We start from the raw sequence: 72089 nt of genomic DNA on the forward strand, positions 1-72089 counted from the left end.
GTCGCAGACTGGAAAGAATCATCAGAATTTTGTTTTTCTGTTGTTTGATTGGTTTGTAGCTTCTCATTCAATTTCTTGGCTTGTTCTTTACTTGCTACGATTTTACGTGTAATTTTTTTGATATGTTTTTTTGGGGGTTTGGATGGTTGAAAGTGTGAGTGAAGGTTCTTTAGGTGGTGAGGAAGTTTTTTCAGAGTTTTTGGGATTCTCATGGGTGTTTGTCATTTGATCAGTTCATAAACTAGAGAGAAATAGAGAGAGTTTTGATTTGGAGATGTTGATCTTTCGAAAAAAACCTGAGAAAAGAGGGTAAAGTCTGATCAGTTTAAAGATGGAAAAGGTTGAGTGTGTAATAACATCTTTTTGGAGGTTAGAAGTCTTTTCATCTTGGGAATTTCGGTTTGAAAAGGCGTCAGATTCTTCCCCAAAAATCTCGGCAATTATGGCGCGTGGGTTTAGGGGTAAAACTGGTTCGTTTATAACTGATTGGTTCAAAAGTAGTTTAGGATAAAGTGGAGCTCTTTTTAGTTTATGATCCATATGCAGTTATTTCAAATTATGCGGAGTGTAGAATACATACCTTATAAGCTCGATGAACCAGGTTCTTCACTGAAAGTTCTCGCATAAGACTGATTTTTTTCCAAGAAAATAAGGACAATATCATTAGACATCAGTGAGAAATTTTAGCACATGGCACAAGAGTATACTAATAAAAGCATGAGACTGAGCAATATCTAATCTAATTATTCAAAATATTCACAAATTAACCAATCACTGATTCGAACCTGTACCTTTCAAAGTGAACCTTACTCAAAGATTTTGTGAATATGTCAGCAATTTCCTTATCAGTAGCACAAAATTCCATAGTGATCAACACCTCTCCAAAATTATCCCTTTGAAAATGATGCCCAACATCTATGTGCTTAGTTATTTTATGATGGACTAGGTTCTGGTCAAACTAATTGCACTAGTGTTATCACAAAAGATGGGGATACAACTCAACTTCAGTAGCAGATAAAGCAATAGAGTTTTGTTTTTTGGTGGCCAAGATACAAGACATGAGCCAATAAAGTGTGTCATACCTAAAGTACTCTTTATATCCATAAGAAAATCTACTTAATCAGCATCAACATATCCCACTAAATCAAAATTACTACCTTTTAGGATACCACAAGCAAAGATCAGTGGTGCCTTTTAGGTATCTCAAGATCCTCTTGACAGCCTTCAAGTGAGACTCCTTTAGATTTGCCTGAAATCTAGCACAAAGGCCTATACTGAAAATAATGTTAGGTCTCCTAGCAGTCAAATATAACAATGATCCAATCATTTTCCTATATATTTTCTGATCAACCAATGAACCAGGTTCATACAAATCCAATTTTGTGGATATTGCAATATGAGTTTCAATTTCTTTGGATGTTCATTCCTGGTTTTGTTGCTGAGGAATATGTTCATGGACAAGTTCCCTTTAGGTTTGAAGATTAGTTCCTCTCTAGTTAGTTCCCCCTGTTAAGTTGCCCAGGGTTGAATGACATGTTCCATCACATGTTCTTTCATGTGCTACAACTTCAGAGTGGACTGTGGTTTCACCATATGAATTTCTTATCAGCCCAATCTCTTCATTATCTTGTTCCTGGCTCTTAGAAAGAATGTTAGTTTAATAAAGAAACATATGAACTTTTTTTTTGTACACGGATATTTCTTTTATTGCATATCTTATATCATTTACTATGTGAAGAACATCCCAAGAGTACTCCTTCATCACTTCTGGAATCAAACTTACCTAGGGAGTCCTTTCTATTATTGAACACAAAACACTTGCATCCAAATGCCCTAAGGTGGGATATACTGGCTTTTTCCCTTTAAGTAACTCATGGGGATTCTTCTCGAAAAGAGGTCTATCATGCACCTATTTATGATGTAGAATGTAGTGTTCACAGCTTCTGCCCAGAAGCTATGAGGTAATTTACTAGCAAGTATCATTGTCCTAGCCATTTCCTCTAATGTCCTATTATTTCTTTCAACTAATTCATTTTGTTGTAAAGTCCTAGGAGGAGAAAAATTATGATCTATGTCGTGCTCATCACAAAATTCAGCAAATTTAACATTCTCTAATTGAGTACCATGATGAGACCTAATTGATGCAAGTTGATTACCTAGTTGTTTCTGAGTTTTTATAACTAATGAAGTGAACATGTCAAATGCTTCATCTTTAGATGTTAAAAACAATGTCCAAATAAACTTAGAGTAATCATCAACAAGTACCATAACATATCTCTTACCATCTCTGCTCAATGTCCTTATTTATCCCCAGAGATCCATATGGACCAGTTCGATCGTTTTGGTGGTGCTTACTGTTTTCTTGCTTTTAAAAGAGAATCTTACCTGTTTTCCCCTTGCATAAGCCTCACATACTTTATCTTCCTTTATCTTAATGTTAGGCAACCCTACGACCATGTCCTTGGAGCCTAGTTTGTTGAGTTGGCTTAGGCGAGCATGTCCAAGTCTCTTGTGCCAATGGAAGGTATCGTTGTCCAGCTCACTTAAGCAAGTGAGTTCATTATCTGAAAGTGTGGACAGATCCACCACATATATGTTGTTCACTCTTTTTCCCTGCAAAACTATCTTGTCAGTGGTAAGATTTATCACAAAGCATTTTGCAGAGGTGAATGCTACCATGTTACCTCTATCACACAGTTGTGATACACTTATTAGACTGTACTTCAATCCATCAATCAAGTAGACATTCCCAATAGAGTGAGAATCTGTCTTACCTATCTTTCCAACTCCAATGATGTCACCTTTCTTTCCCTTGACAAATAAGACATTACCTCCTTTAAGGTCCTCAAGTGAAATGAATTGGTTCTTGCTTCCTGTCATGTGCTTTGAGCAGCCACTATCGATGTACCATATTTGACTGCCCCCTTCACTTGGACCTGCAAAATAAAAATCAGGGATCAGTCTTAGAAACCCAAACTAGTTTGGGTCCCTTTATATAGGCAAAATGATGAATCAAATTATTTTTAGCCCAGCTTGGCAGCCTATTTTTCCCTAGAACAAAATTTTTGTTCTTCTGATCTTCCTTTTCTTTTGCAGTGCAATCATTCTTATATTGACCAGTATTACCACAGTGTGTACAAATTTTATTTTCAGGGAATGTGAGGTACTTGCTTTTGGAATCCCATTTAGGTGAAGAGTTCCCAAAACCAACTCCCTTTCTGTTGCTACTATAGTGTTCTTGTAGACATGAAAGTGCATCGGAGGACCTGTTCCATTTACATGTTCTATCAAGCTCATGTTTAACCTTTGTCAAGTCCTCTTTCAAAATTCTTATATTTTCTTCCTTTTTGTATAGCTCATCTTTAACCTTACTTAAGTCATTCTCTAGGTTGAGTTGTATATCACTGGCTATCTCTTTTTCTGTCCCTAATTTAACTTAATGTTTTTAGATCTATGTTCTAAGACAGTTGTATCAAGTGCATGAACCTGGTTCATCAAAGCAGTATTTTCCTTTTTAGTTTTACAAACGTTTATTTTCAGGTTTTTGCATTATCCTTTTAAAAAGTTACACTCTTTTGACAACTGATCTTTTTCAGAACTTATATTCTTAGATTCGTCAATTAAAGTTAGCAACAATTCTGATAGTCTATCTTCAAGAAAGGAGTTTTATTTTATCCTTAAGGTCCAAAAAACGTATCTCAGATTTTTCATCATGTTCATTTTCAGATCCACGAATTGCTATAAGAGCTCGTTCAACTTCATCATCATCATCGTCATCATCATCATCATCATCATAAATGTCCTCATTTGAACTATCTTTCCAAGCAACAACCATTGGTTTGAATGGCCCTTTGTTGAATTCTTCTTATCATGAACTAGTTCCTTATTTCTGTTTCTTCTTTTAGATCTTTCCTTTTTCCACTCGACTTATCACACATGATAGTTCATGATAATGTGGTTCTTTTTACCACATTTAAAGCATCCATCAGCCAACTGCAAGTGATCTCTTTTCCTCTCTTTCCACAAAGAATAATAGTGATCATTGGATAACGGTGGCCTAGTGGTGGATTACCCTTCACAGATTTTAGGTCGTCTATTCATCTTGATCTTTTCCTAAGGTGTTAGGCTCTTCAAGGATAATCTGCTCTAATACCAATTTATGTTTTATACTTCAATACCACACAATAAGAGTGGGGGATGATTTGTGTGGTGTCCAATTTTTGCGTGCACGGATTATAGAAGAACCTAGTTCTTCAATGCGTTCCTTACACTACTATTGTGGAATAATAAATGCAGAAAGTAAACAACTGAAGTATTTTTACGTGGAAAATACCAGGCTCAAAAGGTAAAAAAACCACGACCTACTATCCAGTAGGATTTTTCCAAACACTTCACTACAACTCAGAGCCAACAATAAAGTTTACAAACTCTTGCAAACCTAAGGATTAACTCTAACCCTTATGGCAACACGCCACAGGCTGTTGCGACTACTTCAAGTTAACTCTAACATGAATGATACAACTCAAGTACCTAGTACAATTTGTTTCTAAGAAAGATGAAAGGTAAAACGCAAAACATCTACTACATTTTGAACTAGAAATAAAGAAAGACATATAAAACTCTTTATGCAATTGGTTCTTCAATTTGGTTCGTGTAACTTAAGGATTGCACTCTTAAAACTCATGAGAATTGCACACAAATTGGCTTGATAATTTGCACTTAATTCTTGCTTAACTTTAGTAGGTGTGCATTACCAGTAATGGAGAACACAACTTATATATATAGAGTTAGAAAATAAAGATTAACTAGAGTCCTAATGCTTTACTCTTCTTTGGTGGAAGAGTTCTTGTCAACTTCAACTTCGAACTCTTCCCTTATCTTGGATAGAGTTCTATTCAAGTAAGGAGTCCTTCTCCTTATCAAATATGCAACCTTTTCGTTGAGGGATTATCAGAAATTACCATTTATACTTATCCTTTTTACGTGTATGCCTTTTGCTTGATTCTGTACGTCACCTATGTACACTGTCCATGGACCTGGTTCATGCATGTGTTCCTTTGTCAATCATCAAAACCAAAACTGCTCAAGTCAATATTAAGTAAATTGGTTTTAAGATTTTTAACTAATATTTCCCTACCTGCTCCTGCCTTCAAATTTTTTCTCCTATTGGGTGCACCACGATCTAGGCCGAATTCAATTGTTTTCGTTTAATTTATATATATAATATATATTAAAAAAATTATTAAATTCTTAATTTAGAATTCAATAACTTAAAACACTAGAATCTTAAATCCATAAGTTTTTTTAGCTCCGCCTTTGCGGCAAGGTCCTCAATAGAATGAACATATATTTAGCCTAAGTACATTACTTTAATTAAGAATGGCATTTGAAGGTCAAATATTTAATCGAGCACTACCAATTGGGATCTATATCTTTTTTTTGTCAGTTAGCTACATTCCCTTTGAAGATCAAATTCAAAAGCAGACTATGCAATTACCGAGAAATGACAAACTGAAAATATCAATGGGATGATTAATTAGGTAGAGCTTGGTAGGGTTGAAACGAGTTACATTGTTTATAAACAAGTCATGGGATAATATGTTTGGTGTTTGGTTGGAAGTATGGACTGAGTTTCGTTGAAGCTATGACAAGGGCCATGGACAATTTCTCGAGGTGAGGATACATCGTCTCGGTGTCGATAAGTGTTTTATTTATATAATAAATCAGAGATTGCATACCTTTGTCTTCCCGAACCAGGACCCACTTACCGCTACCAATGAAACGGCGAGGTAAATAAGGAGGTATTCTCTGAGCTTTGGATTTGAGAGTTGTGGTGGTGATTTGTTTAGATCGGTAAATTCCATGCACATCCTCCACTTCCTATTCTTCTTTTTGACCATTACTTTGTTAGCGATGCACTTGGGATACTTCGACTCCATGATGGAGCCATTTTCCAGGAGCTTCTCCAACTTCCTCATGAACGACCTTATTGATAGAAGGGTTGAACTTTTGTTGGACATGACTTATCGGGGGGTAGTAGAGTCGACGTTCAGCTTGTACGTATCTATCTCTTTGGGAATGCCTGGCATATCTGTATGACTAAAAACAAACAAATCTGTGTTAGTTATAAGAATTGAATGAACTGACCTAGGTCCTTGTGCTTACTGCTTATGTAGGCCTTTTTTGTGGTTGCTTAGGTCTAGCTGGACATGATCGAGGTCCTCAGTGGTCGAACCTACAGCTTCGACCATTTCTGGATTCATAATGGTGTCCTTAGTTTTGACCTGAAGGGACCCAAACCCTACTGATTGCAATGCTTCATTTACTTTTTATTTCTTTTATTGAGCGGACGTACTATCCAGGGATATCCGATAGCATTCCTTGGATACACACTGTTCCTATCATATGCTTAATATTCTCCAGGGGTTTGGGAACTAGATCACTCGGTACAGGCTAGAAAGGATTTCCCTCATGGGGTGTATCCATGGTCGACCCATGATGGCATTGTATGTCGTGTCCTGGTCCATGATATAGAATGTGGTCTCCAGCATTACCCTGCTGGTAAAGATGGGGAGTGTGATCTCGCTCGAATTCTATTCAACTACATTGTTAAAACTGATTAGTGTGATGCAGTGCGATACTATCTTATCCTCGAGTCGCATCTATACGAGGACTCGAGGATAGATAATGCATGCCCTAGTTCCATCGTCAACCATAATCCTCCTAAAATCGGTATCAAGAATGCGTAAAGTAATAACAAGTGCATCATTCTGAGGGAAAGTCAAATCGTCGACATATTATTCATCAAAGATGCTACTTTTTTCGTGGCCATCATACCATTTGTGGGTTATCGATCTCTTGAATTTATGGGTGGTGGTGAACCTGGCGCCATTGATGGAGGTGTCATCGCCTTCTCCGATAATCATGTTGATGGTATGATAAGGAGATGGCAGCTTTTGCGGGCCTGGGTGTTTTTTCCCCTTTGCTAATGTGTTCTTACCTTTGAGGTGTCTTTTTTGCAGCATAGTCACCACTTCTAACTTTAGAGCATGTAAATCCTTAGTCGTGTGCCCTCGGTCTTGGTGGAACTCACAGAAGGAATCCAACTTCCTTTTGTTCATATCAGATCTCATCTTCGATGGCCACTTTACCTTCGGTTTGAGCTTCTCTAGTCCGTTAACCACATGTGTAAGTGACACACAGAAATTGTGAGACGATAGTAAAGGAACCATACCTCGGTCACTTCTTGGAATGTTAGATCTTGGCCTAGATGGGCCATTTTCATAGTGGAAGTTAGGGACTGGTGGCATGGTGTAACGTTGATGCCGATCTCTTCTTGGTGACAACATTGGATGGCCTCTCCTCGTATTATCCCTATGTTCCTTCTTGGGTTCGAATTGTTGATCGCAGCGGACTCAACCTAAGGAAGAGTGGGCGCTAATACTTTTACCCAATAGTGGTATCGGGGTCAATTTTCCACAGGGAGCTTCAATTTGGAGTTGAGTGTTTGTATGGTCTAGGACTATGTTTTAGCTCCTAATTGATCTTCTAACATTTTTTGTTTTCTTTTGATTATCAACTACAATTTATCAACTACAAGTTTAAAGCTAAGTTAGGCTAAGATATTGATTCTAAGTTGTATGCAATATAGAGAAAGGCACTAGGGTCGTGGCATGTACCTAGGTGGTCAACTAACGGGTAGAGATTCCTAATGCAAGAATGATGAATATGGGACTTATGCTATAACCGTTGCACTTTTGCACCCACTCTCACACCTCTCGGTAGAGAGAGTGATTTTGCCCAATTGACTCTCTCGAGACCAATTGAGTAGGCCAATTTGCCCAAGCAACTTATGGTTCAAGTTGGGTAATTACTCTCTCGAGGTTTAACCCGTTAATTGGGACTACCATTCTCATGGGTCCATCCCAATTCCTTGTTGGAATTAATCTTGGGGTTATAAACTCTCTTTCTCAAGAAGAGTCAAGACTCACTACGCTAGACTTAGTGTTTGCAACCACCAAATCTTAATGAAAACATAAGATTAATCCAAATAACAAATACCCAACATCATTCATGCACTAAACAATCACATCCATTAATTACCCACACTAGGGTTGAGCCACAACCCTAGCTAATGGGTTTAGCTAGCCATAATAGAAACAGAAATTGAAGAAATAGTAGATGAAATTGACATAATAATTAACTACAATGTTAATCTACTCAAATCCACGTTAATACTAGAAGAAATTACCCAAAAAGGCTAAAACTATGAAGTCTCGAGTTCAGCTGCTATCAGATAAAAACCAAAAAAAACTCTTCCTCTAAAAAGTAAAATGTCCTATTTATACTACACATGAAAAACTAGACAAAAATACCCATGAGGGTCTGGCGCGGACCGCGCACAAATGACGCGCGACCGCGTAGGGGTTTGGGTCTTCATATCTTGCTTCTGACACTGGGGACGCGGACCGCACAAATGTGACACGCGGCCGCGTAGGGTGTTTTGGTCCAAATCCACCCTCTCTGAACTTCATCCACGCGGACCGCACTGATTAGGTGTGCGGCCGCGTGGGCTTTTGCCTTGAATGACTAAGTCTCTGACACTCTTGGGCACGGACCGCGTGGAAAGGAGCGCGGACCGCGCATCTTGACTTGGAAATTGCATGGTCTCTGAACTATCCTGCACGGCCGTGTGGCAAGCAGTGCGGACTGCGCAGGGTGACCTTGAAATAACCCAGCCTCTAAACTCTCCTATCCGGCCACGTGACACATCAGTGCGGACCGCACAGGTCATTTTGTTCCCCACTTCAGTTGTCTTTTCACACTTGGCAGATTTCACTCCTTTTTGAGCCGATCTTTGGTATTTGTTATCTTGTTGCTCAAACCTGCAATCAAGCGTAACTTGTAAGCATTTTGGAACTAATTTATGGCTGTTAATGCACAAAGCTTAGGTAAGAATGGGTATAAAACATGTAGAAATCACAGTTATCAATTGCACTGAGATAAGTCGTCGAATTTCCCCATTTAGGTATCCACTATCTGACCTGACCTCAGCACAGTACCCGTTATGGGTCTCCTTCCTAGGTGGCCAGTGGGTATTTCATCAATCGACTTAGCAACTTTCTGGTCGCCCTCGAACCTTCTATGTTCAACCTGACTGGAAGGCTTCTATGGCCATTTCTTTAGAGACATTTGGTAAGGTCATCCTTACTCTGTTGAACTGAGCTAAGAATTCCCTCAATATTTCCCCTAGGGATTTCCTGATGGCAAATATGTCATTTACCATGGTTTTGACGTTTTTGGCTTCGGCATGAGCTGCTAGGAACTTGTCCGCCATCTCTTCGAATGTTTCTATAGAGTAGGCCAGAAGATGCGACTACCATGTCAATGCTCCTCCTATGAGAGTTTCACTGAACTTTTTTAACAAGATGGATTTGGTAACGTAATAGGTCACATGATCTTCGAGATCAGTAATCCCATCATAGATTCTAAGGTACGTGGGCATCTTGAAAGTTTTTGGTATGGTATGAGGGGCTCCTTCTTCCCTGTATGGCTGCTCTACAAACCTGCCGATGTCCCTTTTTGGTATTAGTTTGGGGGTGCCTAGTATCTTGTCTATCTATTCCTGATTCTCTTTTATCTGCTACTAGAGTGCCATGTTCTCGTTCCCCATAACTTCCATTGTTTTTAATACGACGATGAGGGCGTCATCACCTGTATTATTAGCGATCGTGTATGTATTACTTAAAGTTGGAGCGTTTAGTTGGTCGTCTTTTCCATTACTTTCTTGGCTGCAAGGGTCATTAGGGTTTCCACGATCATGCACGGGACATGCTTACTGATCACACTTACAAAAGTGTCAGTCATTTAGGCCTCTAGGAGTATTTTGATGGCGGGTGGTGCTTGATGTTAGGCCAAAAGGCTATACCTTTAGTACATTAATTGCCCTATATGTTGTTGGTATAGTGATTTATTATGCGATATTTGAGCTAAATTATGTTATTTTATGTGTAGGAATATCAGAAGAAATAGTCGAATGAAAGTTGCACAAAAAGAGGCAAAAATTCAAGAAAAGAGCGCAAAAGCATCAAGTACCCAAATCGTGTTACATAACCAAGTAAAGTTTGTTCTATAGCCGACTTGACTGCGCTACAAACCAGGCTTCGCATGGTTTATGGCCAGGTTGACAGCGCTACAGACCAGGCTTTGCAAGGTCTATAACCAAGTTGACCGCGCTATAGCCCAGGCTTCGTGAGGTCTATAGCCAGCTTGACCGTGCTATAGACCAGGTTTCGTGAGGTCTATATCCCGGTAATTAGAACTCACGGGTTAAATGATTTGACCCGTATTTGGATTCAAGGACATCAAACCTAGCCTACAAATACTCCCTGAATATGTCTGAACGGGTGAGAGCCGTCTTAGCGCAGATTCAACCAAATGGGACGTTTTTGGAGATGCGATTTCGGCCTAAGGAGGCAAGAACACACCAGGAGCAAGACAAAGAATTCTTCTATGAGTTTTTCACTTCCTTCTTCCTATTTTCATTATTGGTTGTGAATTCTAGTATTGTAGTTTTGCATACTGTTATGAATAACTAATTTGTTATCTAGAGTTTTTATAGAACCTTTTGTACGATAAATTCTTGTTATGTTTTTATATAATTGAGACATTGGATCTATACTTGTTCAACTATATGTTTATTGTTGATGATTGAATGGCCATCATTTAATTGTGCCTATTTATTATGTATATTGCTTGAGAGAGAGTACGCATTTAGGTAGTTATTGAATAGCATCACTCCTAATATATGTGAGAGATCAATACGAAGGGTTTAAAGGTGGGGATAGAGATAACGAAACCTTGGTGCGATTGTAGTGAACGGTGAATTAGTGCCAACTAGCATAGTTCGAGAGAATACTGTTACATCTCGCATTTTTGTACGTTAAAATTTCGTTTTCAGTTAGCCGACGTAGACTCGGGGATATGATCATCTTGACATTAACGTGCTTACGCTATTTATAACAATCGATAAATAAGTGTTATGAAGGATAAAGGGGTACACGGATTAACGAAAATGAGTTTCGTTGGAAGTGGTCAATTTGGAATAAAATACGAGTCGAGCGATAATACCCGATAATTATGAACTAGTACCATGCAAATGACCATATGATCACGGTGGTATAATATATAAAGTATATATGAAGTATTTTAAAAATAAATAGAATTTGAAGTAATTTGTGGTAATTTTTAAGTTATGTGGGTAATTGATTAATTACCAGGTAACACGACATTACCCGGTTAACTAATAAGTGGATAAAAAAATTATTAAAATAACCCCCCCTCCTCAAACATGGCAAAAAGCCACACAATTGGAAATGACTAAGTAAATCATTTCTGCTAGATGGCTCTTGATACTTTCAACCATGGCATGACTTAAATGTCTTAGCAAATAAGACATTTCATTACCTAGAAAACAAAGTAAGCAAATGAAGCATTCTGTATTTGATTTCAAAGAAAGACGTGAGAAGCAGAATAAGTTCGTCCCAATTCTATAGCCAAATTTTGAATTGAAAATTCAAAGAACAACAACAATTTTGTTAAGTCCATAGCAAGGTTTCGTCCAAATTTAGAAGTTGAAGCTTCATCCTCTCATTCCAACGTATTTCAAGGAAGCAGAAGCTTCACTTCGATCAAATAATTCAAGGAACATGTATGTTAAGGCCCTCCCTTCTTTCTTTTGGCATGACCCAAATCATATTGAAGAAACGAGCAAATTGGCGTGATCCAAATTATACTGAAGAATTATTAGGGGTGTCTATATTCTTGATTCCCCATGAAAATTATTATTATTTTCTGTTTATGGGTCTCAGAATAATACGCAGTTGGAAAAGTTTATCTGGAAGGAATATTGAGATTATTACGTATTTTTCATGCATTTCACTCATGTGCATTGACTCATGACCAAATGGCGTTATATACGCGTATATATATAAATATATGTATATGGGATATGGGAAAAGGTTACGGTGTTATATATGCACCACCACCTGATCAGCTGGTATATAATGATGATGTTTCCCACAGTGGCTGAAATATGACTTGATGATATTATGTACACCCATACCTATGCATGGCACAACATTTATATGTACGTGGATGACATTTTAAACGGTTTAGAATTTACAAAGTTATTCTGATTTAAAGATGTGTTTTTGTATTCCATGTTTCATCTATATCTTTTATGTACTAAATTTTATGCCTTACATACTTAGTAAATTTTTCGTACTGACTCACAGGGCCTGCGTTTTATCCCTGCAGGTGCAGGTAGGCAAGCTGACGGTCTCCCTTCTTAGGATCCCTTATCAACGAGAGTTGGCGTGCTCCATTTGTTCCGGAGCTGCTTTTGATTTTGGTACGATACATTTGTATACATATATGTATATGGGCATGACATGGCTCAGTCCCGTCTTTGTACAGTTATGTTTTTGTTAGAGGTCTGTGGATAGTATGTCTAGTTTGGTTGTATATGGCATTGTCGTCTTTCAGTTATTGGATGTAAAGTTGTCTATAGCAGCCTTGCCGGCTCGCCCCCTGTATTCTAGAGAATACATACATATGCCTTGTTGGCAGATTTCTTTCATGTATGTTATCTTCTTAATTCAGAAGATGTTATACAGGTTCATATCCTAGACGTATGTTTAGGGGTGTTTGACAGATAGGACTCATGCACCCATCGCGGCCCATCGGTTTGGGTCGTGACAAAATTGGTATCAGAGCAATTTTGTCCTAGGGTTGTCTACAGACCGTGTCTAGTAGAGTCTTGCTTATGGGTGTGTCGTGCACCACACTTATAGATATGAGGCTACAAGACATATAGGATGTTATCCTCTCTTCTTGTCTTAGATCGTGTGATATAAGCATTCATGTTCCTAATAATGTGTTACGTTTTCAGCGATGCCTCCGAAGACTACAGCTGCTAGCACAGGTCATAAGGCTACGAAGGTTTTAGAAAGAGTGATAAGTTATGTTATGGATTCAGACCCATCAGAGATTATAGGTTCTATTGAGGAGGATCCATCCGAGGATCCATATGAGTCATCCCTTCGAGTTGTTTCAACCACTCCGGCATTAGATGGGGTGAAAGGAGTTCCGACCTCACCAAGGCCCTTAGTTTCACAGTCCGTTGATCAGGGTATGAGGGGAGTAGTGCATGGATTGGCATAGATGGGATTCCCTCAGGCTCAAAACTATGTCAAGGTATTTGAGGACACCAGCTCTTCTGAGGTTCTGGATAGTCCACAGCCTTGGGAGTCCGTCAAGCAAGGTTAGTCGGTATATGTTATGGGATACACAGAGGAAGAAGATAGTAGTCAGGCCAAGAGGAGGAAGGTAACTGATAAGGACATGAAGATTCCGATTCGAAGTGTGTCCGATCAAGGTTCTTATATAGGACGAGGCAAGGACCCTCTACTATAGACTTCCTCCAAGTGTAAAGTTTTGGTTGGTAAGTTCCACCTCTTCTTGGAATTTTACCAAGTCAGGATTTTAAATGTTTTTGGTTGTTTTATGAGGATGTAGGGAGTCCCGTCCCCACTTGTATATATTATGGTTATGCCCACTTAGATGTTTTGTAGACAGTATCCCGTATATAGTCTTGGGTATGATATGTCTACGGCTTAGTCGACTCCTATGTATATAACCCTTTTTTTTCTGAATTAGTTATGCGAGTTAAGTCTTAATACTATTACTTATATATATGGATGTCGCCATAATGGCCCGTGATAGATTTGATAATAAACAAGGATAAGGTATGTGGTGTTCGGTTGGGTAGAACTTGATATTATAATTGGTATGGATTGGTTGGCCTTTTGTTATGCTAACATCAAATGTAGGTCAAGGATGCTTTAATTTCAGTCCCCAGGAGAGCTTGTTTTAGAATGGGAAGGTAATACGGCATCACCAAGAGGTAAATATATCTCCTATCTCAAGGCAAGAAAGATAATCAGAAAGTGTCGTATTTATCACTTAGTTCGGGTTCAGGATGTGGAAGTGGAGTCATCAACCATTTAGTCCATCCCTATGGTGAATGCGTTTCTTAATGTTTTTCCTGATGAGCTTTCGGGTTTTCCACCAGCAAAAAAATGAGTTTTCCATCGACCTACTACTAGATACTCATCCAATATTTATTCCCCCTATAGAATGGCCCCTACAGAGCTGAAAAAAAGTTAAAGGAACAACTAAGGGACTTGTACTTGTTGGCCTAGTACAGTCACCATGGGGAACACCTGGGTTGTTTGTAAGAAAGAAAGATGGTTCCTTACGAATGTGTATTGATTATAAGCAAATAAGGTGACGATCAAGAATAAGTACCCGCTCCAGAGAATTGATGATCTATTTGATGAGTTTCAAGGTGCCGAGTGTTTTTCAAAGATAGACTTGAGGTCTTGGTACCATCAGGTAAGGGTTAAGGATGAAGATATTCCGAAGACTGCATTCAGGACTAGATATAGGCACTTTGAGTTTTGGGTTATGTCATTCGGTCTGACCAATGCCCTAGCAGTATTCATGGATTTAATGAACCGCGTGTTCAGGCTTTTTTCGATATGTTCATAATTGTATTTATTAACGATATATTGGTATATTCTCGTTCAGAGGTTGAGCATGCACATCATCTGCGTATTGTGCTCAGAGTTCTACAAGAAGGGAAATTGTATGCAAAATTTTCTGACTATGAACTCTGGTTGAACTTCGTAGCTTTCCTTAGGCATATTATTTCGGGTAAAGACATCCGAGTGGATACGCAAGATACCGAGGCAGTGAATACTTTGCCTAGACCCACAACATCGATGAAGGTTCGTAGCTTCTTTTGGCAGGTTATTACAAGAAACTTGTAATGAAATTTTCTTCTCCTCTAAGCACCTTTGACCAAAGTGGTATGTGGTGTCTTGCTTGATGTTCCAGAATAACATAAGGAAATCTATGGTGCAAGCAGTTTGAAGAAAAGTTGTGAATAACTATGTGTAGGTCGCAAGCAAAAGTATGGTAGAGCGACAAGGTTCTAGCAAGACAGGAGGAACGATAAGAGAAGATGAGTAAAGAGGTAACAATAATGGATAAGTCCTTGGGAATAAGTTCGTAAGAGAGATGATGGTTTCTCTAAGTTATAGAAGGCTCAGTATAGCCCGAATGAACTCAAAGGAGTCTAAGACTAGTAATGTTTAGAATAGATGAGACGTTGCCATAATAGTGGGATAATGGCAAAGTTATGAGGGATAAAAGATGAAGTTTGGACCTCCGAAGGGGGGAATTTCCTGAATTGTACAAGATTAGGATAACCATGTAAGTTAACTCAGAAGGGAACTAGGTTTCAATGGACCGACGCTTGCGAACGGAGTTTTATAGGCCTTAAAGGATAGAATAACTTCAGCACTGATTCTAACGCTTCCAGAGGGGACCGATGGTTATGTTATTTATTGTGACGCTTGAGGCGTTGGGTTGGGTTGTTTGCTGATGCAACATGGTAAGGTTGTGGCTTATGCTTCTAGACAACTAAGAAAGCACGAGAAGAACTACCCGATCTACGATTTAGTGTTAGTCGGGGTGATTCATGCACTAAAGATATGGAGGAACTACTTGTATGACATTTATATTGATTTCTATACGGATCATAAGAGCCTCCAATATATCTTCAAGCAAAAGGAATTGAATCTTCATCAAAAGAGATGGTTGGAGCTACCTAAAAATTATGACATTGATATTTTATACCATCCGGGGAAGGCGAACGTAATAGCCGATGGACTCAGCCGTAGATCTACGGGTAGTTTGTCGTATTTACAGCCAGAAAAGAGGGGAATAGCCCATTAGGTTCATCAACTAGCTAGTCTTGGATTTCGGATACTAGACTCAAGTAACATTGGAATTACTCTTCAGAATACAACAACACCTTCATTAGTAACTGAGGATCTTGTGTTAATTCATTATAGGGATACCGCCCTTCAGAAAGAGAAGATGCCATTTGAAATTACAGAAGATAGGGTCCTTAGATATCGAGGACGATTATGTGTGCCTAATGTTGCAGGGCTGCATTGGCAAGTTATGGGAGAAACTCACTATTCTCGTTATTCTATCCATCCAGGAGCGACAAAGATGTATCATGATATCAGGGAAGTATATTGGTGGGACGGAATGAAAAAGGATATAGCAGAATTTGTTGCTTAGTGTCCTAACTGTCATCAGGTTAAGATTGATCATCAAAAACACGGTGGATTGTTGCAGGCTATGGAGATTCCAACTTGGAAATGGGAAATAATCAATATGGACTTCATTATAGTCTTACCTCGTACCCAGTGTATGTTCGATTCGATATGGGTAATTGTTGATAGGCTTACAAATTTAGCCCATTTTCTGCATGTCCGGACTACATATTCCTCAGAGGATTATGCGAGGCTTTATATTAAGGAAACAGTATGACTGCATGGTGTCCCTATATCTGTTATCTCGGATAGAGGAGCTCAATTTAAAGCTAACTTCTGGAGGTCCTTCCAAAAAGGATTGGGGACTCAATTAAGTCTTGGTACATCATTTCATCCCCAGAAAGACAGACAGGTTGAGCATACTATTCAAACACTGGAGGATATGTTACGACCTTGTGTAATAGATTTCAAAGGTTGCTGGGATGATCATTTGCCGCTTATTGAGTTCGCATATAATAATAGCTGTCGCGCCCCCTTTTTTCCCTCCGCTGAGAGGAGTCCAGGTTTTGACATTCCATGGGGTGTAAACACTCATTTCCTTTTGGAAATTGGGTATTTGAAGAGTTGCCACCTAACGGATTATGGTGTGTTAGGGTACCTAGAGCGATTAACTCATGTAAGTAGTTTGAATTACCAGAGATTAGGGTAAGGGCTCGAAGTAACCTCAAGGGGAAGGTGTTAGGCACTCCTCTTGGTCCACAACTGTGGGTCCCGACCAAACTTATATTTACAAATTAGTCCACACAAATAGATGAATCAAATAAGTCGCAAGTAAAGCACGTTGGATAATTCAAGTAGTAAGATAAGTTTTAAACAAGCTATAGAAGATAAAAGTTTTGAATAGAGAAAGGATTAGGTAAAGAGGGGTCCTATGTTGTTTGTCCTATAGGATCACCCCACGCAATGTTCGATAAACACTCCTCGACGAGGGGCTACACGTGACATTAACGCGTAGTCATCATATCCCATATCTGCCCTTCCCATCCCCTATTGGTCATGCAAAGAGAGTGTTTGGTCACTGATTCCAATTGCGTGCTGCTACCCGTCCCTTCTTAATAGTCCTGGAGGGAATTAGGACCTCTACCTATAGGTGGTTCTAGACTTACCCTTAAGGCTTTAAAGGCAAAAATCTAAGGCGACAGCCAAAAAGCATTTAGGACTTCCACATAATGAGAGCAATTAAGAGGCTCACAATTCCTCCTCAAACAAACATACAGGCAGCACAACTCAGACACAAGTAAGGTCTTTATTAATCAAAGTCCTAAAGCAGGATTTCTAAGTGATTATGCAGAAATAGACCACTTTCAAATTCAGAAGTTATAACCTAGTAGTTGCCTAGAGACTCCTCTTTAAAAGCTTATCAGAAAAGTCGAACCACAAAAATAGTTTCAGGGAAATGCAGATTTTGAAAATGCCCTAAGGCTTGCTTATATGTAGTATACTGTGTCTATATCAATGCATAAACGAACAGGTTTTCAAAATAGACCCTTATGATACCTATATGCAGGATATCTAATGAGATTAAAGCAATTTTGAAAGAGCTAGTTTCAGGAAATGTCATTGCTTAATAAGAGCAGTATTAAGAAGATGAACTAGGCGTAATGACATTGATTTATCATGCTAATTAGATTATCACACATAATTGCGAACATAAATCCCTATAGGCATGGTATCTAGGTGTATTACTGGTTTTAGTCAATTTGTAGTAACATATGAAAGACTTATTAGAACTCAATCGGAATTAGATCCTATAGGCATGATGTCTATTATGCAAACGAAATCAGATTCAACAAGAGTAAAACCCTATGAACATGTTTTCTATAGAGTAAAGCAGACAGATTTGAAAGTAAATCCCTAAGAGCAGGATTTCTACCCATATTACCCCAAAAAGTACACATCTACCCAACATTTTTACTAAATACCCCAAATATCTATTTACAAATTATTACAGGCCAATAACTGAATTACATAAGTGAAATGGAAAATCAAAAAGCTATTCTATAGAGAGCCTGCAATCACGCCCAAGTTTCCCAAAGCCTCTAATGGTCTTACAAGCCTCATTTCATAGACAAATTAGAGTCTAGGTGCATCAAAGTTCCCTAAGGGTCTCAAGGACCCCGAGCAATGCTTACACATAGACTTAGTAACCAAGCATTGAACCAGTGCAGTGTGGAAAGGCCAGCCTCAGTATGCCAGAGTTCAGAGGGTTCTCAAGAGGTTCCCAAGGTAGTACACATACTAGAGGGGGTAGAACTTATTAACTAAGAGTAAAGTGAAAGTGCAGGATACAGGTTGAAAGAAGTCTGTTTTGAAAGCAACTAGTAAAGTAATAGAGGTAGTTTGAAAGAGGTTGGAGTGGTAAACAAAATCAAGCACTACACAGAATCCAAATGAACTCAGTAGTCACACAGGGGTCAAAGGGTTTGGGGATACACAGACATTTGACTGCAGATACATAACCCCAGCAAGGGGTCTTAGGACTGGTTCAGACATGCTCAGAGATAGTTGACACTAGCATAATCATAAACCAGTCATGAGGAGCATAAACACAGAGTGGGATAAGGATTTGGGATTAACAAAAATGGTAAGTACACAGTAGGTAAAACAGTTGTCCAGGCATGCTTTGAATCATATAAGGGAATACATTGGTTTAAAGGGAGGGGAGTCATACTAGCATGCTGATAATATAACCTAACTACAGACTTCATAAGAGAACCACAAGTAAAAGCAAGCTAGAAGTAAAAGAAAATGAAACAAGAAGAGAAGCATGTTGTTGTTGAGGCTTTAAATTAAACTAGGACATACCGGTGAATATAGAAGTAAGCATAATGAAAGAACCAAAGAGCACAGAGGATTAGCCTTGACTTGCAGCCGGCTAATAGTAGCAAATAGCACAAGAGATGGGGAAGAACAATGATTTTTAATAAGAGAGGAGTTTTTGAAAAACCAAGTGTCCATGTCTTGGTTGTAAAAGACTTAGAGTATTTATAGTTGAAAGTAGGTAGTGGAATAAGGTAAAAATCATAGTGGAATACTAATTTAAGAACTCAGAATCAATCAATTAGAGAATCAAGTAAGCTCTCCCTTAAGTTAAGGGAATCAAGATCAAACGGAAAGATGTAGTACCATATAAGGCAGGAATAAGAATCAATGCATGATTAAATAAGGAAGGAGTCAAGGTTCAGTTGGCATAAAGTGGTCAATTAGGACCAAATTCAAAAAGACCCAATTAAGAAAAGACTAAGTAAAACAAAGTACCATAGTAAATAAGGTAATCAGTTAATTTTACACAGACGAAGTAAAGCTTTTAGGGCTTTTAAAAGAAGATCTTTCAATCACCATCAATTAAGGAAAATCAGAATCAATCATGGGGAGTCATGATTCTGTCTTCTCAACATATAAATAGAGACGAATGAACATGAGTAGCAAACAAACAAGGTCAGCTATATAGACAGAAAGAAACAAGAGATGAGCAAACACAATTATATAGAGGTGATATAAGTAGGCTAAAGATTCAGTAGAACATGTTCGAAACATGGTGACCACGAGAGATTAACAAGAATCAGGTAAACAGGCTAACACACAGAACTAAGGTAAAGAAAAATCATGCTAACACACATAACCAAGGCAAAGAAAATCATGCTAACACACGGAACCAAGGTGAAGAAAATCATGCTAATACACAGAAACAAAGTAAAGAAAATCATGATAACACACATAATCAAAGCAAAGAAAATCTTTAAAAATTAGGGCTTTTAACAGAGTCGAGTTAAAAAGCAGTAGGAACATAGAATCGGTCAAAATAAGCGAGGAGAAAAGGTTTAATCATGAGGAAATCGGTTGGAACATGTGTAGAAAGAACTCCGAGAAAACCCTAGTTTTTTAAAGAAGGTAAAATGGTTTAAAATGAGGATCTTTCAGAAGAAGTTCAAAAAATAGGCAAATAATAGAAGGAAACGGGCTTTAAGCATGAAAATAACACGGATCTGAGAGATCGAGAAGAGAGTTAGGGTTTCAAAAGGAAATCCAAATGGAAATCGAAAGAACCTGTTGCAAACTTTACCGATCGTGACATTTAAGGTGTGATTTTGCCCAAAATCACACCGGAGAAGCCAGAAGTAATAGAAATAGAAACCCTAGGTCCACATCGACATGGCCCAGGATCCTTGAAGGCCTTAGAGATGATGAGCAAGGCAATGAGAGACCCATTGGAGGCTTGGGTTGAAAGGGTGGTCGCCGGAGATGACCGGAGAAGGAGGTGATTGACGGAGTTTAGGGTTAGGTTGAGAGAGAAAAGAGAGTTTGAGGGTGGCGGAATTAGGGAAATGATTTAGGGTTTAGGGTCTCTCAGAATTAAAACGGAAAGGTCATTTATGGACCGTTGATCTGGGAGATCAATGACCAAGATTCAACTGGGTAGGTGGGTTTTGTGTTTGGGTAAGGGCTGATAAGGTCTGGGTCCGGTTTTTTAATTAGAAGATTTGGCTGGGAATTGGTCTGATTTTGGCTACAATTGAAAGCCAAATTTGGTTGTACTTTAAATAGCCAATTTTCCCCCTATTTAATTTATAAAAATAATAGGTAATTTTTGGAAAATAATTTAAAGTACCAAAATAATTTAAAATACATAATTGGAATTTTAAAAATATGGGGACCAATTTTATGCATATAAAATATAATTATAACTTAAAATGGGCTAACATTGCAATTATATGCAATTTAACTTTAAAAAACTAAATGTAATTATAAAAATGCATAAAAATTATACTAGCTATATTTTGGCATGATTATAGAAATTAAATAAATGAATTATCAAAACAATAATTTTATAAATAATTATTAGGTATTTAATGGATAAAATGGGAGAAAATAAATCAATTTAAATCCTTAAAATTATGGAAAAAATAATAAAAGCCTTGTGCATGCTTATATATGCATCAATATGCTATTTTGAAGTTATTTATGATATTCAAAATATATAGAAAAAAATTGGGTATCAACAATAGCTGACATTCCAGCATTCAGATGGCTCCATATGAAGCTCTTTACGAACGAAAGTGTAGGTCGCCTATAGGGTGATTCGACGTTGGAAAATCTGGATTACACGGGCCCGACCTTGTTCATCAAGCCATAGAGAAAGTAAAGTTGATTCGGTATCGACTATTGACAGCTCAATGTCGTCAGAAGTCATATTCTGACGTGCGGTGTCGAGATTTAGAGTTCAGGGTTGATGATTATGTATTCTTAAAGATGTCACCTATGAAGGGTGTGATGAGGTTTGGTAAGAAAGGAAAACTTAGCCCACAATATGTTGGGCCTTATAGGATCGTTCGGAGAGTGGACCAAGTAGCTTATGAGTTATAATTGCCCTCGGAATTGGAGTCTGTCCATCTGGTTTTTCACGTATCTATGTTACGAAAGTGCATTTGCGATCCTACCCGAGTGGTACCCATGGATTATGTACATATTACAGAAGACTTATCATACGAGAAAATTTCGATTGCCATTCTAGACCGACAAATTCACAAGCTACGGAATAAAGAGATAACCTCCGTGAAAGTACTTTGAAGGAACAACAATGTGGAATAAATAACTTGGGAGGCTGGGGAGGACATGAAGTCTAGATATCCCTACTTATTTCTTCCTCCAGAGAAGGGTCTGAATGAGACTTCATAACCTCAAGGTATGTGCTAGCTATTGATATTGGTCGTGTGAGGCCATCGTCGTTATTATTGATTGTGGTCCTATATGGCGTTAAATTACTAGGTTTCTACAAGAGGAGTTGGTAGTAGCGTTGTTACAAGGGCGACTCTACCAAGGTTATATAAATCCCTGAAGGTTAAACATTCGATAACGAATGTTTCTAAGAGGGGAAGGATGTTACATCTCGCATTTTCGTACGTTAAAATTTTATTTTCAGTTAACCGACGTAGACTCGGGGATGAGATCATCTTGACGTTAACGTACTTACACTATTTATAACAAGTGATAAATAAGTGTTATGAAGGATAAAGGATTACATGGATTAACGAAAATGAATTTCATTGGAAGTGGCCAATTTGGAATAAAATACGAGTCGAGCGATAATACCCAATAATTATGAACTAGTATCATGCAAGGTACCATATGACCACGGTAGTATAATATATAAAGTATATATGAAGTATTTTAAAAATAAATAGGATTTTAAGTAATTTGTGGTAATTTTTAACTTATGCAGGCAATTGATTAATTACCGGGTAATAGGATATTATCCGGTTAACTAATAAGTGGATACAAAATTATTAAAATAATCCCCGCCCCCCTAAACTTGACAAAAAGCCACACAATTGGAAATGACTAAGTAAATCATTTCTGCTAGATGGCTCTTGATACTTTCAACCATGGCATGACTTAAATGTCTTAGCAAATAAGACATTTCATTACCTAGAAAACTAAGTAAGCAAATGAAAGTATTCTGTATTTGATTTCAAAGAAAGACGTGAGAAGCATAATAAGTTCGTCCAAATTCTTTAGCCAAATTTCGAATTGAAAATTCAAAGAAAAACAACAATTTTGTTAAATACATAGCAAGGTTTCATTCAAATTCAGAAGCTGAAGCTTTATCCTCTCATTCCAACATATATCACAGAAGCAGAAGCTTCACTTCGACCAAATAATTTAAGGAACAGGTATGTTAAGGCTCTCCCTTCTTTCTTTTGGCATGGCCCAAATCATATTGAGGAAACGATCAAATACACAATTTCCAAAAATTATTCTATTCATATAATTATTAGGGGTGTCTATTCTTGATTCCCCATGAAAATTATTATTATTTTTTGTTCATGGGTCTCAGAATAATACGCAGTTGAAAAAGTTTATCTGAAAGGAATATTGAGATTATTACGTATTTTTCATGCATTTCACTCATATGCATTGACCCATGACCAGATGGCGTTATATACATATATATATATATATATATGTAAATATATGTATATGGGATATGGGAAAAGGTTACGGCGTTATATACGCACCACCACCTGATCAGCTGGTATGTGATGATGATGTTGCCCACAGTGGCTGAAATATGATTCAGACGACATTATATAACATATATATGTATGTATATGTATATGGGATATGGAAAGAGGTTATGGCATTATATACGCAGCACCACCTGATCAGCTGGTATATGTTGCTGATGTGCCCACGGTGGCCGAGACGATATGTTGGGATGTCCTCAGTGGCTTGATGATATTATGTACACCCATACTTATGCATGGAACGATATTTATATGCATGTGCATGACGTTATAAACATTTTAGAATTTACAAAGTTATTCAGATTTGAAGATGTGTTTCTATATTCCATGTTTCATCTATGTCTTTTACGTACTAATTTTCATGTCTTACATACTCAGTACATTTTTCATACTGATGACCTATTTCACGGGGCCTGCGTTTCATGCCCGCAGGTGCAGGTAGGCAAGCTGACAGTCCCCCTTCTTAGGATCCCTGATCAGTGGAGAGTTGGCGTGCTCTATTTGATCCGGAGCTGCTTTTGATGTTGGTACGATACGTTTCTGTTAGAGGTCTGTAGATAGCATGTCTAGTTATGTATATGGGTATGACGCGGCTCAGTCCCGTCTTTGTATAGTTATGTTTCTGTTAGAGGTCTATAGACAGTATGTCTAGTTGGGATGTATGTGGCCTTGTCGGTTTTCAGTTATTGGATGTGTAGTTATCTATGGCAGCCTTGTCGGCACGCCCTCTGTATTCTGCAGATATACGTACATATGCCTTGTTGGTAGGTTTCTTTCATGTATGTTATCTTCATAATTCAGAAGATGTTATACAGGTTCATATCCTAGACGTATGCTTAGGGTGTTTGACAGATAGGACTCACGCACCCGTCACGGCCCATTGGTTTGGGTCGTGACAAATACGTCTAGTAAATTGTGGTAGTTTCTCGAGAGAGAATTACAACACCCGAAGTACTCACGATCGGTCGAAAATACTTAGGAAACATTACATAAGAGCTAGCAGGAAGGATTCCGATAATTGGGAAAATCATAACTCTAGACCTCCTTAGTCTTGTCTCAAATTTCATCCTTGTTAGTTGAAAATTTTACTGTTTTATAATAGTTTTTAGTTAATTAGGTAGAAATAAACATTAAAATCTTTATAATTAGGAAATTGTTTGGACTTGTGTTTCTTAGTAATATTGAACAACTATAGCTAAGCCTTAGTTCTCTGTGAGATTCGACTCCGGACTTGTAAACGAGATTATATTTGCAATGATCGCTTGGTCCCTTTTATAAGGCATAGTTGGGCGTGATCAAATTTAGACGCCATTGTCGGGGAACTAATGATGTTAATAATTATAGTTAGAAGGATTGCTATGATTCTTAGTTTTAACTTGTGAATATTTGTGTAATTATTTTCTTATCTTTTTTTATCTTCTTAATTGTTTTCTTGTTGATTTTCTTAGTTTTAAAAAATGGCATCGCATAATGAAAATTGGACAGATGGTTGTTGTTCATACTTTGATCACCCTTGTCCTTATTGCGGAGGACCACACTCATGGAAAAATTGTTTAAATACTCCCAGGGCAGATAGTGCACACAATCTCAAACCCATGAGTTGAGTATATGTGATAAGTGTGGTGGTCAAAATGATCATTGGACTAATTGTGCTTATATGTCCTTTCCTTCCCCGAACCCCCGCTATGATTATTTTACTTTTTGTGACGATAAATATAGAGATATGAAAGTAGAAGAAATTGAGCATGATCAAAATGGAGAGTTCAAACTCATGATGGAATGCCCACTTGAAGGAGGAAACAAAGAGCAAAAGCCCTTGGGTGAGCTTTTGGAAAATAGTCTCCAAAATGATTTGTCACTTAAAAGTTTAAACTTATAAATGGGAGAAATGCTTGAAGCGTTAGAGGTCCAAAATTCTTCAGAAGTGGATGATAGCCAAGAACCTTCCTTAGATGTTGAAACTGAAAATCCTTCTTTAGCACTTAATCAAAACCAAGAAGAATTCTCGAATGCTCAAAATGAGAGGATGATGCTCATGTTGTAGGCCATTATTGAAAATCAGGAAAAGCACAACTTGGCACTCGAGGACTTGAAACAAGTACTAACTCAAAATGATGAGAATATCCACACCTTGGAACTCTTGAGAGTGTGGAAAGAGTTCAAGAAAAGTCCAACTTCGAAGAAGAAAGTGAGCTTTATTTTGAGGAATCAAGAATTTAACATATGCCAACTGACTCCATGCTTGCTGGTAATGCCAAGAAAAAAATTGGAATTAAAGTCAACTAGTTTATTTGAAAAGATGGTTGAAAATGACTCTAGTTCGCGGATAAAAGAGGATGTAAAAATCCAAAAACGTTGCAAGTGGGGAGGCAATTATCTCATTTCAAGTATTTTTCAACTTTGGACTTGTCTGTTGATATGGGAATTGACCCATGTGAATCCATGTGGAGTGAAAAGAAGAAAGACAAGAGCCATACATCTTGAAATTTGAAAATTCAAGAACGCATAATGACATGACTCAAAAGAAAGCCAAGAAATGTAAAACGAGAATATTAAAGTTTGGCTTGATCATCCATTTACCACCCCTTACCGCTCGTGGTCACAAGCTTAATGCCAAGTTAGGTGCCCAATTCATATCTTCCAAGTGGAGAGAAAAGTTGTAAAGTTGATTCACGTCGTGCCGCAACGTTAAATCACGCGTTTGTTGGGAGACAACCCATCTTTACTGCTTTCTTTTCTTTTATTTTTATTTTTTATTTTTTATTTTAAAATTGTATTATTTTGTAGTATTGATTTTTAATTTTCTAAGATCATGGAAAGCAAAGCTATTGGAAGGATGTAATAGAAAACCAGATGGTTGGAAGTAAGTGTGAGGTACCCGCACGAAGGATCAGACTTGGGTTGTAATGACCCGACTGGTCGTTTTGGTTTTCAGGATCCCGTCTCCCTAAATAAGACTTCCCGCACTTGCTTTAACGAATTTACGACATACTGGGATGGTTGGTTCGGGATTTGAAAGAGTTTGGGTTGAAATAGGCACACTTGATTCCCTAAGATTTTCTTAAAAGGCTAAGTTTGATTGTGGTCAACATTCCTAGTAAATGGACCCGGACTTCTGTTTTGACGGTCCCGGAAGGTCCATAGAAAAATATGGGACCTGGGCATATGCCCAGAATCGAGTTTCGAGTAGCCTAGCCCGAGTAATGAATTTTTGTTAGAAATTGTTAAACTGAAATTCTAAGGATTTAATGAAATTGAATAGTGCTTGATTATGTTGGTATTGGGTCTGTATGTTGGTTCCGGATCCCGGTATAGGTCCAATACAACGTTTAAGGCTTGCACGCAAAATTTGGTGTCAATCCGAGTAGTATAAGTACATTTCGACGTGTTAGAAGTGAATTTAAGAACTTGAAGTTCGTAAGTTTGATTCAATTGGTTTTAGGGGGTGATTCTTAGATTTACTGTTGTTTCGGGAATTCGAGGGTTCGAGAGGGTCCATTTTATGATTTCAAACTTTTCGGTATGTTCGTACGAGGCCCGGGGGCCCCGAGCGTCAATCGAACGAGGCTCAAGTGAAGCTGGAAAAATTGGCAAGGAGTTGAAGCTCTAGCTATCTATCATAACCACACCTGCGGTTGATCAGCCGCAAGTGTAAGACTGCAGATGCGGTCAACCCATCGCAGAAGAGGCCTAAGGGGGAGGAGCCCCGGAACTGCAGATGCGGCTCCTTCTCCGTAGAAGCGGCTATGTAGGAGCGTCTCCATGACCACAAAAGCGGCCCCAGCCTGCCTGGCCCAATTCCACAGATTTAGCCCCCTCTCGCAGAAGCGAGACCGTAGATGTGGTCCCCTAACTGCAGGTGCGGTAATCGCTGAAGGCAGTGCCTTTATTTAATACGGGAATGTGTCATTTTTGACACATTTCCACCATTGTTTAGGCGATTTCGGAGCTTCCAAAGAGATATATTCCACCTAGCATGTTGAGGTAAGTTCATCCCACTTATTTCTAGTTTAATACTTGAGTCTTGGGTAGATTAACACTCAAAGATTAAGGAAAAATCATGGGGTTAGAGCAAAACCTAGGATTTTGATAAAAGTTAGATTTAACCACAAAATTTATTATGAAATGAAGTAGAAATCATATATTATTGATCTCAAGGTTATAAAGAACAACTTCCTTTGAAAAATTTTGGAACCCGGGCGCGTGGGCCCGGGGTCGGATTTTAGGAAACTTGTGTTTAGGGTTGGGAAATTACTTCAATAGTTAGAATGCAAACTTGTGAGCTTGTATTGACTAGTTCCTACCTCGTTTAATTAATTTTGGATCATTCCACTTCAAATTGAGGGTTTAAGCACATTCTTGGTATTGGAAGTACGCTTTGGAGCGAGGTAAGTCTCCTTTCTAACCTTGCAAGAGGGAATTGTTCCCATAGGTGTAATAATTGAATAAATTTCCACTAAATGTGGGGGCTACGTACACACTAGGTAACGAGAGTTCGTACGTAGCTTCTACTATGTTAATTTCCCAGGAAGTTTAGGAGCCGTATCATGCCATATTTGTGAATGTTTATATCCTTTCATGCTAATGAGATCACTTAGGATATGCTAGAGACTTGGAAATAAACATATGTGAACGTATGCACTTGTTTGAACACTTGTATGAATTATTTGAATATAAATGTGCCTTTATGCACCTTCTTGATGATAATTGATATTTGTGGATCGGGCCGATCGCCTCTGTAGAAATAGATGCATCTATGGTTCGCGCCATTTGACCCTCTGGCAGTGCACAGTTTCTTTTCTGTTAGATCGGGCCGTACGACCTCGACCTAATGTGCGCATGATATTTATGTGAAATCTTATTCATGACTTACTTTGTTAAATGCTCTGAAATGTAAATGGCTAACTATGGTACTATTTAGGCATGACTTATCACTTCTTTCTATAAATTGATATTGTTTGTGATATCCATGCTTAGCATAAAACTTTATTATATTATTTGACCCTAGTAAGTATCAAGTCGACCTCTCGTCTCTACTTCTTCGAGATTAGACGGGATACTTACTGGGTACATATTGTTTATGTACTCATACTACGCTTCTGTACTTAATTGTACAAGATCTGAGGCAGGTACATCTCGCTACCAGTCTGGTACGCGTTCCTGATTATAGTCCGAGACTTCCACGGTGAGCTGCTCCCTTCCTATGCCGTTCAGCAACTTGATGGAGTCTCTCTTTACTTTTTTGGTTGTCTATTCTATTTCAGATAGTAGGATAGATTTACTCTTTCGTATATTCTACTAGATGCCCACATACTTATGACACCATTTCTTGACACACACATTAGTAGACTATTCTTTTGGAGATTGTATAATTATTTTTGGTATGCTACTAATTATCACTTGTTTTAACTTAATATTAAGAAATTGCTATACTTGTTTTGGTAAAGTAAAATGAGAATTATTAATACTTCTGCATTGGCTTGCCTGACAATGGTGGTGGGTGCCATCATGACCTATAATGAAAATGGGTCGTGACATGGGTGAAGTTTGAGTTCCCCATGAGTTGCTAGTTGCTTTGGCCTTTGGCCTACCAGTATTTTACCCTCTTATTAGCAATGGTGTGCATTTGGGATAATGCACAATTTTATGTGCGGGGTGAGGAGATTGTCTGGTTGACTTTCTATGTTATTTTAGCTGTGTTATTTTAATTGAATAATGTTTTTTTAGAAACATGAAAAAAGACTGGACGTTTCTCGACAATGGATATCCTAGACAATTTTCTTGAGGGTTTAAAATCTTACCAAAAAAATAAAATTAAAAAAAGAAAAATCCAAAAAAAACATGTCTTTTACTTTTTTATGTAGTAGTAATCCCTTGTGATTTTTCTTTGTGCCTCGGTTCTTTTTCATAGGTGACAGTCCTATGTTCTTGGCAGGCCAACAGGTTTTCCTCCAATAACCTTGGGCCAGTTTACACAGTTATTCTTGGAAAGGTATATTCCACCCTCTGAGAGGAAAGAGCTACGGTATCAGTTTGAGCAACTTGAGCAGGGTCAGATGTTCGTGACCGACTATAAGGTGAGGTTTTTTGAGTTATCCCGCAATGCATTGATGATACATCCTACTGACGTAGAGAGGGTGCGGAGGTTTGTTGCAGGGTTGCATTCTGGCATTAGGGCCAACATGGCCCGAGAGGTGGAGATGAGGACTTCTTATCAGCTAGTGGTGGAGATTGCTCGGAGGATTGAGGGCTACCGTCTGAGAGGTAGGGAGCAAATGTAGTGGGATAAGAGGGTTAAATTCTTCGAAGAGTTCAGAGGTGCCCCGGCTAGGGGTAGAGGTCAGTTTGGGAGGGGTCAGCCCAGCAGGCCCCCATATTCAGCACCACCACCTGCTCAGGGTGCTCCAGCGTGCCCCTATTTTAGCGTCATATCAGAGAGTTCTTATCGCCCGCCAGCTATTCAGGGTTCCTCTAGTAGGTATTCATGTCCCAAGGTTCTTCTGGTTCCTATTTTAGTGCTATTCCAGAGAGTTCATACCATCTACCGGCTATCCAGGCTTTTTCCAGTGGGTCTACAGGCCATCAGGGTCAGCCATCAGGGCAGCAGGTCACCACACTGCGGGGTTGTTTTGAGTGTAGAGACCTTGGTCATATGAGGAGATACTGCCCCAGGCTTCGGGGCAAGGCAGTACAGTAGGGTCAGCAGCCTATGATTTTAGCATCGGTTGCCCCGCCATCTAGAGGTGAGGGCAGACTGGTAGAGGCCGTCATAGAGGTGGAGGCCAGACAGGGAGAGGTCAGCCAGCTACTGCTCAGTTGTGTAGAGGCCAGCCAGCCGGCGCTCTAACCAGATTCTATGCTCTTCCGGCCAGGCCAGATGCATTGGCCTTAGATGCCGTTATCACAGTTATTATTTCTGTCTATGGTAGAGATGCTTCAGTATTCTTTGATCCAGGGTCTACTATTCATATGTATCATCTTTGTTTGCTCGTTTCCTGGTTATTCCTCCTGATCCTTTGGGCACTCATGTTCATGTGTCCACTCATGTGGGTGATTCTTTGGTTGTGGATCAGATCTACCGGTCCCGTGTGGTCACATTCTGTCGTTTTGAGACTAGAGAGGATCTTCTATTACTTGATATGATTGACTTTGAGGTCATCCTAGGCATGGATTGGTTATCCCTATACCATGTTGTACTTGATTGCCATGCCAAGACTGTTACATTAGCAATGCCAGAGTTGCCAGGGTTGGAGTGGAAGGGTTCCATAGTTGATACATCTAGTCGGGTTATCTCTTTCCTGAAGGCTCAACATATGGTCGAGAAGGGGTGTTTGGCTTATCTGGCCTATATTCGGCACACCACCACTGATTCTCTGATGATTGATTCAGTTCCAATAGTTCAGGAGTTTGCTGATGTGTTTCCTTCTGATCTTCCTGGCATGCCATCGGATCGCGATATTGATTTGGCTCTAGGTACCCAGCCTATATCTATTCTACCGTACCGTATGGCTCCGAAAAGGTTGAAAGCGTTTAAGGAGAAGCTTGAGGAGTTGTTAGCAAAGGGGTTTGTTATGCCAAGTGTGTCACCTTGGGGTGCACCAGTGTTTTTTATAAAGAAGAAGGATGGGACCATGCGGATGTGCATTGATTATCGCCAGTTGAATAAGGCTACCATCAAGAACAAGTACTTGTTTCCACACTTTGATGATTTGTTCGACCAGTTGCAGGGTGCTAGGGTGTTCTCTAAGATCGACTTGAGATCAGGGTACCACCAGTTGAGGATTTGAGACTCAGATGTTTCAAAGACTGCTTTCCCTACTAGATATGGTCATTATGAGTTTTTGGTGATGTCATTTGGCTTGAATAATGCCCCAGCAGCATTTATGGACCTAATGAATAGGGTGTTTAGACCTTATATTCATTCCTTTGTCATCGTCTTCATTGATGACATCTTGATATACTCACGTAGACTGGGGGAGCACGAGCAGCATTTGAGAGTAGTGCTTCAGACCTTGCGAGAGCAGAAGCTATATGCTAAGTTCTCCAAGTGTGAGTTTTGGCTAGAGTCAGCGGCATTCTTGGGGCATATTGTGTCAGGATAGGGTATTAAGGTGGGTCTCAAGAAGATTGAGGCAGTTTAGAGTTGGCCAAGTCCTACTTCAGTGACCGAGATTAGGAGTTTCCTGGGGTTAGCAAGTTATTATAGATGATTTTTGTAGGTGTTTTCATCTATTGCATCACCTCTGACTAGATTGACCTAGAAGGGTGCTCCTTTCCGTTGGTCCGATGATTGTAAGGCTAGCTTTTAGATACTCAAGACAGTTTTGACTACAGCACCAGTTCTTTTGTTGCCTTCCAGTTCAGGGATGTATATAGTATATTGTGACGCTTCACGCGTTGGCTTGGGTTAGGTATTGATGCGGGAGGGGTGACTTATTGCATATGCTTCACACCAGCTGAAGATTCATGAGAAGAATTATCATGTGCACGATCTAGAGTTGGAGGCAATTGTTCATGCTCGTAAGATATAGAGGCATTATTTTTATGGGGTGTCATGTGAGGTTTACACTGATCATCGCAGCTTACAACATTTGTTCAGGTAGAGGGATGTCAATTTCAGGCAGCGTAGATGGCTTGAGTTACTGAAGGATTATGACATCACCATTCTTTATCATCCGGGCAAGGCAAATGTGGTCGCGGATTCCTTAAGCAGGAAAGCAGAGAGTATGGGTAGCTTGGCATTCATTTCAACAGAGGAGAGGCCACTAGTCTTGGACATTTAGTCCTTGGCTAACAGACTTGTGAGGTTAGATATTTTAGAGCCCAGCCGAGTCCTTGCGTGTGTTGTTGCTCAGACTTCATTATTGGGACAGATCAAGGCCTGGCAGCTCAATGATCCACATTTGACGGTTCTCAAAGAGACAGTGCTACAGAGTAGTGCCAATGAGGTTTCTATTAGTGAGGATGGTGTTCTGTGACTTCAGTGTCGCCTATGTGTTCCTAATGTTGATGGTTTGAGGGAGAGGATTCTAGAGTAGGCACACATTTCGCAGTATTCAATTCATCCGGGTACTACAAAGATGTATAGTGAATTGAGGCAGCATTATTGGTGGCGGGGTATAAAAAAAGGCATAGTGGAGTAAGTAGCTAGGTGCTTGAATTGCCAGCAGGTTAAGTATGCACACCAGAGGCCAAGTGGCCTACTTCAGCAGATGCCTATACCTGAGTGGAAGTGGGAGCACAATTGTTAGTCCCAGTTGATGCTAGATGAGGTCACTTTAGGACAACTGAATTTTCCTGGATTTTTCCTTAAGGGGTGGGTCTTATTTTGTTTGCTTGAGGACAAGTAAAAGCTTAAGTTTGGGGGAGTTGATAACCAGGAGGACAAGTAAAAGTTTAAGTTTGGGGGAGTTGATAACCAGGGATTTTGATACATTTTATACTCCTTCTTGCTTATGTTTTGATTAGAAATTTGTACAAAATAGTCCCAAAAGGCTCACAAGTTGTGCTTGATTGCAGGTTTGATCAACAAAATGATAAGATGTCACATCAAAAGGAGTGAAACGTACACAAGTACCAAGACAAGACAAAGCTCAGGCAAAACAGGCCCAATGCGGCTGCATACCATTCTGTGCGTCCGCACAAGTGAGGTTCAGAGAGATTGATTTCCAGGCCAACAGGCAATGTGACCGCATGAGATTTAATGCGGTCTGCATTGGAGTCACTGCGGCCGCACTCGATTTAGTGCGGTCCGCAGAACCAAGGATCAGAGAAGTGTCAGTTTCGAGATTAAAGCCAATGCGGTCTGCGCTCCATTTCATGCGGACCGCACTAGAAGCTACCGCGGCCGCACTCTATTCTATGCGGTCCGCATTGCCCGAGTTCAGAGAGTAAAAGTTTCAAGTTCAGAGCCCTAGTGCGGCCGTGCGTGATTTTGTGTGGTCCGCACTAGCCCCGCAGGGGTATTTTTGTCCAGATTTTTTAGCTTAGTATAAATAGCTTCTTTTCCCATTTTTAGGTCATCAAATAGATTTTGTACTGAGCTGTGCTCGTGACTTCGATAGTTTTGGCTATTTTGAGCAATTTTAGCTTCATTTCAACATTGAATCTTCTAGTTTATCTTAGCAATTAATTAATATGAGTTTTTCTTCATCTATTTCTTTGTTTGCTTCTTCAATTATGAGTAGCTAGACCCATAAGCTAGGGTTATGGCTCAACCCTAGTGTGGGTAATTAATGGGTCTTGTGTTTTAGGGCTAGATTGACTATGGGTGTTTGATATTTGGGCCAATTTCATGTTTAATTGCTGAATTGGTGGTTGCAAAGGCTAGTTTGTGTTTAGTTGACTTTGGCTCTTCTTAAGAAAGAGAGCCCAAGTCTCTGAAATTGGTCCAACAAGGAATTGGGGTGTACTCAAGAGATTGATAGCCCCAATTAAAGGGTTAAACCTAGAGATAGTAATACCCGACTTGAACCTTGATTGCTTGTGTAAATTTGCATACCCAATTGGTCTTGAGAAAGTCAATTCGGGCAAAATCACTCGAACCATCAAGAGGTGTAGAGTAGGTAAAATCGTGCAACGGTTATATCATACTCCCCAAATATGTCAATCATGCCTTTGACTCAAGTACCCGTCAATTGACCACCTAGGCGAAAGTCACTACCCTAGTGCCTTTTAACAATTTGAACAATTCGTAATAGTTTACTCTTAGCTTATTCTAGTTTAATTTAGCATTTAGTTTGATAAAATTAGAAGTAAAACAAAAACCCAAAAATATTTAGAAGTGTAATTTGGAATACATACACAACTCTCAATTAGATAGAAACTCAACTCCAACTTATAGCTCCCTGTGAAAATCGATCCCGACCTTAATCGAGTAAAAGCTGCTTCGACCCTCTCTCGCTACTCAATAGTAGTGTAGGGTTGGCCTCGATCACCTATCACTCTGACCCCTCCTAAGCCATCTATTGAAGAAGCTCCAAAGCTAGAACTTAACCCCCTTCTAGCGCATCTGCGCTATGCTTATTTGGGGAACTCTGAGACATTGCTAGTGATTATCTCATACATCTTGACTAATATACAAGAAGAAGAATTGCTTAGAGTACTTCGCGAGCATAAAAAGTCTATTGGGTGGACAATTGCTGAGATTAAAGGAATCGTCCGTCATTTTGCATACATAAAATCTTCTTGGAAGATGGACACCACCCCAGTGTTGAGAAGCAAAGAAGATTAAATCTCATTATGAAAGAGGTCATGAAAAAGGAAATAATCAAGTGGCTCGATGCAGGTATTATTTTTCCTATCTCTAACAGCAACTGGGTAAGCCTAGTGCAATGTGTGCCCAAAAAAGGGGATGACTATGGTAGAGAATGAGAAAAATGAGCTAATTCCTACTCACACCATAACATGGTGGAGAGTTTGCATTGATTACAGAAGGCTCAACAAAGCAACCTGCAAGGACCATTTTCCACTTCTATTCGTTGATCAAATATTGGACAGATTGGTGGGGCATGAATATTATTGCTTTCTTGATGGTTATTCGGGGTACAACCATTGTCATATACCTAGAGGATCTGGAGAAGACCACTTTTACTTGTCCTTATGGCACTTTCGCCTTCAACCATATGCCGTTTGGTCTTTGTAATGCACCAGCCACTTTCTAGAGATGAATGATGGCTATTTTTACCAATATGGTGGGAAAATTTGTGGAAGTCTTTATGGATGATTTTTAAGTCTTTGGGTCTTCTTATGACGACTATTTGAAGAATTTAAGCAAGGTGTTAGCCCGTTGTGAAGAAACAAATCTAGTGTTGAATTGGGAAAAGTTCCATTTTATGGTGCAGGAAGGCATCGTGTTGGGTCACAGAGTGTCTAGAAGCGGCATTTGAAGTTGATAAGGCAAAGGTGGAGGCGGTTGAAAAACTACCTTCACCCATTTTTGTGAAGGGTGTCTGGAGTTTCTTGGGACACACGGGGTTCTATCGGCGCTTTATAAAGGATTTTTCAAAAATTGCTACTCCTTTGTGCAGGTTGCTTTAAAAAAATGTAACTTTCAATTTGGATGACGCCTGCCTGAAGACATTTGAAGAGCTTAAAAAGTAGTTGGTGGTTGCCCCCATTACTAAGGCACCAGATTGGTCCTTACCATTTGAACTTATGTGTGATGCAAGTGACCATGCTATTGGGCCAGTGCTAGGCCAGAGGAAGGACAATGTGTTTTATTCCATCTACTATGCGAGTAAGACTCTTGATGATACACATCTGAATTACACCACCACTGTAAAGGAGTTGTTAGCCATTGTGTAGGCCTTTGAGAAATTTTGGTCATACTTGGTGTGAACAAAAGTTGTAGTCCATACCGATCATGCAACAATTAGGTATATATTTTTAAAAAGAAAAAAAGAAATCTAAGGCTATATTGATGCTGGGTTTTGTTGTTGCAGGAATTTGATGTAGAAATACGAGATCGAAAAGGCATAGAGAACCAAGTAGCTGACCATCTATCAAGGCTGGAAAATCATGACCATGTAGAGGAGGGTGGAGAAATTAAAGAGGCATTTCCTGATGAGCAACTTTTTGCTATCACCCAAGACCCTCCCCCATGGTACGCGGACTATGTGAACTATCTTGTGAGTGGGGTACTTCCTCCTAAAATTGAATCTGAAGCTAGAAAGAGGTTTTTACATGATGTGAACTTCTACTACTGGGATGAGCCATACTTGTACAAGCAGTGTGCTAATCAGTTGATGAGGAGATGCATTCCAGAAAAAGGAGGTGGAATTATTGTTGTATGATTGTCATTCATCACCTTATGGGGGCCATCATGGAGGCGATATAACAGCTACAAAGGTATTACAGTCTGGTTTCTTTTGGCCAATATTATTCAAGGATGCTCATGCATTTGTTAAGAAGTGTGACCAGTGTCAAAGAACAGGAACAATCACAAAGAGGCATGAGATGCCTTTGAATAATATCCAGAGGTCAACATTTTTGATGTGTGGGGGATAGATTTTATGCGACCATTCCCTTTGTCCAGAGGAAACAAATACATCTTGCTAGCAGTTGACTATGTGTCAAAATGGGTAGAGGCAATCACATTGCCAAAAAATGATGCCATAGTGGTAGTTGCATTTGTGAAAAAGAACATATTCTCGAGGTTTGGCTCCATGTGCCTTGATTAGTGATGAAGGGACACATTTTTGTAATCGGCTGTTGAATAACCTTCTAGCTAAATACGGAGTCCGCCATAGAGTTGCTACAACATATCATTGATAAGTAGGGATTTTAACATATTATTTGCTCTCTTTTACTTGTGCTTTAGGCCAAAAATGCGTGAAGGTATTCTCGGAAACTAATGTAATATGCTTGCTTGCAGGAATTATTCAAAATGAGCCAAAGGAGTCATAATCAACTCATAAAGGAGTCAAAACTTGAACAAAAACCAAGACTAGGCCAAGAGATCTTGAATGTGGACTGCACAAATATTGTGCGGCCGCTCAAGCCACAACGCGGCCGCGATCAAAAATACGCCGTCTGCGAAAGGGAGGTTCAGAGAGTTACATTTTTAGGCTACATGATAAGCGCAGACCGCACCAAAAATGTGCGGCCATGATGGAAATTATGTGGACCGAGATGCATGAAGTTCAGAAAGCTCAGAACTTGAGCAAAAGAAAGAAGTATGGTCCGCGTCAGAATTGTGCGACCACAGAAGTCCCTTACGCGACCACGATTGAAATTATGCGGTCCGCGAAACTCAGCTCAACCCAGATCCATATTTGAAGAATGCGGACCGCGATCAGAATTATACGACCGCGAAAGCAAGAATGCGGCCGCGCTCAGAATTACGCGGCCGCACAACCTCCTCAAGGGTATTTTTGTCCAAAAATTTGAGCTTTGAAATAGATCTTTTTGACATTTTTAGGTCATGTTATGTATTATTTGAGCACGTGGGACTGCTGTACATTTCGTTTCGGGCAATTTTGTACTAGAATTATCTTTCAACATTAGATTTTCATCTTTTAATCTAATATTATGAATTTTATCTTCTTTTCATTTTTTATTTCTGTTATTTCCATGAGTAGCTAGACCCATAACTAGGGTTGTGACCCAACCCTAGTGTGGGTAGTGGGTATTTAATGGGTATTGAATTCTAAGACTTGAATGTGTATGGGTTAGTGATATTTAGCCTAGTTCTTGCTAGAACTATAGAATTAATGGTTGCAAATATTGATTCATGCATTTATGACTTAGTCTCTATTTGAGAAAGAGGGACTAAGTCTATGAAAACTAGTCTAACAAAGAATTGGGGTGAACTCAAGAAATTGATAGCCCCAATTAAAGGGTTAAACCTAGAGATAGTAACACCCAACTTGAGCTAATATCACTTGAATTGCATGAATACCCATTTGGACTTGAGAAAACCAAATTGGCAAAATCACTCAAACTATCGAGAGGTATAGACTGAGTATCCTAGGTGTGATAGCTATATTACGATCCAAGCTAATCACGAGCTTGCCCTAGATTTTACTATCCGTTAGATATCCACCTAGGTAAAAGTCACGACCCTAATCTCTTTAAACATTTGAAAAACATCAACAAAAATATTTTTCTTAATTTCAATTATTGCAATCTTTAGAGTAAAGTGAGAAGTAGAAATCAAATCCAAAACTTGTGAAAGTGTAATTAGATTCAAAGCCCGCATCTAGCTTAGATATGAACCTAATTCCAATTATTAACTCCCTATGGATTCGATCCCGACCTAGTTGGGTTAAAACTACATCGACCACCCTCTCTACTCAATAGTAGTGTAGGCTTGGACCCGATCAATTTTTGGCGCCGTTGCCGAGGAGTTAGACGGTCTTAGCTATATATCTAAGTATTTGTGTGTTTTGTTTTCTTTCCTTCCTTTTTTCTAATTTTGTGTGTGAATTGCTTTTAGGTACCTAATGGATCTTAACAACAAAGCCCTCGAAAATTTTCCATTGGGGTAGGAGGTAGATGATGATCACGTGGATGAGATTCAACCCGAACCTAAAGTACAAAGGAGAGGCCGCCCGCCTAATGACAACATCCTAAACCCTCCCCCACCTCCTCCAAGGGCAGCACACATGGTGTTACCAAATGAAGGCTATGCGAGTGCAGTAGTCCTGCCCCGGATTAGGGCGAGCAACTTTCAAATAACCAATGTCGTGCTTACACTGTTGTAACAGAGGGGTTTTTTCACCGGAGCTCCACACCAAAATGGCTACAAGCATCTCAAAGGTTTTGTTGACACATGCTGGGAGAGCAAGCAAACTAATGTCTCCGAGGACGCATTGAGGTTAATGCTTTTCCCATTTTCTCTAAAGGGGAAGGCTTTAGATTGGCTAGAGAGGTTGCCCAACCATTCCATCACCACTTGGGATGAGTTGGCCGAGAAGTTCATCACAAAGTTCTTTTCTCTGGGTCATATGGTAACGCTTAGAGATGAGATCCTTGCTTTTAAACAAGAGCAAAATGAACGGCTACATGAGATTTGGGAAAGGTATCGGACGATGGTTAAAGAATGTTCGAATAATGATATGACCGAAGCCATGATCCAACAAACATTCTACCTTGGAATCAACACAACAAACCAATGTGTGGTTAACCAACTCGCTTGGGGGGGACTTCATGAACACGCCATATACCGAAGTGTGTGAAATACTTGATAAGATGGCGGATACATCCTCGGCGTGACAAAGTAGAGCCAATGTGCCACAAGGTGATCCTAATGTTATTCACCTACACAAGGAGCTACATGACCACGACCAAGCTATATCTGAGTTGACTACTACCATGAACCAATTGGCCAAAGCTCAATTACAACAAGTTCAAGGGCCAAAACAAGTGAATGTCATGGAAGGAGTGAATATGATGATCAAAAAGAGAAGGCAACAAGGTCAACATGTTCAAAACAATTCGAATCAATTTGAGCAAAGTGGTAGTGGATACAATCAAGATGATTCATATGATGATCAAAGTGAAGAGGTTCAATATGTCAATAATTATCAAGGTCAATATGCTCTGAATCAACAACAGTGGAGATCATAGGGAAACCAAGGAAATTGGGGCAATCAAGGTCAACAAGGAAATTGGAATAGTGGCAACAACAACAACCAAGGCAATTGGGGGAACAACAACAATCAAAATTGTAATCAAGGAAATCAAGGCAACTAGGGTGGAAACAATAATAGTAATTGGGGAGGCAATAACAATCAAGGAGGTTGGAACAATAATAATCAAGGGAATCGAGGCTCGGACTTTCGAAGGCCCCCGATGTATCAACAACCGAACAACCTGCCTCCTTATCCGTCACAAGGTCCTAGTTCTACCAACAATGAGATGGGATGGATTGAAACCATGTTAGAGCAAATGATGAAGAAAAATGCTAACTCTGATGCCCAATTAGCCTCCCACAACACTTCTATCTGCAACTTAGAAGTCCAATTTGGCCAAATTTCTCAAGCTTTGAATACTTGCCCTAAGGGGGCACTACCAAGTGATACGGTAGTAAACCCGAAGGGTGGGAACAATATGGGGCACGCTATGGCGGTGACTATAAGAAGTGGGAAAGATGGAGTTGCTAGTACCTCAAACTCAAGAAAGATTGTGAATGATAATGTGGTGATGCAAGATGATGATGAGCCAAGCAATGAGGTTCAAGTGAATGATGAAGTGGGGATAGACATTGACGAAAATATGGAGGAAACACAAGATGATGTGGACCCATCTAGGGGACATGCGATAGACATACCGGATCTGGTAGTGCCCAAATCCAAGGCTCATTTTTCAAGGCTCCTTTTCCAAGGCCTCCTCCACCATATCCTCAAAGGCTTGCATAACAAAACAATGAGAATTAGTTCAAGAAATTCATTGATATGATGAAAAGTTTGTCCATAAATATGCCATTAGTCGAAGCCTTAAAACAAATGTCGGGATATGCCAAGTTCATGAAGGACTTGGTAACAAGAAGAGATGTGAAACGATCAAAATGACACATCAAGTGAGTGCCATTGTGCACTCCATTGCTCCAAATTTAGAAGACCCCGGTGCCTTTACAATCTCATGCACTATTGGTAGTGCCAATTTTGCCAAAGCGTTGTGTGACTTGAGGGCAAGCATTAACTTGATACCATATTTTGTGTTCAAGACATTGGGGATTGGGCAACCAAGACCCACAGCTATGAGTTGCAAATGGCAGACCGGACAATAAAGAGGCCATTGGGGATAATTGATGATGTGCTAGTTTGGGTTAACAAGTTCATACTTCCTGCAGATTTTGTGATACTTGACTGTGAGGTTGACTACGAGGTGACAATCATATTGGGGAGACCTTTCCTAGTTATAGGTAAGGCCTTAGTTGATGTAGAAGCTGGAGAGCTCACCTTCCAGGTGGGCGATGAAAAAGTTGTGTTCCATGTTTGCAAGTCAATGAGGCAGCCTAATAGCAACGAAATGTGGTCGTTTGTGGATCTTATGACCGAAGTAATTATTGATGAAATAAGTGATGTGATGAATGTTGAAGACCCATTGGAAGCTGTGTTATTGAATCATGATGTGGATGAGAAGGAAGGTTTTGTAGAATGTGTCAGTGCTTTGCAAGGAATGGGTTCATATACATATGAGCCCCGAAAACTTCCCTTGGACCTTGAGAACCGGAAGACTCCACCAACAAAGCCCTCAATTGAGGAGCCTCCCACATTGGAGTTGAAGCCCTTGCCTTCACACCTTATGTATGAGTTCTTAGGCCATTGTTCCACTTTACTTGTTATTCTTTCCTCGTGCTTAACTAATGTGCAGATAGATTCCACCCTTGCGATGCTCCAAAAGAGGAAGAAGGCAATAGGTTGGACATTGACGGACATTCGGGGTATAAACTCCTCCTTTTGCATGCACAAAATCATATTGGAGGAGGATTCCAAACCCTCCATGGAACATCAAAGAAGTTTGAATGAGGCCATGCAAGAGGTAGTCAAGAAAGAGATGATGTTAGGGTTGTCTACCCCGTTTTTGATAGTTCATGGACTTCACCGGTACAATGTGTCCCAAAGAAGGGGGCATGAGTTGATTACAAATGACAACAATGAGTTGATCCCCACAAGAACTGTCACCGGTTGGAGAGTATGCATGGATTATAGGAAGCTCAACAAAGTGACTCGGAAAGACCATTTTCCGCTTCATTCCTTGATCAAATGTTGGATAAGTTAGTACGTGTTTATTATTGCTTCTTGGATGGGTATTCCGGATACAACCAGATTCTTGTTGCACCTGAAGGACAAGAAAAGACCACCTTCACTTGTCCATATGACACATTTTCATTCTCAAGGATGCCATTTGGTTTATGTAATGCACCGGCTACTTTTCAGCGGTGTATGATGGCAATATTCACGGACATGGTGGATGACTTCCTCGAGGTTTTCATGGATGATTTATATATTGTGGGGGATTCTTTTGAAGAGTGTTTGGATAATCTTGATAAGGTATTAGCACATTGTGAAGAGACCAACTTGGTGCTTAATTGGGAGAAGTGTCACTTTATGGTCGAAGAGGGCATTGTCCTCGGCCACAAGATCTCCAAGTATGGTATTGAAGTGTATAAAGCAAAAATTGAAGTGATATCAAAACTCCCTCCTCCTACTTCCATCAAAGGAGTGAGGAACTTTCTATGTCACGCGGGGTTTTACCGTCAGTTCATCAAGGATTTCTCAAAGGTGGTGAACCCCTTTTGCAAGTTGTTGGAAAAAGATGCCAAACTTGTGTTCAAAGATGATTGTATGAAGGTATTTGAGCTACTAAAGTATAAGTTGACTACCACCCCAATCATTACTGCACCAAATTAGAGCTTACCATTTGAGTTCATGTATGATGCTAGTGACGTGGCAGTAGGAGCGGTATTGGGGCAAAGAATCAACAAGATATTCCATTCGGTCTACTATGATAGTAAGACCATGAACGATTCCCAAGTCAACTATACGGTGACCAAGAAAGAACTCTTAGCCATTGTCTTTGCTATGGAAAAGTTCCACCCGTACCTCATGGGTACCAAAGTGATTGCTCACACTGATCACGCGACACTTCGTTATTTGATAAGTAAAAAGGACTCAAAGGCTAGATTGATGAGGTGGGTACTTCTTATACAAGAATTTGATCTTGAAATCATAGACCGAAAAGGGAGTGAGAATCAAGTGGCAGACCACTTGTACCGTTTGGAAGAGGAGGGAAGGCCCCATGATGGCCTTGAGATTAATGATTCATTTCCGGATGAACAGCTCCTTTCCATATCTTTGACCGGGATGCCTTGGTTTGCCGATGTGGTTAACTATCTTGTGAGCGGAATTGTCCCGAATGAGTCCTCTTCAAATCAAAGGATGAAGCTCAAATGGGACTGCTTGGATTATTATTGGGACGAGCCATATCTTTTCAAAATTTGCACTGATGGTGTTATCCGGAGATGTGTTCTAGAAGAAGAGCAATTAGGTATTCTTGAAGCTTGCCATTCTTCGCCCTATGATGGTCACCATGGTGGGGCGAGAACTTCTACAAAGGTCCTAAGCTGTGGATTTTATTGGCCTACATTATACAAAGATGCTAGCGAGCTTGTTAAATGGTGTGATGATTGCCAAAGGGCCGGTGGGATTTCCAAGAAGAATGAGATACCTCTCACCACCATCCTTGAGATTGATATTTTCGATGTGTAGGGCATCGACTTTATGGGTCCATTTGTGAATTCGTGTGGGAACACCTATATTCTTGTTGCTATGGATTACGTTTCCAAATGGGTTGAAGCTGTGGCTTTGCCCAACAATGAAGCATGGAGTGTGGTGGCCTTCTTGAAGAAAAACATATTCACAAGGTTTGGCTCCCCAAGGGCCATCATTAGGATGGGGGTTCTAATTTTTGCGACAAAGCCTTTAACACTTTACTCTCCAAGTATGGTGTCACTCACAAGGTGCCAACCCCCTATCATCCTCAGGCAAGTGGACAGGTTGAAGTCTTCAACAAGGAGATCAAGAGTATTCTATCCATAACTGTCAATGCAAACCGGACTGATTGGTCAAGGAAACTTGACAATGCTTTATGGGCTTATAGAACAGCTTACAAGACTCCAATTGGTATGCTCCATATCAGTTGGTGTTTGGGAAAGCCTGTGAGCTCCCGGTGGAATTAGATCGTTGAAGAAGTTGAACCTTGAGTGGGATACAACTACCAATCTTCGGGTGGAGCAATTGAATGAACTTGATGAGTTCTGGTTCCACGCTTACTCCAGCTTGTCCTTGTATAAGGACAAGATGTAGTACCTACATGATAAGTATATCCGGAATAGAGAATTCAAAGAAGATGACCTTGTCCTCTTATTCAACTCTCGGTTACGGATGTTTTCGGGAAAGCTAAAGTCAAAGTGGAGCGGTCCCTTTGAAGTAGTACATGTGACTCCTTTTGGTGCTTTTGATTTAAAAAACAAGAATGGTGAGATCATTAGAGTCAATGGGCACCGGGTGAAGCACTACCTTGGTAAGGTTTATGATGGCCACATTGTGGCATTGGTCCATTTCAAGTGAATGATAGTAACATGCGTCGTGCCACGACATTAAATCAGGCGCTTCTTGGGAGGCAACCATGTGTTTTTCTTTCTTTTGATTTTCTTCTTAGATTAGGCATTGTTTTGGACTAACTGGTTCTGAAGTGTGTGTAGGAATTGGTTCTGTAGTGCAGGAAATTGACAAGGAAAAATTTGGCTAAGTAGTGAAATTTCACGGACTGCGCCCAAAATTATGCGGACCATGCAAGCACTTCGCGGCAACACAAATCTGTGTGCGGTCGCGCAGCTGGATGATGGAAATTGCCAACTCTATGAATTTGGCCTGTCAAAATTCTTTAAGAGTTCGCAGTCGCGTTCAAAATTATGCGGACTGCACAATTTGTACGGGCGCTGCCAATTTTTTGCAGACTTCACCCAAGAGTTTGATGCTGAGCTACAAAAAGGTAAAGAGTGCAGACCACGACAAAATTTTGCGGCCGCACTCAGATAAGTCGGTGGGGGTCACTAGGGTTAGAGTATAAATATACCTTTTTGGAACTATTCATACTTTACGAACCTTGACCTCTCAAACAAGCCTAGAGCACAGTGCACTTCATTGTTTTCAATCTAATCTTTTACTCATCAAGTGTTGAATTCCTACTATATTTCACTACTGGTATGTTCATTTCAATGAATCAATTTCATTTTTTTCTTTTCTTTTCTCATTGTTTTAGTTTCTTCTTTAGATAGGGTTAAGTTCATGCCAAATATGTCAATATTGATGCTTAATTCTTGCTTAGAAATATATGGGTAGTGTTTGAATGCATAATGGGGGCTAGGGTTAGTAGCTTCTATTGCCTAATTTCCATAATCCTTGCCTAATTAGTGAAAACCCTAGTTTTGATCATACCTCAGTGCCGATATAATTTGAACTTTGCGGTCGCGCACATCTTTGTGCAGTCCACGATAGGGTATGCGACCGCGTACAAAATTGTGCGGTCTGCGATACCCTAGTTCTAAGGCACTACTATTTGCTTAGATTTTGTGGCCGCGGTCACTTTTATGCTATCCGCGATTGATCTTTTGCGGCTACACTCAATTTTGTGCGGTTCGCGCATTTGAACTTTAGAGACTCAGTCATTTGTTCTCGCGGCCGCACCCAAAATTGTGAGGTCTGCTATGGGTTTTTCACGACCGCACTCATTTTTGTGCGATCCACGGTTGATCAACTTCAGAGAACCAATAGTCTGATCCTGGTCTCTTCGCGGCCGTGTTCACTTTTATATAGACCGCGATGGGTAGTTCGCGGCCGCACTCACATTTGTGCAGTCCGCGCTGCCCTGTTCTGAGAAGCACTGTCTTTTATTTTATTTGTAATGCTTTAACACATGTTGAACCTCGATTCTAACTGACTTTCACTACTTGTGTGTTACATACAATGGTGTGTTCCCAAGGTCGAGGTGATACTTCCAAAGGAAGGGTAGAACCCTCCCGAGGCCGGCGTCGAGGTAAACCCAACATACCTCTGTTAGTTCAAAAGGTAATCGGCAATAAAGAAACCGCCAATAGAGACCCGGACACTTCTGAGACTAGTGAGTATGTCCCATTCGGGGAGGCTTCTGAAGGAAACTCCGGGAAAGCACAACTGGAAGTCCAGTCCCAACAAATCCCCAAGCAATTCTCGGGGAGACTGCATTTGTTTGATGAGTCCTCCTCCTCTGAGGGTTCATCTGGGGTTCTGAAGAGGGTAGTAAATATTCTTAACCCTCTTCCACACATACTCCCTCAGCTCCAATCAATTTAGATGGCAATGAAGAAGTCCCGAATGATGGGAGATGGGGTAATACAATTGTGGGAGGCCTGGCTCGATCAAGGAACCCAGAGGTGTGGGCTGATAAGTTTGTCAGTGAGAAAGCTTATGCAAAATTTAGGGAATGGTGAACTCAAAGGTCGCTCACTCTTGAGCAACTGTTCATAACCAAAGACCTGAGCCATCACAATCCAAATATTCTAAAGCAATTCTCAGAGAGAAAAGGATGGAAATGGTTCTCCGGTTGTCCACCTCGTCAAGGAGTTTTATGCCAATGTTGACCACATCAAAAAGGGTACAAAAGTGACGAAGCTCTGGAACTTGAAAATCCGGTTTGATGGCCAATCACTAAACATATATGTAGGGTTTGAGGAGGTTGAGGCGGTGCAATACCTGTAGAATCTAGCCTTGGGCGAGGCACTTCGCCCATGGCTAGTTGAGTTACTAGATATTTCGGGGACGTAACCTGTATGGCTCACAACAGGAATGCCAATCGTCAGAAACACCCTTAACTTTGAAGTAAAAGGGTGGCAAACATTCATGTGCAGCTGTCTTGACCCTTGCCAGCATGAAAATGTCCTTCCACTTTACTGAGCAGTGTTGGTAGCTTCTATCATGGCATGATATCCTATTAATGTAGGGAACTTGATGTCCTACAACATCTCCAACACAGTCCAGAAAGAAGAAAGATCTTATCCCTACCCCAATATCCTAACTGAGTATTTCAAAAATCAAGGGGCGGAGCCGAGACATTTTGATGTGGAGGTGAAGGCTAAAAACCCTTTCTCATGGTATCACCTCCAGGGAGAGGACAACCCTAAATTCAAAGGTAAAGCCACTACCTCCACTGTCCAGTCTAAAGAGCCAGGGGTAGTGGCTACTAGATCAGTTGCCGAGCCCTCCACAACAATCGGTACTTCTACTGGAGCAGCAGTCATGCCTCCTCCATCTTCAATGCCATTGTCAGTGCCTTCATCTTCTACCTACCCTCAGACTGCACTGAGGGTTTCCCAGACACTGTTCAGTCTCAACAACTGGATGTAGGCAGCTACCATAATATTGTCTACTATATCCAATGCAGTGGCAGCACAATCTTCAGTCCCAACAGAGCTTCAGGTACCTCCATCAGTGGAGGAATCATTGAAGACGATTCTGGACAACCAAAAGAAGATTTTGGACGACTAGAAGAAGATTCGGGAAACTCTTGATACACATGGGAAGGTAATCAAGGATCTGCGGAAGCAGGTGAAGAAGCTGAAAAAGACTCAAAAGGAGTTTGTCAGGAAGTTGGCTAAGGAAGTTGAGAAGATTGCACATGCAGAGGACTTCCCAATGGACCTTCTCATGGAGGAGACAGTCCCAGCAGCACATGCAGCTGAGCCCGAGGCACCAGGGGCAGCAACCGGCCAGTCTGAGGAGCCAGCTACAGCATCACACACTGTTGAGAAGCTGATTCAGATGCTCAGCAACCACATAGTCCCCCAGTCAGAGGATGTGGAGATACAATTAAAGGATGCTGAGGACCTTATTCAAGTTGAGGACCCGATGCAGACAGAGACCACATAGGGAGTTTTCTTTACTCTCTACCCCCTTTTCCCTGTTCTTATTTGTTATTAGCATTTAGGACAATGCTATTTTTTATTTAGGGGTGGTCCATTTTGATTTATGACATTTGGTATGTAATAACCATTACATTATTTTTCTTTATCTTTATTTCACTTTTGGTATGTATATATTCTTTATTTTCACTTTTGGTATGTATATATTTTTACCATTTGATGTATATATTCATTTCATTTATGTATATATTTGCTTTACCTCAAGTTTGTATTGTTTAATTTCCGTAGTTTACTTCATAACTTCTTTCATTATTTTTCCTTAGTAGCATAGCTTCTTATTTACTATAGTAGCTTCTTTTTTATTTGTTAGCTTCTTTTTAAGTTTTGTGTTGACAATAAATCTTTGGTTTTCTTAATGCCACGGTTCTTTTCAAAGGTGGATGTTGTGTGAACCGGGTGGCTCTTCTCAACGATGGATGGCGTGACAACCCTCTTAAGGGATTAAGTCTGTTTTCTTTATGTTTTGGTATATATAGTAGTAATGAATAAAAAGTGTCTCAAGCAGGCTTCACTTGGTACTAACACATTTACCTTCGACCTTATGGTTAGAAACAAGTTGATTGACAAAGAATAGTTCTAGTTGTGACCTTTAGACTCTTGTGTTAACTAAAACAATCATTGAGTGGTTTCTTTGAGCCATTTGTGATTTTCAATCTTAGCTAGGGTTGTTGTGGGCCCTCGACTCTATTATCTTTAACAATCCAACAGCTTGTGAGGTGAGGTATTGAATTGCAAGTCCAAGATCCATGCCAATAGGTCTAGAACTTGCCCTGAATGTTTGTCTAAGCGAAATTCTAAGTGTAGCTCGACTTAAGAAATGATTGTAGATTCTCCTTGATCCAATTTGAAACTTGAAAGCTTCCTTAGCCTACTAATGTGATATCCCTAGTCAACCCCTTTGAGCTGAAGCCTTTTTTCTTTCAAAAACCACGTTACAAGCCTTTATTCGTTCTATGATGACCCTCTCTTGGCACTCGATCTTTCCTTAGTATTCTTAATAGACAAATGGAAAAAGCATAAGTTTGGGGGAGAGAGGAGGAATGTGAAAGGTAAAAGGTACAAAGAATAAAAAGAAATGAAGAAAAGGGAAGGCAAAGAAAAGAAAGAAAAGCCTAAAAGAAATATGTCAAAAAGAAAGTGAATAAGATAGAAAGTTGAAGGGATTCAAAGAAAGCAATGATGAAAGGCATGGAATGATTAGAAAAGGAGAAAAACGATTGTCATGAGCAAGAAAGAGTGACAATGTGTCTCTCTAGTTCCCTTAAGGAAGAAGAAAATGACTCAAAGAGTCAAGAAAGTATGAGCCGAAATGTGAAAATAGAGTGCTTAAGGAAAGATGAAACCATCATATACCGATAAGTCCTACCTTGATCCAAAAGCCTTCATTACATTCCCGCAAAAGCCCTATATGATTTTGAGTTAAGTGAGCTTACATTAGTGGTGATTTACATAAGGGGCAAGCTTATGGTACTTAGAGCCGGACTTGAGTCATTCTTTTGAGAGAGATGAATGTACTTCTCCACAATCCGTGTTTGAGTGTTGCATTCTAAAGTGAGATTTGCTTATGGCGAGTAGAGGAGAAGGAGTTTGGGTTACACAATGACCTACGTGATAGAGCGAGCTTCCTTGATGACTTAAGTCAACTCTTGATACTCTAGTGTCACAATAGAACTAGGGTACTCAAAAGGGTCATAACATAGTGTTGTTGATAATTCATTTGTATTGAGGTAATTGTTAGTCTCAATTGATGCATGAATGATTCACCGTAGGACAACTAAAATATCCTTTTGTTCTAGTGGAGGTGGAAATTACCTTATTCGCTTGAGGACAAGCAAAAGCTTAAGTTTGGAGGAGTTGATAAGTAGGAATTTTAACCTATTATTTGCTCTATTTTACTTGTGTTTTAGGCCAAAAATGCGTGAAAGTATTCCCAGAAACTAATGTAATATGCTTGCTTGTAGGAATTGTTCAAAATGAGCCAAAAGAGTCATAATCAACTCATAAATGAGTCAAAACTTGAACAAAAACCAAGACTGGCCAAGAGATCTGAAATGTGGACTGTACAAATAGTGTGCGACCGCGAAAGACACAACATGACCGCGATCAAAAATATGCGGTCCGTGAAAGGGAGGTTAGAGAGTTGCATTTTCAGGCAAAATGATAAGCGCGGACTGTACCAGAAATGTGCAGCCGCGAAAGTCTCTCTGCGGCTGCGATGGAAATTATGCGGACCGCGATGCATGAGATTTAGAGAGCTCACAACTTGAGCAAAACAAAGAAGCACGGTTCGTGTCAGAATTGTGCAGCCATAGAAGTCCCTTACGCGGTCACGATTGAAATTATGCGGTCTGCTAAACTCAGCTCAACCCAGATCCAGATTTGAAGAACACGGACCGCGATCAGAATTACGCGGCCGCAAAAGCAAGAATGCGGTCGCGCTCAGAATTACATGGCCGCACAACCTTCACGAGGGTATTTTTGTTCGGAAATTTTAGCTTAGTATAAATAGATCTTTTCGACATTCTTAGGTCATGTTATGTATTATTTGAGCACGTGAGACGGTTGTACATTCCGTTTTGGGCAGTTTTGTACTAGAATTATCTTTCAACAAATGATTTTCATCTTTTAATCTAGTATTATGAATTTTATCTTCTTTTCATCTTTGATTTTTGTTATTTGCATGAGTAGCTAGACCCATAGCTAGGGTTGTGACCCAACCCTAGTGTGGGTATTTAATGGGTATTGAATTCTAGGGCTTAAATGTGTATAGGTTAGTGATATTTAGCCTAGTTCTTGCTAGAACTATGGAATTAATGGTTGCAAACATTGATTCATGCCTTTATGACTTAGTCTTTACTTGAGAAAGAGGGACTAAATCTAGAAAAACTAGGCTAACAAGGAATTAAGGATAAACTCAAGAAATTGATAGCCCCAATTAAAGGGTTAAACCTAGAGATAGTAATACCCGACTTGAGCTAATATCACTTGAATTGCATGAATACCCATTTGGACTTGAGAAAGCCAAATTGGTCAAAATCATTCAAACTACCGAGAGGTATAGAGTGAATACCCGGGTGTGATAGCTATATTACGATCCCAACTAATCACGAGCTTGCCCTAGATTTTACTATCCGTTAGATATCCACCTAGGTAGAAGTCACGACCCTAGTCTCTTTAAACATTTAAAAAACATCAACAAAAATATCGTCCTTAGTTTCAATTATTCCAATCTTTATAGTAAAGTTAAAAGAAGAAATCAAACCCAAAACTATGAAAGTGTAATTATATTCAAAGCCATCTAGCTTAGATATGAACCTAATTCCAATTATTAACACCCGGTGGATTCAATCCCGACCTAGTTGGGTTAAAACTGTATCGACCACCCTCTTAATAGTAGTGTAGGCTTGGACCCGATCAATCATCCTCAAACAAGTGGACAAGCTGAGGTGTCTAATAGGGAAATAAAGCAAATCTTAGAGAATAAGTTGAGTGTGAACAGGAAGGATTGGGCTGCAAAGTTAGATGGTGCCTTGTAGGCATATAAAACTGCATACAAAACGCTAATTGGGGCGTCGTTGTATAAGCTTGTTTATGGGAAGGCATGTCACTTGCCTGTTGAACTTGAACACAAAGCGTACTGGGCCATTAAAAAGTTGAATATGGACCTTGAAGCCGTGGGTAAGAAGAGACTCTTGCAGTTGAACGGGTTAGATGAGTTCAGGTTGCACTCTATGAAAATGCTAAGCTTTACAAAGAGAAAACGAAAAGATGGCACAACAAGCCTATCAAGCCACATCACTTCGAGCCAGGCCAACAGGTATTATTGTTCAATTCTAGGCTCAAGCTGTTTCCTGGAAAGTTAAACTCGAGATGGTCAGGCCCATTTGAGGTGGTGAGAGTCACTCCTTATGGTGCAATTGAGCTACACGCTTTAAATGGTGAAAGAAAATTTTTAGTGAATGGACACAAAGTCAAGCACTATTGGGGAGGAATAATTGATCGTGAGAAGACCAAAGTAGTACTTGCTGATGAGTAATCGAGGATCTGCGTCGTTCCACGTCGTTAAATCAAGCGCTTGTTGGGAGGCAACCTAGCTTTACTGTTTTCTTTTATTTTATTTGTATTATAGTATTTTTGTTGTGTATGTTTTTCTTTTGTAAGATTATAAGCATAGGAAGCAAAGCAATTGGAAGGGTGCAAAAACCGAGCTAGATGGTTGAAACTAAGTGTAAGATGCCCATACCATGGATCATACCTGGGAGAAGTCTGAGTAACCCGTGAGCTACTAATACTTCGGACTTTGACCTACCAGGGAGTCTCTTTTACCTTCTTGTTATTTATAGTGTGCATTGAGGACATTGTAAAATTTTAAGTGCGGGGTGAAAAGATTGTAGGGATTAACCCATTGTAAAATTGTAGTTAGTTCATAACTAATTGTTATGTATCATAGTTAACCCATTTGAGCATGTAATATTGTTTCTTTGGCAACCACATTATAATCCCTACCCATTTATTTGAATTAACCATCTATTTGAACCTTTTCACCTCTCATGAGCACTTGGAATTGTTATGAACTTTGTAAAGGTTAAAGTATGGGGTGATTGGTTTAGCTTTTGAGTGGAACTAATGAAATAAGGAGAAAGGTGCATTGTTTTAAAAAAGCAAGAGCCAATTGAATTGTAAAAGAAAAGAAAGCAAAAATAGTTGTATTGTTGTGAAAATATTCCTTGAAAGTGGTAACTCTTGATGTAATTATGCTTAAAGAAGTATGGAGTTAATATACATTGATATGAATGTGGAGTTATGGTTCGACATAAGTGTGGGGTTTTAAATCCCCAAGTGTATGTATTAAAGTGCTTAGGGAGGTGTAGTCACTCCTATATCTAAATTATCCTACCCCTCCCTCAACCTACATTACAACCAATTAAAGTCCTACTTGATTCTAGATTGAATGGGCTCGATTAGTAGAGCAGTACATTACAGGAAAGCCTATGGTGCATCTTTTGTGGCATATGAATGTTGTTTCTGAGAGTGAGAGAATTCTTTCTATCTTGAGTTCCTAATTGTTCTTAAATTTTATTGAGTGTGGAACTACTCTCTTTTGTTGTGTGAGGGAACTTGATTCATAAAGGAAAGGTAATGCTTGACCTCTACTTTAGAGTAAGTGACGGGTTGTGAAAAATGCTTGGTGCTTGTGAGTGAAATCTTGAGGTGATGATGTTACGCTCTTGTGCTTAGTCTATTTTAAATATTCTCGGTGTAATGAGTTAGGGGAATTGTTTAAAAAGGTTGTGTCTATATAAAATGTAGTTTGATTGCTCGAGGATGAGCAATAGTTTAAGTGTGGGGTGTTGATGGTAGGCTATAATTATGTATTTTAGTCGCTTATCGCACTCTGATTTTCTACACTTTAATTGTGTTTGAGCTTTAATCGCTAGTGTTTTGTACTTATTGTGTGTTTTATGTCTTGTAGGAGTGATTCTGAGTTATGTAGATATTGTGGAACTAATTCGAGCTATTTGGAGATCTAAAGTTCGAGTAAAATCCCAAGGGATTAAGCCGTGATTATGGATCAATTCTGAACATCAAAATTCAAGGAAGAAGCAACTGCTAAAGAAATGCACTGTGCGATGCACAGTGCGACGCATGAAAAGTAATAAGTTCGCAAGTTTTCCTATTTTGGCTAGGAAAAGGAGATTTCATCTTGGCCCAACCCTACTTGGTACAAATACATGTAAAAACGTTATTTTGAGGACTTTTGGATATACTTTAGACTTAAGGAGGACACACCACGCTTGGAGGAGGCTTCTAACTAGTTTTTCTTCTCTTCTCTTCTCTTAATTTCATAGTTTATTAGTTCTAGAGTTGTGGGTGTTACATGAACGTTGTAGTTTGAAGCTTGAATTGTTCTTATTATTTTATCATATTGGTTTATTTATTCAATCTTGCGCTTAGTTATTTGATTGCTTGATCACCAATTGAATACTATCTATGAATCTAGGATAGAACTAGGAAGAGGGAATTCTAGATTGCATATAAGATTGAGTAGAGTAAGATCTTGAACTCGAGTATCGGGAACGGATTTGCGGTTAGGATAGGAATATACATAATCACCTTGCTTGGTTATTATACGAAAATTATAAATGCGTTTTTGTTAATCCTAATTCCATTGGAATATAGGCGTTAGGTTAGTCTGAATAGGTGAGTAGTGCTTCGGGAGAAGGCTACAAGCAATATTAACTCTATCAACCAATAAACCAGATAAATTAATTAGACAATTTAAGTGAAAGACTAAACGGGATTGTTAGCTAACCCATAGCTCTAGAATATTATCTCTCATTGAATTCGACTCTAAAATTTAGCCAACTTGTTTCTTTAATTTCTTAGTTTACTATTCTAGATTAGTTTTAGTTAAATATTCATACTTTAGGATTCGCTTGAATAGATTAATTGTTTGGTTTAATTTAGTTGATAATTAATCACAAGTCCCTGTGGGTACGATATCTAGACTTACAATCCTATATTATTTGGAAATTTTTACATTCCTCTGCCATATAGGAAACTATATTACCCTCAATGTTTAAGGTTTGATATAATTACATTTAGTATACATAATTACCATTTATATACCATTAGTGGTTTTTAAGAGTATCAATAACACTCCTAATTTAATGGTACCGTATATTCCTTCTAATACCACTCCCCCACGTTTCTCTCTCCAATTCCCACACCTTCACCCACGTTTCCCTCCCACACCCATGATTTCTGTATCAAAATCCCATTATTTCTTCCATAGCCAAGGCATTGTCGGCACCTTTGCAATCTTCTCCCAATGTTTTTGTGCCCGGGGAAGATGAGCACAAGCCTGGTCGATTTGATGGTTATGATTTCGGGTTCCTTCAGTAATATAAGAGGAAAGGAAAAGAGAGCAGCAATTCCACCATTGACAACCATTAAAAAGCTTTGAAGCTTTGAATTCAAATTTGGGTTTTCAAGAATCATTATTTGTTTGGAATGGGTGTTGTTGTAAATAATTGGGAATATGGTTTGGAGTTTATATCTCAATTTTGAGGGGTTTTGGTGAAAATTGGACTTGGTTTTGGCTGAATTTCAGATTGAAACTCGAAGAAGAAGAAGAAGAAGAAGAAGAAGAAGAAGAAGAAGAAGAAGAAGAAGAAGAAGAAGAAGAAAAAAGAAGAAGAAGAAGAAGAAGAAGACATGACATACATTATTTTGCAGCAATTGTAGAAAAATTGTAGAAAAATTATAGACTGTTGTTTATTTATTTTTGAGTTTATGTGTTTTTGTGTTAAAAGTTTTGATGGGGGCTTGTTATCCCACTTTGTCTGTTTTGGAGCTAACTTGTGCAGAGGAGAAGATGTTTTTTAAGTTATATATATTGCTATACCTTTAAATTCAAGAAAGTATGGTTGTATTGTATTTAAAGATGCGTGAATTTGTAGAATAGGTTGAATGTGAGTAATGAGTCAAATAAGACTCACAATGGCTTGTTTTCTACATTTAATCTATAACAAAACTACATATCATTTGAAAAATTAATATGAAAATACAGAATTTCAATGTTTCTACAAATTATCTACAAAATTTCTACAAACTGTTCATAACAGAATTTATCTTTATTTTCATGCATGTTCGTGTGGAACACTAAAGTTACTTGATATGCCAACATCTCCCGTTATAGAGGAATACAACTTATCTATAATTTTCTACAACTTTCACACATTATTTCCACCTAGTTAAATATAACTACAATAACATAAAATTTGAGCTTTGTGTTTTTGTGGTAAAAGTTTTGATGGGAGCTTGTTATTCCACTTCATCTGTTTTGGAGCTAACTTGTGCAGAGGAGAAGATGTTGTTTAAGTTATATATATTGATATACCTTTAAATTCAAGAAAGTATGATTGTATTGTATTTAAAGAGGCGGGAATTTATAGAATAGGTTGAATGTGAGGAATTAGTCAAATAAGACTCATAATGGCTTGTTTTCTATATTTATTCTACATTAAAACTGCATATCATTTGAAAAATTAATATGAAAATACAGAATTTCAATGTTTCTACAAATTATCTACAAATTATCTACAAAATTTCTACAAACTGTTCATAACAGAATTTATCTTTATTTTCATGCATGTTCGTTTGCAACACTAAAGTTATTTGATATGCCAACATCTCCCGTTATATAGGAATACAACTATCTATAATTTTCTACAACTTTCACACATTATTTCCACCATGTGAAATACAACTACAATAACATAAAAACTTACATACAAATTTTATATAAAATTTATAAAATATGTCTTTTGTATATTTTTTATCTGATTTATACATTGTAAAAACAATTTTCATACAACTAATTATATATTATACAACTTATCTACAAATTATCTACAATTTTCGTACATTATTTCTACTAAGTTATATACAACTACAATATAATACCACTTAAATATAATTTTTATACAATGTTGTTCAACTTTCATACAATAGTTAAATGAATAAAAGAAAAATAAATAAACAACAGAATATAATTTTTCTACAATTTATCTACAAATAATCTTCAATTTATCTACAATTTATGCAATACGTCTTCTTCTTCTTCTTCTTCTTCTTCTTCTTCTTCTTCTTCTTCTTCTTCTTCTTCTTCTTCTTCTTCTTCTTCTTCGAGTTTCAATCCGAAATTCAGTCAAAACCAAGTCTAATCTTCACCAAAACCCCTCAAAATTGAGATATAAACTCCAAACCATATTCCCAATTATTTGCAACAACACTCAATCCAAACAAATAATGATTTTTGAAAACCCAAATTTGAATTCAAAGCTTCAAAACTTTTTAATGGCTGTCAATAGTGGAATTGCTGCTCTCTTTTCCTTTGCTTTGTATTACTGAAATTTGGACATAATTGCGTTTGATGTAGAAGAATTGTATAAGATTTAGTCGTTTTTGATTTGTGAAATCAGAAAAAAGTTTGAAACACAATGTATCAAAGAAGCAGAGATGCTAAATTTGAAACGAAACTGACGAAGAAGATTAATGTGCGTGATTTGCGTTGTAGAAGATCTGGAAGAATATTTAATCCCCCAATTTTAGCGCGCCTAAATAAGGAAGCCTACAGCTACAATGATTCCTTATTTAATGCATTGTCTATATTATGTAGAAATACTATTAGCATGAAGGGTAATATGCAAACTATGAACATATTTGGTAATATAGTTTCCTATTATAGGAACAAAAATTTCCTTATTATTTGTCAACCACGTATACGTACGTGTACGTTTGTGAGCAACACTGCCCAAATAAATAGTTTGCACTCGCATATCCCAAAACGCTCAGCAGTCAGCAACCCTTAACGGATTTTTTTGGTACCTGTATTTACACAATTAGAAAAAAACCGCGAAGAAACTCCTAATTTTGCACGCAATAAAGATGGATCCCTCCCCAAGTAAATACGATTGCGATTGCGTGATCGAGTCAAATTTGTCTGCTCCAAACAGAAGGAAGGCAAAATTTTCACACAAGAGAAAAAGCTACGATTTTTCATCCAAAAAAAGATTAGAAAAGGGGCAAAATCAATCTCAAAATTAAAGGATCCGATTTTATTAATTTAGTTGTCCATATGGTAGTTGAAAATGAAAAGAAATTCAAAACATTGGTACATGTTATACACAGTGATACACGTCATAGATATTGCTATACATAGTTATACACATCATATATTGTTATATACATTATATATAATTCTTATTCATATTTTTTCCTACATGTAGCACTAGTATTATTCTCGTACTTCTTGTTTTTAGATTTCTATAACTACCTGTTGTTTCTTTTGTTTCGGCTGTCTTTTTCTAGCTATTGCTACTATCTTCATACTGTGTTTTCTTTTCATAACTGTTGTGACTATGTTTTTCTTGTGTCGTGGATCTATCGTAAAAATAGTTTCTCTATCTTCACAAGGTAGGGGTAATGTTTGCGTATACACTACCCTCCGTAGACCCCACTTATTGAATTTTACTAAGTATGTTGTTGTTGTCGTCGTCGTCATTCATACTTTTTTAATACACACATTATGCAAAGTACAAGATGTTACACATGATATAACTGTATATATACACCTGTTAAACATTGCATACATATCTTATATAATGTTATATACTATATATACAACTGTTATACACAACTATAATAAAAACACCGTCCAACTACTATTAAAACACCAACCCACCATGCTGATAACCCAATTCAAAAGCTCTTAATTCACAACACAGAACCTCAGTTATTTTGTAACTGAATATCAACATAAAGGAATGGTTAAGTTTTGGGTTGTGAGAATAAATGGTGCAGGTGAGTGAATATTCCCTGGAATAGGATTATACACCTCAACGCCACTTTTTAATTACCATTCTTCTTAGGATGGTACTAGTCAGCTCTTGATGCAGGGTTGTATCTGTTGGATATTAGTATACCTTACATCATTTTCTCCATCCTTTTCGTATTTCCTATATTTCTTATATTGTTGTTATTTTTTATTTTATGTTATGTATTTTATGTTATTTATTATAAGTCTATTGATAATACTAATTTATTGTCTCTTGTTGCTCTTGAGCCGAGGGTCTCCTGGAAACAGCCTCTCTGCCCCTCGGGGTAGGGGTAAGGTCTGCGTACATATTACCCTCCCCAGACTCCACTTGTGGGATTATACTGGGATATTGTTGTTGTTGTTCCTCTGCATCTTTAGTTTCTTCATAGATTTGTTGAATATGAGGGAAGAGAGAGAAAGTAAGATTTTGTTCACATAAGAGGGATTCAATTAATTTGTTTCTAGAGATATAATAAAGAAGATGATAAGTTATACGTATTTTGTTTTGATGATTTGACAAACTTCATGAGAGAACCAGATAAGAAACCTGATACAATTAGTTCCCTTACGTTGAGAGTAACTAGTCAGATGTCTGGTTCAATTCTCAATGAAATCAGATAAGGGAACAGTAGAGGGAACAAATAGGGATCAGTTCCCCTGGTCGTCATGCAGTTAACTCTACAGTTGTAAAAGCTAGTGCACTGTACCGATTAGCAGCAGTACAGCAGGACAATTGTAGCTTGCTAAGGCCAAACTAAAGGATACTTTATTGCATTATCTTTGATGACCTCACACATACATATTAACAACATGAGGCAAGGGATTTCATTTTTTCAACACTTGCAAATCCAAAAATCATATTCTCTTAAGTGCTAACCACCTCCTCTCTCAAGAACAAAGCTACTGCAACCTCAAGGACCGGATCCAAAGATTGAAGATATCTTATGTCCTTAGGTTTGTTGAGTCTTTGTCATTTTGTTTTTCATTTGTAATCCTACACTACTTTCAAGAAATGTCTTTGTAGGACAGATTTAAACCACGATTTGGTTTAGTTTCTTGACTAGAGTTAGTCAAGGTTTGTTGCTTTGTGATAGAATTAGTGCAAAGGGCTTACAATAGAGTTATTGTAAAAGGTGGGGATTAAGAGTTTAATTCCTAGATTGCAATAGGTTGTAATCCGAAGTTTGCTCGGTTTAGTGGAGTTGAAATCCTAATAGGGTAGGTCATGATTTTTAATCCCTTGAGCAAATAGTTTTCCACATAAATATCGCATGTTTTTTATTTACTCTCGATTTACTATGAGAACATATAGAGAACCTGGTTCTCTATATTGTTTGGTTTTATAGCCTGTTGCTTACTATGGGAACTGATAGAGAGCCTGATTCTCTACACAGCTTGGTGGACTCTTAGTTTCTATCAATTGGTATCAGAGCAGGTTCTTTCTAAAAGGCTAACACCTAAAAAGGATCTTCATCATGGCTGCTCCACCAAACTTTGAGGACAGACAATCAACCTATAGACCCCCAAGTTTCAACGGTCAATACTATGGCTGGTGGAAAATAAGAATGCATAACTTCATTATGGCTGAAGACTCCGAGCTTTGGGACGTGATTTGTGATGGCCCTTTTGTCTTTATAAAGGTTGTTGTTGAGGGAACAAGGATTATTTCAAAGACAAGAAAAGAATACAATGGTGACAACCAAAAATCTGTTGAGAAGAACTTCAAGGCGAAGAAGATTCTTGCGTGTGGTATTGGACCAGACGAGTAATATTATATCTCGGCATATGAATTTGCCAAGAAAATTTGGGAAACTCTTCAAACGTCTCACGTGGGAACTACTCAGGTAAAGCAATCCAAAATAGATATGCTTACAACTGAGTAGGATTTCTTTAAAATGAAAGAGGATGAGTCCATTCAAGAGATGCATACATTTTTCACCTCCATAATAATGAGCTTCATTCACTTGGTGAAATCATTCCAACCAACAAGCTGGTCCGGAAGATACTCAGTGTTCTACTAGATTCCTGGGAGAGCAAGGTTAAGCTATCACTGAAGCCAAAGACCTGCAGAAGATGACTATTGACGAGCTTATTGAAAATCTCAAAACTTATGAGATGAAGAGAAAGAAGGATCTTGAAATAAAAGAACCCAAGAAGGAGAAGAACCTGTTTCTCAAGGCTTCTAACAATGACTTTAGTATTGATGAATTTGACATGGAGTATCTCACTCAAAGACTCCAAAAGATGATACAAAAAATGGTGGGATTCCAAAGAAAGGAGGTTCCAGCAGGAATTTCAAAGAAAATGATTGTTGTCATAAGTGTGGAAAGTCTGGAAACTTCATTAAAGACTGTCCTCTTCATTAGCTAGATTATTACAAAACCAACTCTGATAAGGCGGCTAAGTGGAACCAGGTCCTTGATAGGAGGTTCAATAGAAGAGATGATGCTGACAACATGGTGAAGCAAGCCTTGGCTTACTGGGGAGATTCCTCCAGTTAATGGTGGAAACAGGTAAGGAATCGGGTTCCAAAAGGCTAAAACCTCCTATAATCCCCATAGCAAGTATGTTACTGTGGCTGATAATTTGTTGGGTACTCACTGTGGTCAAATGGATCATTACAAGGACTCTTGTAAAACTAAAATTCAGTCTTTGCAGAAAAATAAAGTTTTTGTTCAAAAGAGGCCTACTGTTGAGGAACCTGGTTCCCTGAAAGGAAAATATGTGCTGCCTATATGGGAAAGAATATATTTCGTGTGTAGGCTGGAGTGAGAGGTAGCAGTCAAAAAATGGTACATGGATTGCGGCTGCTCTAAGCATATGACTGGAAGAATGGATGATCTCCTCTCACTCTAGGCCTTCCAAAGTGGGAGTGTGTCCTTTGGAAACGACAAGAACGACTATATTCTTGGTGTTGGAAAATTAGAGAAATACTCTCCCATGCAATTGAAAATGTGTACTATGTGAATGGCTTGAAATATAGCTTGTTGAGCGTATCTCAAATCTGTGATAAGGGATAAAGTGAAGCTCTTGTCCAACTTTTGCACTGTCACCAATATCAAAACTGGTGAAGTGGTGTTGATAGCCAAAAGGTTCAAGAACATCCATGTTGCATACCTTGATTCACTGAATGGTAGTGATCTAACATGCCTATGTGTCATTGATGATAATGCTGAGTTATGGCATAGACGACTGGGGATGCGAGTTTTTATTTGCTGAACAAGTTGATTATGGAGGACCTAGTTCATGGGCTGAAGTAGTCAGCACTTCCTGCTACTTGATTAACAAGTGCATGATCAGGTCCCTTCTCAAGAAGTCTCTCTATGAACTGCTCAATGAGAGAAAACCAAAGCTGACTTACTTGAGAGCCTTTGGATGCAAATGTTTTGTTCTCAACAATGGTGGCAAAGGGTCACATAACAAAGAAGATGAAGATGGAAAATTTACAAATGCTCCTGGTGAAGCTATAAATATTACAAATGGAAAGACTGATTCGATAAGTCAAGTTAAGAAGAGCGATGAAGGAGATGCAGCAGAATCTCCAAAAGGCACAAAGGAACATGGTCCCTCTATCACCTCGACTAAAGCTGATCATGGGGTTGCTGATGCTGCATTAGGTACTCCTGATGCAGAACAAAGGAGTGGAAGTCATAATTCTATTGATGTCAATGATGCTTCAAATATGGAGGAACCTGGTCCTTCAAATTCTGAAGTTCAAGTATCCAACTGGAAGCAAAAGAGTTCACATCCCCTTCAAAATGTAATAACACCCTTAGACTCTGATATTCTACCTAGATTTAAGGCAAGGAACATGTTTGCCCTCTCAGCCTTCTTGTCTCAAAATCGATCCTAAGAATATCAAAGAAGCATTGAAAAATGCTAACTGGATAACTTCTATGCAAGAAGAACTCCATCATTTTGAGAGGAACAAAGTGTGGCACCTGGTCCCTAGGACTTCAGACAGAACAGTGATTCGAACCTGGCCCAAAAGAATCTCACTTGAAGGCTGCCAAAGAAATTTTGAGGTATCCTAAGGGAACGCAGGACCTGGTCCTTGTCTATTTTTTAAGAGATAAATTTTGACTTGGTTGGATATGCTGATGCTGATTATGTTGGATAAAAAGAACACATATGGAATGGCACATTTTCTAGGGTCATGATTGATCTCATGGGGTATAAAGAAACAAACTTTGTGGCTCTTTCTACTGCTGAAGCTGAATACATGGTTGTTGTTTCTTGTTATGCTTAACTAGTATAGATCAAGCAACAACTTGAAGACTTTGGTGTATTTACAGCTTAAACCCAGTACAACACAAGAGAACAAAGCACATTGATGTGCGACATCACTTTTTGAGGGATAATGTTGAAAAGGATCTGATTTTTATGGAGTTCTGGATGACAGAGGACCAGATAACAGACATCTTCACCAAGGCGTTGAGCAAGGAACATTTTGAAAGAAATCGTCTAGAGTTGGGGTTGATCAAGCTCAACTAAGGACCTAATCCCTTGATGATTGGCTATGTTAAGAAGGAAAATGCTAAAAAATATTTTTAGCAACATCTAACTCAAATCTATACTGTTACAGGTATACACATATGGCAGTTTCAGGACAAAATAAGTAAGAGTGACATTGCACTTTTAGAAGTTTTTGCTAAGATTTTCAAAAATCGTCAAGGAACCTGGTTCCTGTGACTTAGGTTAGTAGTCTCTTCAATATTTATATGCCTTTTTAAAATGATGAAGTGCCATGTCAATAATTCATTCTCGCCTCTCTCCTAATTTTTGAAGTCCAAAATGTTAAACCTTTTCTGAACTGACCCGTTACCCCAAAAGACCATTTCCCTCACACCTAACCAAAACTGATTATTTTCTTCAAAACCAAAATCAACCTTGTGTCAAAAAGAATCTTTCTCTCCAAATATGCCAGAAGTGAACCCAACTCTGTCATCTTCCAAAATCCTAATCCATCTTCATCAAAACCCCAAGAAGTCTTTGGTAGATTTTGATGGGACTTTAACTAAAAGGGAATGGGGTAGATCTAATATTCTAGAAAGTGAGGCTGAAATTGTTGTTAGGTTTGTAGAAGCCTTGAAGGATGGAGGAATTGGTGTGCTGAAAAAGGGAACTAAATAAGGGACCTGATCCCTCTAGTCCGTCTCAGGATATTAATTTTGATAATGACTTCTTTTTGAGCTTTGTGTTTAAACAAACTTCTGATACACTAAAAAGGATTAGTGAAAAGTAAGTTGATTAATGATGAAGTGGTGTCACTTGTTGATGTGGTGTACGTGGAGGATGAGGAGAATGAAGTGGAAAAATCTCCACTTGTGAGAAAGAACTCAAAGAAGAGCAAAATGGAGAAAAAAAGTTAGTTGAGAAAGATGCAACAAATGATAAGAGTGAACATATTAAGAAATAGAAGAGGGAGACATGACCACTAAGGAAAAGAAAGGGTAGTGTGAATGAGGAGCCTGGTTCATTAAAGAAATAAAAGGTTGAGTTATCAGATTTGGAGAGGCAGGAGAATCTGAAGTCTCAAAAAATGCTCTTAGGTAGAGTGTTTGACTCTGATATTGCTGAAAAATGGAGGAACTTCTTGACATTGTTAAGTTACAAAAATAGAATCACCTCTTTGTTCCTCTAAGTCCCAACATTTATGAATAGAAGTAAAAACTTCTATGTTGTATAAGTTTATTCTTGATGAGGAGAAGCTTGAGGAGATTTTTGGTGATCCGATTGATGGTTCAACCAGCTCAGATAAGTAGAGAACCAGGTCCTCATGGACCCTTGGCAGAATAGAATGCTAAATTGAAGGGTGAGAATGGAAGATTGAGGAAACGGGTGGAAGACCTGAGAGAGAATATGATCATTGATCAAATGATTGTAAATGAACGAATGGACAAGCTCATCAAGGCCTTAGACCCTTACTTTTCTTCCTGCCCAGTGATCCATGTCTTTCACTCCTTCCAAATTTCCTCGAATTCCTATCTTCTTTTAATCCCTATATTTGATGACATTGGTACTTTAGTTGTTTAAATTGTCATATTTTGTATTGATGGAAACTGCTGTGCTTTTGCTATAATTACTATACTATAGGCAATCACTCTATTTTTTGCAAAGATATTCATTTGTTGTTCCTATTCCTGTTTATGTTGTATTGCCCAAGTGGCATGTATTAATGTTGCTGAACTTCTTTTTGGTTGTGCTTTTTCTATTATTCTTTTCAATGGTACCAAAAAGGGGAAGTTACATATGTGTCAATAGGAGGGAGGAACATAATTGAATTGATATGTTGTGTTATGCATGAAAGATAGGTCTGCTTCGCAGGGGGAACGTTGTTGTTAACATGTTGCTTATAGGCCTGATCCGTAGGGGTAACTTGTAAGGAATCTGGTTCTCAGGGGGAATATCAATTTTGGATTTGTTATCATCAAAAAGTGAAAAATTGATAAGTTATGCTATTTCGTGTCTTTATGATTTGCCAAACATTCTCGAGGAACCAAGTAAGGACTAAATGTGATCAGTTCCCTTGAAAGGGAGAAAACATGTTCTAAGGGGAATATCAATTCTAAGTTTGTCATCATTAAAAAAGGGAAAATTGATAAGTTATGTATTTTTTGTTTTGATGATTTGACAAACTTCATGAGAGAACCAGATAAGGAACCAGATATAATTAGTTCCCTTGCGTTTTGAGTAACTAGTCAGATGTCTGGTTCAATTCTCAATGAAATCAGATAAGGGAATATCAGAGGGAACAAAAAAGGATCAGTTCCCCTGGTTGTTGTGCAGTCAACTCTACAGCTGTAAAAGCTGCTGCATTGTACCGTCTAGCAGCAGTACAACAACACAGTTGTAGCTTGCTAAGGCTAAACTAAAGGATACTTTATTGCATCATCTTTGATAACCTCTCACACACATATTAACAACATGAGGCAAGGGATTTCATTTCTCCAACACATGCAAATCCAAAAATCATATTCTCTCAAGTGCTAGCCACCTTCTCTCTCAAGAAGAAACCTGTTGCAACTTCAAGGACCAGATCCAAAGATTGAAGATATCTTAAGTCCTTAGGTTTGTTGAATCTTTGTCATTTTATTCTTTATTTGTAATCCTACACTACTTTCAAGAAGTGTCTTTGTAGGATAGATTTTAAGCCACTGTTTGGTTTAGTTTCTCGACTAGAGTTAGTCAAGGTTTGTTGTTTTGTAATAGAGTTATTGCAAAGGTCTTACAATAGAGTTATTGTAAGGGTTGAGAGATTAAGAGTTTAATTCCTGGATTGAAATAGATTATAATCTGAAGTTTGCTCGAATTAATGGAGTTGAAATCATGATAGAAAACCTGGTTCTCTATACAGTTTGATGGACTCCTAGTTTCTATCATAGGGTGCAAGAAATTTTAAAAAGAAAGAAGAGCACCTTGATACAAATAATGCTCATAAAATCATAATGGTGTATGCAAAGCTTTAGAAAATGGGGTGAATTAGCCTTTTCATGTTTTGGTTACGTTAACGGGGTGATGTGTCAAGCTCTTCACTGCACACATGCTGATACACTTGGACTAACATGTAAGATAAAGTTTATCGTTCACATACATTTTTGGCTAATATAAGTAAAGTTTGCTAAATTAGGCCCAAATTTATGAAGTAGAGTGTCAATGGGACACGTAGGATAAAATTCCTATTCAAAATCCAAGATATAATAGTTTAAATAGATATTTTGGGCTAAGATGATTAATTTATTAAGTCCAATGAATAGGAATTTTATTTAAATTCCAAGTTTGTTGGACTAGTCTATTTATCAAGCCTTTGAAATGAGCTCACTTTGTTAGTGCACATTAGTATCATACCCTAAAGATCCAAACTTATTGTAACAATCTAACTAGTAGGTTTACGCATGTGTGATTTAAATTGTTTGTAGACATTTTTTGTATAAGTTCGTACAATTATTTTGGGCTTGTTGGGATGATTCAGGTTAGAACGGGATTCATGTGGGTTTTGGCATTACTTGAGAGTTAATTAAAAAAGCAGAATATTGCATCCCGTGCTTTGGTGCATGCAGCGTACGCCTACGGAAATTAATCGCGGTGGGATTGTGGGAATGTGGTGCACAGAGCCCGTAATGTTTATTTTGAAAATTATAAATAGACTAATGACGTAATTTCAAACCTAGTTTTTGCTATTTTGAATAGGAAGGAGCTCATGGGCAGAACTCCAACTTTGGGCTTTCGATATAAGCCATTGATGTAATGATTCTTCAACATCCTATGAATATTGTACTTTATTCTAGTGGAAATTCAACCATATAATTATGAGTAATAAGAAAAATTTCAGAAAATTTGACCTAACATCCTAAATGCGTGAATTGACGATTTGACTAAGTAATTAGATGAGAATCTAAACGTAAATTTTAACTCAATGAGCTTATGGGTCCCCAAATCTAAAATTTATTTTGGGGTTGTGACTTGGTTGACCAAGGGTATACTTTAGAATTGATTTTTACTTTTTATAAAATCATGAAAATGAACCACCTTTCTTGATTGAATGTGTTATTCGATATTTGCATAAAGTAAGGTCATTGAAGGTTGTTTAGTTAGTAAATTAAACACTGCTAGGAGCTTCAAGGTGAATAAGACGTTAACTTTTGGATTACTCGCTTTTCATAAATATGTCTTGACTTGTATTTTCATTTTAACTACCTAGTATATTGTGGAACGGGCACAGATTAGGACATTATGCTATTCTGGGCTAGTTCTACATGTTATACTCTCTTTTAACTATGACATGATATGAAAGTATGATTTTGAATTGTTTTAGTATAAATTGAGCAAGGAATCTTAGTATCCCATTATTGTGCATCATACTAGGGTTGTTTAAAGTTGTTGTGCGCATTTGATTAACTTACTTACTATGATATTCATCGGTAAAGTCTCATAAATTTATATTATCAAGTCGAGCTAATTTCAAACTTAAGAATATAATTTTAAAAAATTTCAAGCTATGAGGAGCCCACACGAGTGTAACAAAGTCATAAAAACGTTTAAAATATTTTTATAATACAATTGGATAAGTGTTCATGAAGTTGATAAAAATGGAACAAGATTTAAAAGGGACAAGAAAAATGGGACAAAGAAGCAAATCATCTCCCATGCATCGGGAGTGGCGTTTACGTCCCGAGCAGCGCTTGAGAGGAGATGTAGCAGCAAGCAAGGCAGTGAAGCCCGTCAAAGCGTCAAAATTAGCGTTCAAAAGTACTAAAGGAGCAGGTATGTACGCGATGGGACACGCAATGCATCAAGTGCAGCGTGTGACACTGAAGGCTATTTAATGCCTGGTCAGCGAGAGAGGGTTTATTATTTTGGACCAAGGTCTTAAAGATTTAAAGAGAAAAGAAGAGCTCAACACCATAAATTCTACTTCAAGGTGAAAACTAAATGCATTATTGGTAGATTTGGTTTACTAATTATAGCTCCTAACACTCCAACTACATGAAATATATCTTAAATCAGTTACACCGGTTCTCTTCAATTAAGATGATTGACATCTTAGAGTTCGACAATTGCATTATTCGTGACAGCCATAATCCTTTGTATTCTATATATTTCATATATTGTACTTCCTCTTTATAAAAAAATATAAAATAAGATTAGCATTTAAAGATCGATTTATGAAACTATATTGTAAGCATGTAAAATTTATTGGATTCAAATCCAACAAATAATTTGGATTATATTTTAGATATACTAGTCCAAATAAATATTATGGGCTAATATAATAAAATTAATTATATAAGTCCAATATATATGGATTAAATAAATAAGTCTTAATTCATTGGGCTAGCCCATTTAATTGGGCTAAAGTGATGAGCACACTTCATTAAGCCCAAGATGTCATCTTCCTAGAGGCCCAGTTTGGTGTCACGTGTCAAATGGCGTGGCGCGCTAAGTCAAACGGAAGAGCCAATAGGATCATGACACGTGTCAAAATAACAAGGCATGCCAAATCACACTAAAAGGCTAATGAAATCGCGCCACGTGTGCAAGTGACATGTTCTGGCCAATCAAATGAGCCATGTTACACTTCAATTTGATTGGTTAGAAAGAGTTTGTTCTTATCATAACTCCTCCCTTCCACAACTATAAATAGGGGTCTTCATAACCTAGAAAAGACACCGGAAGTTATAACAAGAAGCAAGAGAGAGTTCGTGGATCAAACGCTGCAAATTTCTCTAAAAGCTACAAGCATTCAAGTGTTCTAAGGATTAAAAGATCAAGACGAAGATTTAAGAACAAGCTGCAAGCCCTTGGATTAAAAATACGTCAAGATCAAGATCAGGCCTAAAGCACTTGGATTAAAATAAAATAAAATTCAAGATTAAGCTCAAAAGCTCTTTTATTTACTGTGGAAAAGTAGAATCAGAGGATTCATAGAGATTGTAACACTCAAATATTCGAAATAAAATACTACGATTGTTGCAATATTTTTCGGTCTTGATTTTATTTTCTCGATGCAATTTATTGTCTATAAATTCTGGCACGCCCAGTGGGATAATCTCTACCTCTCATCTCAACTTTTCAATCACCAAAGTCCAAGAACATTGAAATGGCTTCAAAGAAAATCAACTCCAGTTCAACTTCCACCAAGGCTGCTAACTCCAGGTTCTATGCTGATGTGGAAAGCATCCTCGATGTCACATTTGGAAGCTTCGGACCAGTTACGAGGAGCAAAGCAAGCTCTTTAGGACAACAAGCACCCCAAGTGTCGTCCGCATCAACCCTGTTTTCGGATCTTCATCCTCAAAAGGAGCAAGATCTTCCACAAACGCATCTGAAGGAGGAAGCGATGTTGCTGAAAAGATCAAGAAAACTCTTGCTCCGCTTGACCTCTCCGGATCCAAGCACTCTGCTATAAAGGAATATGATGATGTTTCAAGTGATGATTCCTCCCCACTTACACCACATAGCGTGAGTCAATCAAAAATTAATCTGTGTGAAAATCCATGCTACTCTCCATCATCCACAACAATAATGCAAGCTATGGTGACAAATACTTCATCTGTGGAGGAGCAGTTGACAAACTTGACGGAAGCAATTGCTGGATTAACCAAATGCATGTAAAATCAAGAGGCTAGAATTGACAAGATAACAGACAGGGTGAGAATCTTAGTAGAAGAAGAATCCATCCATGCACCCTACAAGCTCCCAGAAGTTCTAGAGTGACTTTCCCCCAAGACAAGCAGTATTCACTAAGGCTATCCCTATCTCATCTGAAGGGATGATTCCAATCGATCAACTGAAGGAGTTCATTAAAGGAACCATTAAGAACAAATATGAAGTTGCTGCCAAATCCTCCCTTACATATGCAAAGTCGTACACTGCAAGGGTCGATATGTTGAAGATGTCTGCTGGCTATCAACCTCCAAAGTTTCAGCAATTTGATGCTAAAGGTAACTCAAAGCAACATGTGGCGCGCTTCGTGGAGACGTGCAACAATGCTGGGACTTATGGAGATTACCTCATCAAGCAGTTTGTCCGTTTGCTAAAAGGAAATGCTTTTGACTGGTACACAGACCTCGAGTCTGAATCTATCGATAACTGGGATCAACTAGAGCAAGAATTCCTCAATCGCTTTTATAGCATGAGACGTACTATGAGTATGATAGAACTTACAAATACTCGTCAATGAAAGGGGGAACCAGTTATCGACTTTATTAATCGTTGGAGGAATGCAAGCCTCAACTGCAAAGACAGGCTTAGTGAAGCTTCAGGCATAGAGATGTGCATCCAAGGCATGCATTGGGGATTGCGATACATCTTGCAAGGTATCAATCCTGGCACATTTAAAGAACTTGCAACTCGTGCCCATGACATGGAATTGAGCATGGCCTCCGCTGGAAATGAAAGGCTGCCCATCTATGAGCCTCGCAAAGGGAATGACAAGCAAAAAGTCAGGAAGTGGAGCAAGTTCGTACCCAAGTCTGAAAGCAAAGAAGCTATGAATGTCAACACGTCACCTGTGAAGTTCACGATGAAGGTGAGCAAGAAGCAGAGTATGAAATCCACTTCTTTTTAAGATAAGCCAAGTGGAAAGTTGACATTAAAACAAATTCAAGAGAAAGAGTACCCATTTCTAGATTCTGATGTGCCAACTATTTTTGAAGAACTCCTCGAGTTAAATCTCATTGAGCTTCCGTAGATGAAGCGACCAAATGAAGCTGGAAAAACAAATGAGTCAAATTATTGCAAATGCCATCGACTTGTAAGCCACCCTCTAGAGAAGTGCTTTGTCTTCAAGAACAAAGTCATGGACTTGGCTCGTGAAAAGAAGATCGTGCTTGAAGATGAAAAAGCAAGCGCAAACCAAGTCTCTATCACCTTTGACTCATTTAGTCTGGATGAATTATGTTGTTTTAAAGAAAGTAAAGATGAATAATTACTGGAGAATGACAAAGCTAAAGTCAATCAACCCTAGGATGATGAAGGTTGGATATTGGTGACTCGTCATAGGCGCCACAAAAGGAGCCACGAAAAGGATCAATGGAACAACCAACAAGGAGAATAATGGTGAAAAGACTGAGGAGATGGAATCCAGTTAAGCACATAAAGAAAGCAAAAGTGGAGGTGCACCACCCTCAAAAGCCACGACATCCAGTGACCTTGGAGGATTTCTTGCCATGTTGGTTCCGCATGAAGATTTCTCGTGATAGTATTGAAGCCTCTTGTTGTAATGTTGATAAAGGGGAAGAAAAGAGTGACGACCTACCGTTAGCACCATCTTCAGAAAAGCTCTTCGAGTCTATTCCTCAAGAAGCTAATGCGTGTGAGGAAAAGGTTGCATTCACAAACGATGATCTTCTACTAGGTGACGCTCTTCACAATCGCCCATTATACCTGGTTGGTTATATGCACGATGAAAGAATAAATCAAATTTTGGTTGATGGGGGATCTTCAGTGAACATTTTTCCAATTCGCACTGTGAAAGAACTTGGTATTCCCATGAGTGAACTCTCAGAAAGTCGTGTGATGATCCAAGGATTCAACCAAGGGGGGCAAAGAGCTATAGGCGCGATCAGGCTGGAAATCACCATTGAAGATATGCAATCAAGTGCATGGCTACATGTGATCGATGCAAAGACTTCATACAACGTCTTGCTTGGAAGGCCTTGGATACATAAGAATAAAGTAGTTCTATCTACCTACCATCAATGTTTGAAATACTATGAGGGTGAAGTCGAGAAGAAGATAGTTGTTGATGATGAGCCATTCACCGAGGCTGAGTCACACTTCGTCGATGCAAAGTTCTACTTGAAGAACCGCATTGTGAGGAGCTAAAAGCTGATGATGGCATCAAAAGCAAGAATGACGAGCCCACAACTAAAAGACCAGAGGTGACTACTGGTGAAGCCAAAGCTGTTACTGAGGAGGTACACGCCAACGCAAATAAATCTCATAAAGGGGGTATTGCGTCTTATGGCAAGAAAGTAAGTCATGTGCTCCAATATGTCCCTAAAAGGAAGAAAGACGAGGGTGAATCATCTAATCTCCAAACCAAGACGCTAAAGGATTTAACTCTTCCGGTAAAACAAATTGAGGCAGTAAAGTTGTCCTCAAAGCCGCTTGCAGGGTTTGTAGCCCAAAATCATTTGCAGAATGTGGCACTTCCTACAAAGTGAACAGATGAAGGTTTTGATCCTAACGCTTACAAGCTATTTGCAAATGCTGGATACAATCCCAATGAGCCGTCAAAGTTAGGGAAGCTCCCATTAGAAGCTGCAACGAGGCAACCACGTGAAGGTCTGGGATACAAGCAACTGTTACCAGTGCGCATCTCAATAAAAAGGGCGAGTAGCAATTATATCACTGTAGAAGACGAATCTGCCGCTTCTAACATGCCTTCTATATTTGATCGACTTGGAAAATCAACTGTGAGAACTTCCGTATTTGAGAGATTGGGTCCATTAAAGAAGGGGAATAAGTTCCAGAGAAATTATCGAAATACAAGAACACCTACTTCACCCAAAATTCAAAAGATCTCTAAAGATTTCCAAAGTTTGGTTCATTCTAGAATGAAGCGACAAACAAAAGTCATGGTTTCGTGTGATGAAGTACTGAAGGTGAAGCCATACACTGTGGTCTACACTAAAGAACGTGATGAAGACAAAGAAAGTGTGGGTTCTTCATATCATATTACTGCACAAGGCGAGCATGGTGTTTTATCTCTAATAGAGGATGATGAGAAATTGGACGATGTTTTACCATGTTATCACATATCCTTCAATGATGGGGACCCTCAAGAAGATGAAGATGCAAAAGATGCTCCCCTAGAACTTGAAGAAGGGGTGAAAGCAACGATTAATGTCTTAAAAGAAGTCAACCTTGGCACTGATAAAGAACCAAGACCCACCTACCTACGTGCTTTACTAGAAATTGATAAAGAAAGCACTTATATTGAGTTACTCAAG

Source organism: Nicotiana tabacum, chromosome 6 (genome assembly GCF_000715075.1).
Source record: "Nicotiana tabacum cultivar K326 chromosome 6, ASM71507v2, whole genome shotgun sequence".
Taxonomy (NCBI): domain Eukaryota; kingdom Viridiplantae; phylum Streptophyta; class Magnoliopsida; order Solanales; family Solanaceae; genus Nicotiana; species Nicotiana tabacum.